At 34.0% G+C, this 59,906-nt stretch overlaps 4 protein-coding genes and 1 long non-coding RNA gene across 9 annotated transcripts; 2 read left to right on the plus strand and 3 right to left on the minus strand.

The window, feature by feature from the left end:
• The first annotated feature begins 10,464 nt into the window (after positions 1–10,464).
• Positions 10,465–16,996, plus strand: LOC131595636 (uncharacterized). 3 transcript variants are annotated; one of them, XM_058868040.1, is made up of 4 exons: positions 10,465–12,665; positions 13,633–13,686; positions 13,891–14,851; positions 15,498–16,996. In XM_058868040.1, the coding sequence occupies exon 1, from the start codon at positions 10,642–10,644 to the stop codon at positions 12,061–12,063; it is 1,422 nt and encodes a 473-aa protein (XP_058724023.1). In that variant the 5' UTR covers positions 10,465–10,641; the 3' UTR covers positions 12,064–12,665; positions 13,633–13,686; positions 13,891–14,851; positions 15,498–16,996. The 3 variants fall into 3 exon arrangements, with proteins under 3 accessions (XP_058724023.1, XP_058724025.1, XP_058724024.1); XM_058868042.1 differs by lacking the exon at positions 13,891–14,851 and having other exon boundaries at positions 10,465–11,749; XM_058868041.1 differs by lacking the exon at positions 15,498–16,996 and having other exon boundaries at positions 10,465–11,749; positions 13,891–14,073.
• LOC131595635 (pleiotropic drug resistance protein 2-like) lies at positions 13,728–21,632 on the minus strand. 2 transcript variants are annotated; one of them, XM_058868038.1, is made up of 20 exons: positions 21,162–21,632; positions 20,964–21,084; positions 20,140–20,228; positions 19,821–19,905; positions 19,399–19,689; positions 19,212–19,302; positions 18,237–19,137; positions 17,963–18,123; positions 17,757–17,860; positions 17,509–17,674; positions 17,151–17,282; positions 16,848–17,002; positions 16,263–16,595; positions 15,688–15,978; positions 15,510–15,593; positions 15,297–15,430; positions 14,965–15,192; positions 14,696–14,867; positions 14,349–14,603; positions 13,728–14,123 (listed from the first exon to the last, which is right to left on the minus strand). In XM_058868038.1, exons 1-20 carry the CDS (start codon positions 21,497–21,499, stop codon positions 13,854–13,856), a joined length of 4,401 nt encoding a protein of 1,466 aa, XP_058724021.1. In that variant the 5' UTR covers positions 21,500–21,632; the 3' UTR covers positions 13,728–13,853. The 2 variants fall into 2 exon arrangements, with proteins under 2 accessions (XP_058724021.1, XP_058724022.1); XM_058868039.1 differs by having other exon boundaries at positions 13,732–14,123; positions 16,848–16,993; positions 21,162–21,631.
• Positions 21,633–26,337: 4,705 nt separating this feature from the next.
• LOC131595637 (uncharacterized) lies at positions 26,338–30,575 on the minus strand. Its single transcript, XM_058868043.1, has 5 exons — positions 30,230–30,575; positions 29,454–30,138; positions 27,934–29,280; positions 27,068–27,182; positions 26,338–26,820 (listed from the first exon to the last, which is right to left on the minus strand). Exons 2-5 carry the CDS (start codon positions 30,000–30,002, stop codon positions 26,588–26,590), a joined length of 2,244 nt encoding a protein of 747 aa, XP_058724026.1. The 5' UTR covers positions 30,003–30,138; positions 30,230–30,575; the 3' UTR covers positions 26,338–26,587.
• A 4,246-nt stretch (positions 30,576–34,821) lies between these two features.
• LOC131600049 (uncharacterized) lies at positions 34,822–35,935 on the plus strand. The gene is made up of 3 exons (XR_009282982.1): positions 34,822–35,317; positions 35,420–35,568; positions 35,875–35,935. It is a non-coding gene; the product is annotated as an uncharacterized LOC131600049 (long non-coding RNA).
• Positions 35,936–46,458: 10,523 nt separating this feature from the next.
• LOC131595638 (exocyst complex component SEC15A-like) lies at positions 46,459–49,699 on the minus strand. Of its 2 annotated transcripts, none has more exons than XM_058868046.1 (2): positions 49,554–49,699; positions 46,459–49,126 (listed from the first exon to the last, which is right to left on the minus strand). In XM_058868046.1, exon 2 carries the CDS (start codon positions 49,110–49,112, stop codon positions 46,755–46,757), a length of 2,358 nt encoding a protein of 785 aa, XP_058724029.1. In that variant the 5' UTR covers positions 49,113–49,126; positions 49,554–49,699; the 3' UTR covers positions 46,459–46,754. The 2 variants fall into 2 exon arrangements, with proteins under 2 accessions (XP_058724029.1, XP_058724028.1); XM_058868045.1 differs by having other exon boundaries at positions 49,478–49,695.
• Between the last annotated feature and the right edge of the window lie 10,207 nt (positions 49,700–59,906).

Genomic DNA, 59,906 nt, shown 5'->3' on the forward strand with positions numbered 1-59,906 from the left:
GCTACTTCTCTCACCAATTCCACACAATGGGAATTAGCTACCGCTGTCCCACCACCATAAGGGATACAGCCCACAATATGATTATGAAATGCATGCATCACATACCGCATGCTAATCATCAATACCAAACAACTGAACAATCATAATCATCAACCGGTGCAATAACAATATAAACCACCACAACCAATTAAATCAAGTGTTTTAAATTAAATTCGAGTCACAACTCAAAACACTATTTTATTGCGTAAATCGCTTAATTAGCTTCACTGTGCTCGAAACGGCACATCAAACGGACTAACAGTTAAAAAGTCATACATCGTTAAACTTTTAAAAAGTCCCAAACAGCAACAGCACGCGGGGCCAACTTGGTTCGCGGCGCGAACTGAGAGTTCCAAAAATCCTTGGCTCTCTGCCAAGCTATTCGCGGCGCAAACACCTGTACGCGACGCGAAACGAGAAAAAGTTACGCCTTCGCGGCGCCAACACAGGTGCGCGGCGCGACCTGTGCGTATCACCACATCCTGGCATTCTGCCCACCTGTTCGCGGCGCCAACCCTGTGCACGCGGCGCGAACCGGCGATTTCAGAAACCCCAACCTGCAGAAAACAGCATTCTATACATCCCAAATGCCCTCAAAATCATACCAGTACGAATTTCAGAAAATAAACCACACATACAACATAATTTGCACATTTACACATACTTCTAATCATGCTTAACATCATTATTCAACACCAATCATCATTCACAACATAAATTGAACCAAAGTTCTATAAACTCCAAAACCCCAAACCCGACATACAATCCAATTCGGAATCCTAACATACAAACTCTATTGAATCATTCATACAACCCATAATAGAGGTTAATGAGAAGAATCCCCCCTTACCTCGATGTCGAATTCTTGGATGCCCTTGCTCTTCACACTTGCTCTTCTCTCAATTTCACGTTCAATCTTCTCTTCTCCTTTTTGGTTCTCTTTTCACAATATTTCCCTCTTTTCTATTTTATGAAAAATATAACCTTGTTTTAGTAAAAGGCTTTGCAACTGACACCCCCCCCCCCCCAATTGCTACTTGCGACACTGGCCCATTAGCCTCATCAATCCATATTTCTCAAATAATTCTATTAATTCTATTATTTAATAAAAAAATTAATTAAATTAAATAAAGAAATTTATGGGGTGTTACAACCCTCCCCCACTAGAAAAGTTTTCGTCCTCGAAAACATACCTTAGGCAAAGAGTTCCGGGTAGGAGTCCTTCATCTGGCTCTCCAATTCCCATGTAACATTTCCACCGGCTTGTCCTCCCCAAGCTACTCTGACCAACGCTATCTCCTTTCCACGCAATTGTTTCACCTTCCGATCTTCAATCCTCATAGGCAAAACTTCAACTGTCAGATTATCCTTTACCTGTACATCATCCACTTGGATCACATGCGACGGATCAGCAATGTATTTCCTCAACTGCGACACATGGAATACATCATGCAGATTTGCAAGCGTCGGTGGCAACGCAATGCGATACGCCACATCTCCTACTCTTTCTGAAATCTGAAACGGACCAATAAAACGCGGAGTCAACTTTCTTGACTTCAGGGCTCGTCCGATACCAGTCATAGGAGTAACTCTCATAAACACGTGATCCCCTTCTTGAAATTCAAGTGTTCTCCGTCTCTTGTCATGATAACTCTTCTGACGACTTTGAGAGGCCTTCATCTTCTCCTGAATCATCTTAATCTTTTCCGTCGTTTCTTGAACAATCTCTGGTCCAATCACCGCACTTTCGCCTGATTCGTACCAACATAAAGGTGTCCTACACCTCCGACCATACAAAGCTTCAAACGGAGCCATACCAATACTCAAGTGAAAACTATTATTGTAGATAAATTCGATCAAGGGTAGATAACTATCCCAAGTACCACCTTTTTCTAACACACAAGCACGCAACAAATCTTCTAGCGATTGAATAGTTCTTTCTGTCTGTCCATCCGTCTGCGGATGATAAGCAGAACTCAATCTCAGCTTAGTACCCAGAGCCTTCTGCAAACCTTCCCAAAATTTGGATGTAAACCTTGGATCTCTATCTGACACGATACTCGAAGGAATACCATGTAAACTCACTATCTTCTCAATGTACAATTGAGCAAGCTTCTCCATCGGGTAATCCATCCTCATTGGTATAAAATGAGCAGACTTTGTCAACCTATCCACAATAACCCAAATGGCTTCATAGTTCTTCACCGTCTTCGGCAAACCAGAAACAAAATCCATAGATATACTATCCCACTTCCATTCTGGAATAAATAACGGTTGCATAGTTCCATATGGTTTCTGATGCTCAATCTTCGACTTCTGGCAAGTCAAACAGGCATAGACAAATTCAACTATTTCCTTTTTCATTCCAGGCCACCAAAACAGCTTCTTTAAATCATGATACATCTTGGTAGCACCAGGATGAATACTCAATCCACTACGATGTCCTTCTTCGAGAATACTCTTCCTCAATTCGGAAACATTAGGAACACAAACACGATTACCAAACCTTATAATACCATTCTCGTCGATTCTGAATTCACCTCCCTTGCCTTGTTTAGTCAGAGTCAACTTATCCACCAACTCTACATCAGCTTTCTGACTCTCTCGAATCTCTTCCAGAATACCACTAGTCAGCTTCAGCATTCCCAACTTAACACTGACAGGAGTGTCTTTGCATACTAAACTCAAATCTCTGAATTGTTCAATTAAATCCAATTCTCTTACCATCAGCATAGACATATGCAAGGACTTCCTACTCAAAGCATCGGCAACCACGTTTGCTTTACCCGGATGGTAATTCAGCCCAAAATCATAATCCTTAAGGAACTCTAACCACCTTCTTTGCCTCATATTCAGCTCTTTTTGATCAAAGAGATACTTCAGACTCTTGTGATCACTAAACACTTCAAACCTCGAACCATACAGATAATGTCTCCACAATTTCAACACAAATACCACTACTGCCAACTCTAAGTCATGAGTCGGATAGTTTCTCTCATGCACTTTGAGTTGTCTCGACGCATAAGCGACTACCTGTTGATTCTGCATTAGTACACCTCCTAATCCCAACAACGAAGCATCACATTATACAACAAAAGATTCCGCCGGATTCGGCAAAATCAAGATCGGCGCACTAGTCAACCTCTTCTTCAACTCTTGGAATCCTTCTTCACATTTCGAATCCCAGATGAATGCTTGACACTTCCTAGTCAACTTAGTTAACGGCAACGCTAGCTTTGAAAAACCTTCAATGAACTTTCTATAGTAACCCGTAAGACCAAGGAAACTACGGATTTCGGAAACTGACTTCGGAGCTTCCCATTGAGACACTGCTTCTACTTTCGTTGGGTCAACGGAAATACCATCTTTAGAAATTACATGCCCAAGAAAGCTTACTTCACTTAGCCAGAACTCACACTTTGACAGTTTCGCATAAAGTTTCTTTTCCTTCAGTAGTTCTAATACCACCCTTAGATGCTCTGCATGTTTTTCTTCACTCTTAGAATATATTAGAATATCATCGATAAATACCACCAAAAACTGATCCAGGTAAGGATGGAAGATCCTATTCATATACTCCATGAAAACTCCCGGTGCATTAGTTACTCCAAATGGCATCACTGTATACTCGTAATGGCCATACCTTGTTCTAAATGCCGTTTTCTGAATATTGTCCGTCTTCACCCGAATCTGATGATATCCCGACCTCAAGTCAATTTTGCTGAACACACTCGCACCACCAATTGATCCATCAAATCATTAATCGTCGGTAATGGATACCGATTCTTGATAGTAACTTTATTCAGCTGTCTATAATCCACACGCAATCTCATAGAACCTTCTTTCTTCTTTACCAACAACACCGGCGCACCCCACGGCGACACACTAGGACGAATGAATTCTTTTTCCAGTAACTCTTCTAGCTGACTCTTCAACTCTGCTAGTTCAGATGCCAGCATACGATACAGCGCCATCGACACCGGACTAGTTCCAGGAACTAACTCAATAGCAAATTCTACCTCCCTCTCTGGCGGTAACTCTCTTACATCTTCTGGAAAGACTTCTGGAAATTCACATACTACCGATAAGTCACTACTCACCACTTTCTTCTTCACTTCCATGGATGCAATTAACATAAACACGACAGCCCCGTCCTTCATTGCTTCATCCACTTGTTTAGCAGTCATTGCTAAACTCTCAACACCGACATCTTCCGGAAAAATAACCGTCTTCGTGAAACAGTTGATATGAATCCGATTAAATTGCAACCAATTCATACCCAGGATGACATCAAGTTGTTTCAACGGAAGGCACACTAAGTCCATTCCGAACTCTCTACCAAAAATATCAATTGGACAGTTCAAACAGGCAAGCGAAGTAGTCACTGAACCCGACGCAGGAGTGTCAATGATCATACTTCCATGAATATCAGATATTTCCAAGTTCAGACGTTTAGCACAATCCAACGAAATAAACGAGTGAGTTGCTCCAGTATCTATTATTGCAATTAAAGGAGTGCCATGGATAAAACACGTACCTTTAATCAATCGATCCCCTGGAGTAGTCTCTGAACCTGATAAAGCAAAAACTTTACCCCCAGCTTGATTCTTCTTTGGCTTAGGACACTGTGGACTAATATGACCTTCTTCACCACAGTTATAACAAGTCACAGTCCTTCCCTTGCAGTCAACAACAATGTGGCCTGCTTTACCACACCTGTAGCACTTCTTCTCTTCGCTTTTGCACTCGTGAACACGATGTCCAGGTTCCCCACACTTAAAGCACTTAACAGGAGCACTAGAGTCTCCCCCACTAGGCTTCTTCCAACTCCCAGCTTTATAATTACCTCTACCATATGGTTTACCACGGTCCATAGGCTTCTTCCCTTTCTTGTCGACTAGCTCGCGAGAGTGAGATGACTTCAGCTTGAGGTTATCCTCTTCATAGATCCTACTACAATCCACCAAATCTGTAAACCGACGAATCCTTTGGTACCTGATTCCCTGCTTAATTTCATCACGGAGACCATTCTCGAACTTAACATATTTCGAAAATTCGCTCGCTTCATCATTGTTATAGTGGACATAGTACTTGGCCAGCTCAACAAACTTTGAAGCATATTCCGGTACCGTCATGTTACCTTGTGTCAGCTCCAAAAACTCAACTTCTTTCCTGCCCCGAACATCCTCAGGAAAGTACCTCCTATGGAATTCTCGCCTGAATACAGCCCAGGTGATCGCTACACCTGCAGATTCAAGTTCATCTCTACTAGCCATCCACCAATCATCAGCTTCTTCAGACATCATGTGAGTCCCATATCTCACCTTCAGATTTTCAGCACAATCGATCACTCTGAAGATCCCTTCAATTTCCTTCAGCCACCTCTGAGCGCCTTCGGGATCATGCGTGCCTTTGAACAACGGAGGATTGTTCCTCTGAAAACTGTTCAGCTGCCTGTCAGCGCCAATACCAGCTCCATTGGCATTCCCTCCTAATACACCAGCAATCATGCCCAGAGCCTCAGCAATCGCGTCGTCATTTCTTCCTCCTCTTTCAGCCATTGTTCTGCTAAATATTAGACAATATTCATTAGAACAAGAAGTATCGACAGTGTCAACTTTACACTAATCGTATACGAAGGATTAACCGACACTAAGACTCTGACTCAAACGACCGACTATGCTCTGATACCACTATTGTAACACCCTTTTAAACCCCGCGGAAAATTAACATTAAAATCAGAGTAAAACATGAAGAAGGGTATTACAACTCCAACAAAATAAACAAATATTCATGTCATGCCATAAAGGAACGATAAACCAAAAATTATTCAGGTAGCATGTTAACACAGCGGAATATTCTTAACAACTGAATAATCAAACATCTGGAGTCGAAGACTCATAATTCAACCATAAACCATAAACAAAACATAAGTTTATCAGCCAATTCTAAAATAACGTTCCCGGTGTTACACGACAAGAGCATGACACAGACCCAACTGACTCTAACGAACTACTTGACGAGCTAATCCTCACCAAGTACACAAGCTACTCCTCAATCTGAAAAATAATAACAGTAAGGGTGAGTTTCATTTGCATTAACAAATGTTATAGGAATATAAACAATACAACTTCATCCATACATTATTCACACAAATCAATTATATTCAGATATTATAGCAACATTCGTCAATTACAGTCATTCATACCAAAATACACACAAATTATAACATTGGACAACTTACATTCATGTTACAATTATACACAACAACCTAATGCAATGCAACTAAATGCATGTGGTACCAAACATGGGATAACCCATCTCACCGATCCACCACCATAAAGATTCGGCTACTTCTCTCACCAATTCCACACAATGGGAATTAGCTACCGCTGTCCCACCACCATAAGGGATACAGCCCACAATTTGATTATGAAATGCATGCATCACATACCGCATGCTAATCATCAATACCAAACAACTGAACAATCATAATCATCAACCGGTGCAATAACAATATAAACCACCACAACCAATTAAATCAAGTGTTTTAAATTAAATTCGAGTCACAACTCAAAACATTATTTTATTGCGTAAATCGCTTAATTAGCTTCACTGTGCTCGAAACGGCACATCAAACGGACTAACAGTTAAAAAGTCATACATCGTTAAACTTTTAAAAAGTCCCAAACAGCAACAGCACGCGGCGCCAACTTGGTTCGCGGCGCGAACTGAGAGTTCCAAAAATCCTTGGCTCTCTGCCAAGCTATTCGCGGCGCAAACACCTGTACGCGACGCGAAACGAAAAAAAGTTACGCTTTCGCGGCGCCAACACAGGTGCGCAGCGCGACCTGTGCGTATCACCACATCCTGGCATTCTGCCCACCTGTTCGCGGCGCCAACCGGCGATTTCAGAAACCCCAACCTGCATAAAACAACATTCTATACATCCCAAATGCCCTCAAAATCATACCAGTACGAATTTCAGAAAATAAACCACACATACAACATAATTTGCACATTTACACATACTTCTAATCATGCTTAACATCATTATTCAACACCAATCATCATTCACAACATAAATTGAACCAAAGTTCTATAAACCCCAAAACCTCAAACCCGACATACAATCCAATTCGGAATCCTAACATACAAACTCTATTGAATCATTCATACAACCCATAATAGAGGTTAATGAGAAGAATCCCCCCTTACCTCGATGTCGAATTCTTGGATGCCCTTGCTCTTCACACTTGCTCTTCTCCCAATTTCACGTTCAATCTTCTCTTCTCCTTTTTGGTTCTCTTTTCACAATATTTCCCTCTTTTCTATTTTATGAAAAATATAACCTTGTTTTAGTAAAAGGCTTTGCAACTGACACCCCCCCCCCCCAATTGCTACTTGCGACACTGGCCCATTAGCCTCATCAATCCATATTTCTCAAATAATTCAATTAATTCTATTATTTAATAAAAAATAATAATTAAATTAAATAAAGAAATTTATGGGGTGTTACAGTTTACATTGTCTATGCACTTTCTTTAAACTCTTAGTTTAATTAATTTAATGATCAAATATCCTTTTTATCCCTTACATATAATTTGGTGTCCATTTTCAACAAATATCTTTTAAAAAGACAAATATGAATTTTTCCCCTACTTAAACAACGTCATATCAGTCATTTTCATCAATATTTCATAAACGACGTCATATCAGTCATTTTCATCAATATTTCATAAACGACGTCATATATTGCACATGTGGCATTTGAGGTGGCATTTCTTCTTCATACTGATCACACCCCTTAGAAGTTTATACCTAAGCATATAGTTCATCCACAAAGTCTCTCGCCTCACGTGAGTAGGACACCTAAAAATATCGTAAAACACCATCATATATAACTTCGCACAGCCAAGGGCAAGCCCTAACCACCATACAATGTGATATATACACTAAGGCCTCCGAGTCCCCTACCCTTGCAGGAGGAACACAACCAATACTTTTTGGCTAGTACATAATGTATCAGGTCACATGACACCTGACTAATGATCCTATTAGGCTATAAGTACATCAAAAATTTTCTAAAGGCTAAAGAAATACAACAAATATTTAACTAATCAAGTGCAAGCATAATCTTTATTATCCTTGTTGTTCAAACGGTCATACGATAGCCACATGCCAAATTTTTTTTTCCTTTTTTGGCCTTGGACTTATGTTGGTTTCTCCTTTTCTAAAATCATCCTTAGATTTTGACCCAATTACTATTTACACTTTTGTATCATGCTAAAGGTTTCACTAAACTTTTCGTGGCTATGTTAACTTTTGATGGATGGTCCTTAGAAGTTTGCTAAAAAAGGGAACATGCATCTCTTATAGACTGTAATTTTCAATATTCAATTTACAACTGTTTTCAATAGATGTTCACATAAGTTCAACATTATATAACCAAAATATATTGCTTGCTAGAACCCCTTCAACTTGTCTAGCAATTGATTTGTCTTAAATATCATACATTAAGGAATTTTAGTTGCATACATAATTTTACATTAGATGTAACCCTTCCTAAATTTGTTTTGGTATCATCAACAGATCTCACAATTTTGCACCCATCTCAACTAGACTCTTTGTTTCGTATCGGTGATTTGTGCTCCACATGACTTTTAAATCTTCATCCGACTTCAGCCCAAACTTATCGAACCTAATGTTCCCTTCAACATCGATTGATGGCAAGCGATATTTGATCTTAATCACCTTTCTATTGTCGATATGGCACACAAGCTTATCCAATTTAGATTTTAGAACAAGGGGGTGTCCTCTATGAGTCTAAAATCAACTAGAGATTTCACGTCGTTGAAGTTCACAAACACGAGATATAAATATTAAGACATAATGAGATTTTTTAACAAAATATCATGCATATTTATACAAGTTTGGAATCAATATGGACCAAACAAAATTATCAATGCAATCACAACCCTACGCAAGTGTCATCAAAATCCCAATCGTTGAAAATTAACACTACCAAAAATTTCAGAATTATGGGAAAACCCGATAAATAACACTATCAAAATTTTCTGGTTTATGGAAAATTTTGGTTATCTCTGGTGCTTTTGAAGTACATCGATAAAATTTAATACACACCAATTTTTTAAATAACAAATAAAAATGCAAACCAAATTTTTTTACTAGCTTATCGATTTTTTTTGTATTTATACCGCATTTTTTATTAGCCTATCAAATTTTCTGCAAGATGTTTTTAATAGGTTAATAGTATAAAAAAATTGGAGGGTGTGAGATTATATTGAATGAGTATCATATCAACTTTTCTAAGGCTATGTTTGAATATAGTGAAATGAACGGAGCGGAATGGAGTGGAGCATAGTAAGATGGAGCAAAACAAATGTACTATTTAATTGTTTGGAAATAATATGACGGAACAACATAAGTTGTTCATTCCGTCCAAATCGGAGGAGAATGAATATGATAGTAAGTGATGAAATAGAATAGAATCCATAACACTCTATTATGCTCTGTTCCATCAGTTTTTAAATTATTCAAACAATAGAATATAATTTTATTCAATCTCATCCCGCTTCGCTCTATCCGATTCCATCAATTCAAACAAATCCTATGGCTATGTTTGGATATTGCAAAATTAACAAAGTGAAGCGGAATGGAATAGTGTAGAGCGGAAAGGAGCGAAGTGGGGTAGAATAAAAATGTTTTTCATTGTTTGAGTATTTTATGATGGAATAAATTAGTTTTCTCATTCCGTCCAAATTGAAGGATATAAGAAATGAAAGAAAGTGATTGAATAAGAAGAAATGCATTTTAACTAAGTGCACTCAATTCCATTTTTTTAAACTAATTTAAACAATAATGCTTAATTCTATTCCATTCCATCAATTCAAACATAACCTAATAGATATCGACTAAAACTAGAGATAAAACTTTTAGAAGTTAAAAAAAAAAGGCTTAATTGCAATTTTGGTGCCTCTATTATTTTTTTTTTTGGATTTTGGCCCCCCTATTTTAAAATCCGGAATTTTAATCCCTTTATTTTAGTTTTTTAAGGATTTTAGTCCCCCTGTAAATCTGAAGGCAATTTTTAATGACATAGAGCTCACATTGATGACATGTTCAACACAAATCTTAAATAAAAATAGTTTTTTTGAACAATTCACAGTTGAAATGACACTGACACATCATTAATGTGAGTGTCATGTCATTAAAAATTGGCTTCGAATATGCAGGGGACTAAAATCCTTAAAAAACTAAAATAAAGAGACTGAAATTCCAGATTTTAAAATGGAGGGATCAAAATAAAAAAAAATGAATAATAAGGGACCAAAATTGCAATTAAGCCAAAAAAAAAATTAAGTGAAAGGTAATTAAAATACTTAGAACATCTAGAGCACAAAGAAAAGAAAAGAAAAAACCTCTACGAAGCCACTCAAATGAAAGACAACCCATCTCCTGCAACAAAAATACCACTACTCCATTAAGTGCGCTCGCCTACAGTAACCGCCCCACGCGCTGGCTGCCAACATGTCGAGGAACCTAGTTTGATCGTCTCATGCTTTTTCTCTTCTGTTTGCAATGGCCCTCGATGTATCTACCTTTGAAACCCTAACCCCTTCTCGCTTTATCTCCTTCACCATACCCAACCCATCATCCTCTTCACAATCCCTCCTCCGAGTCGCTGTTCTTGACTCACCACTCCAACCCACTCACTCGCCCCACATTGCTGCTATGTTAGTTCCACAAGGCCGTGAAACCGATTGGATCTTCTCTACAAAATCAGGTCATCTCCAACTTCTCTTCGCTTCTCCAGAAATATCCCGTTTCATTTTGATCGGTTACCAGCCTCATTCTGATTCTGATTCTGATTCTGATTCTTCTAATCATATTTATCACCGTCCATTGAATTGTTCATTGCATCATCAAGGATTTGATTTTGAGGTCTGGTCAAAACCTCTTCTCCTAGCTTTGTCTCCCAAATCTTTGTTCAAAAACGGTATCCCTGAGATACCGATTTTGAGTTACGAAGATAATTTGCTTTCTAGTATAGTAATACATCGATGTACTAGTTCTCATGTTGGTGAAATGCTTATTGAAGATGTCGAAATTGAAACTCAGAGTGAAACGCAAAGAGAGTTTCGAAGGCGGTTGAGGTTCAAGAGGATGCCTAATCTGATTCAAACAGAAGTGCTTATTGTTCTAGAGACGGATTCTAGTTTGAATAGTTTATGTATTGAAGATGCGAAGTTTATACCTGATCTTCATGTTTTGGTTCATCCTTACTTGGCACCTATGGTGGCTAGTCTTTCGATAATAAGTGAATCTATAGATGGACGAATTCGAAATGGGTTGAGACCGAAGGCTTTATGCCTTGGGGTTGGAGGTGGGGCTTTGCTAACTTTTTTGGCAATTCAATTGGGTTTTGAGGTTATTGGTGTCGATAGTGATAGTGAGGTTTTGAAGGTGGCAAAGAACTACTTTGGATTGGAAGACTCTGAATTTATCCATGTTATCCTTGGAGACGCGGTTGAGTATATGAAGAAACTAGCTTACCATGGGGAACAACAAAGTAAGAGTTCTTTTGTTGATTACGAGTTTGATGGTTTTGGTCACTCGGTGAATGGTGAGGTAGCTCATAAGTTTGATGTTATTATGGTCGATTTGGATTCAAGCGATGTAAGAGATGGTATAAGTTCTCCACCTTTGGAATTTGTTAGAAAGCATGTTCTACTTGCTGCAAAATTTGTACTTTCAGAATTTGGAATTCTTGCAATTAATGTTATTTCTCCAAGTCAGTCATTCTATGACAATTTGGTAAATCATTTTCAGAAAGTTTTCCATGATTTGTACAAGATAGATGTGGGGAATGGTGAAAATTTCATTCTTATTGCCACAGTATCACCTCAGGTGTTTTCTGTTAGGGATTGTAGTAGCCCTTTTCTGTTGCAATTGAAATCGGTTATTCCAATAACATACATAAATTCCATAAGAAAAATATAATTTCTCACTTGTTGTAACAAAAGTGTTTTTTAAAAATCATTCATATTTACTTTTTGCACTTCAAACCTAATTGAAGATGTATTAGGAGCTTTGGTCCAATGAGGCAAGATGAAGAATGTTTTTCTCATTCATCATTGCTCTTCCGTAAAAAAGTTGCTTTAAGGCAATTGACCATACACCGTTGAAAAGCAGTAGTTCTTTTATTTGATAAAATATTATGGCAAAATTTGATCCATGTAGTCGATTCTACTTAGTGAAATAAGACTTGATTGCTGCTGTAGTCAATGATTTGCTGTGTTACGGTGAATTTAGTGTTTATTAATTGTTGCTCTCAACACTGGTTGATTTGAAAGCTGTACTGATATGGCCTTAAAAGATGACATGGGCTAGAGTGACAAAGGATGAGCCTAGAGTATGGAGTGTTTATGTGAGGAGAAATAAGAAAAGAGGGAAGGATGAGATAGCAGGGAGAGAGTGACATTTAGTGGGCGAGTGTGGTTCAGTTAGATGAGGTAGGAGTTGTGGAGAGAGATGGTAACATGCAAGAATTGTTTCTGTTTGGCCAGGGAATTGTGTTTCTGTGTAGAGCATTACTCTTGTAGGTAGTAGAGATTTATCTCTTATGTATTTCCTTTTTACCATCAATAAACATGCACTTCTCTATTTCTCTTTAATTTCTTGCCTTTGTTATTTCTGTCTTGCAAAATAAATTTATCAAATGTAATAATATTTCACATTTGAATTCAATATTCTTTTTCTTGTCCTCTTCGTAAACATGTTAAATTGCTAGTTATCAATTCTCATAATTTTTGAAATTGTGTTCGATTAGGGACAAGAATGTCACACACAATGTTGAGACAATGCGTGAGACAATACAGTTTAAAAGAAGCAATTAACAAATAAACAATTTAAATAACGTAGATAATTGTTAACCTAGTTTGGGACAACATCGCATACATTTGGAGGGCATCATCCAAATGAAAGAAAATTCACTAAATTAATAGTTAATAGAACACGACGGTCTCGTCTAAATTCTACATGTTCAACGCTTTTTTTCTAATACTACTCGTGAATTTTGACCTTGACTCTAAGACCTCCCACTTTCAATCATACACTTTCCTAAATATTTACAAGAAAACAGTTATATGTGGGGCTATTCAAATCATGCTTACCTACCAAATACTCTATCCTTTTAAAATAAGAAGCATCCTCAAGAATAAAGTATCAATGAAAAATGCAAAGACTCACTAAAACAAAATACGGCACCCTTAAAAACTTCAAAAGGTCTGCCTTTGAAACAAGGATAACCACCTCCTTAAATAGCAAACAAGATCCAGCCGAAAAGTCTATAAGTCTAGTAAAGTTTGACAAAAAAACCAACTGAATCCAAAATGAAAAATTCACATCTCTTTGAGTTTAATTAGTTGATTTGATTGTGAAGAATCAGATATCCATCCATTGATCGACACTACTGTCAAAATTTGGAATCCTCCAAAACAGTTTCAGCGGGGAGTTTTGGGCTCTCCAAGGGTGATTGAACTCATCTCACAGTTTTTGTTGTTGTTGCAGGTAACTATCTACAACATTCTTTACAAGGAAAAACAGTGGACTGATTTCTACTAGGTATGCTACTTTGACATTGTTGGTTGAATCAATGTATAATTGGATCTGATTTGTGATATAAATGCTCACACTGAATATTGAACAATAAATCATTATAGGATATAGTTTCGCATATTTAGCTTTTACAAGCAATTCTCAGTTTTCATATTCATTTATTCCATGTATGATTATCTTTTCTGGAAGTTTAAAAACTTGATGCCATAGGCAAATACAAAAAGGAAGAGAAGGCAAAAAGCAATATGAGCCAAAACAACAAATCCAAGGAAGTCATGTTCAAACCCCAATCGCCTCTCAAGATAATCTTTTACTGTCATGAGACTATATCCAGGTACCTCTATTGGACTATCCTTATCGCCCACCTGCGATGTCACTAGTCCATATATAGTCCATGCCACTGGAGATGCCCAATAATACCATCTCCACCATATTGGAATTTGCTGCAAAGTGGAAAACAATTATTACATGAAATATTGAACTATGTGTTAAAAATTAGAATATGAATATATTTTCAACGACAAGTGTCCTACAATATGTTCAGTAATTGTGCGAAATATAATCCTTAATGCAAGTTAGTATGCTCTATTGTCTATCCATTTGTGTTACTCCTATATGGTATGAAGAGTAAGAAATATTTTTTTTATCTTTTCTGATCATACACGTACCGTTCTTGGAATAAGAAAACCAGAGAATAGGTTCCAAAAACTGATGAAAAAAGACATCACGATGGCAGCGATTTGGTGGTTTGGTGTCAGGGCCACCGTCATCATTCCATATAGCGTGAAGTAGATAAAGGACATGAATATGAAGAAGTAGAACCAAAAGAAGTTTTCGGCTTGTGGTTGGAACCCAATCATCCAGTAGAGGATAGTGGAGTATATCAGACTTTGAATTGCAACATAAATTACTTCAATCGCAATCTGCAAAAATAGTTATATTTTAATGCACTGTGTAGTTTTGCTAAGCTATCTTTGTTACTGTTCTTTTAAGCGAAGGAATTTGATAGTTTCACCTGACCAATTGCATAGGGCAGTTCTGAGTACAATCCAGCTGCTCTTTCACGGTAGAGAACTGTTCTTTCTATTGCAATAATAGGTTGCACACTGCTTGTGTTGGATGCACCAAGGAAAATAACCGAGGAATACATAGCGCCAACAAGATTTAAAAGGTCTTGTTCCTTTTCTCTGCATATAAGATATTTTAATTTTCTCATGTAATATATACACTTGCGAAACCATGTATTGACGAAGTATGATACTGTCAAATAACATTAAGACTTACATCTTATCTCCTTTTTTCCAATAAATAAGTCCAAACAAAACACCAATAACTATTGTGATGAAGAATCTGATGGCATTATACTGCGGATTCCTCCAATAGGAGCAGTACTGTTTCCAGAAGCAAGCATTGCATTGAGCAAGAAATGGTTGTGAGTATTTAGATGGAAAGTAAAGGTCCTTTGTTCCAGGTGCTGGTGTAGATAGTTCCTTGATAAGTTCTTGGCTCTTTCTGGATTTTTTTAAATCAACGCATCATGAGAAATTTGAGACAAATATGAGTAAAAAGAAACAAGAGTCTCTCAGAATATAGGAATAGCTATAAGCGTCACTTACTCGTAAAGGCTTGAGTTATTGTATAATTCCGCAAAATCTATATCAAGCTGAGACTCAACCACAGGAGAACTGATCTCCAGCATCCACGTAGCTGGATTATATCCATCTTCAATCTTTGGAATTCCTGTAATAGCCTGAAAAATGTTATACACAATCTGTGAGGTTACTGACATTTGACGAATTAAGTTTATACATTATCAGGGAAAAGTTTACCTCAAAGTACTCGATAAGTTTCTCAGAATTTCGACCTAGAGGACCACCATATATCACTTGTCCACCCGTCTTCAACAAAAGCAGCTATACTCAAAATGGGCCAAGGGTTAGTAATTAGTATAGTTCCTTCAAAATCATTATAGCATTAACAATTTCTTTTCTTGTTATTCATATTTACCTCATCAAAATGTTCAAATATATCAATGCTTGGTTGATGAATTGTGCACACAACAGTTCTCCCAGTATCCACTGTGTTTCTAATTGTACGCATAACAACAGCTGCAGCTCTAGCATCAAGACCAGTTGTTGGTTCATCCATAAAGATGATGGAAGGATTCGCAACCAATTCTACAGCAATGGTAAGCCTCTTTCTCTGCTCAGTTGATAAGCCATCTATTCCAGGAAGGCCGACTAAGAAATTTCTCACTAGATGTAACTCAACTAGCTCTATAACTTCCTCAATAAACATCTGAGGATAATAAGTAGAGTTGTAGACAATTAGAATCTGTTGGAGTGTCCTCTTAATCGATATTCTGCTTAGTTAGTTTTTTCTCCATTTTCATTTTTGTCTATAATTATTGTTACTAAAAAAAAGGCATTGAGTTTGGTAATAAATACTTGATTCCTTGCTAACCACATGAAATAAACTTAATCGCATGAAACTTGCATATGAAAAGAGGCATTTCAAATATACCGAAATAAGAGCCTATGGGGAGGGGTTTAACATGAAAAATTGATCAGATAGCAACATACCTTTCGTGTTTCTATATCGACCTCTTTACTGAGCCGCAACCAAGCAGAAAACAGAAGCGATTCATAAACTGTAATATTAGGAGAGTGAATATCATTTTGTTCACAATAACCGCTAATCCGAGCAAAAGTTGCTTGGTTCTTGTGATAACCCGATATGCTGATACTTCCTTCTATGTGACCACTAGTTTTCCTTCCTGCAAGAACATCCATCAAAGTTGTTTTTCCAGCACCACTTACACCGACTAACGCTGTTAAAATTCCAGGCCTAAAAGCACCACTTATGTTTCTTAGTAGTTGGAGTCTGTTCGCTTCAATTCCTTGCTTCTTCATTTCCTGATAACAAACTGCATAATTACATTTGGGAGTTGTGATACTGTAACACATTTTCAAAATAATTTTAGATTTACTATTGAGTGTTTTAACTATAATGCTTAATCATTTTCCTTGCACCTATACATATACCTTTTACCCCTCAATGAGTATGGAGAAAAAAATATAGATAGTTGTCACAGTTAGAAAACTACAAATGTCAAAGCTAATAATAAAATGATTGGATATGATACAAGATGGAGAATAAGAATTTACATTTGGCATATCGATATGATAATTCACATTTTCAAAAACAAGTGACAGAGGCTGAAAGGGTAACACCATTCCCTTCCTGAATTTTGCATTCTTTGCAGCTTTAGGAATAGAGCTACGCGTGTTGTTTCTTACTTCCATGTCAACACCTGTAGTAACTAATTACAATTATCTTTTGGTTCATTTCCAATTAGCATGAGAATTTAGAGTAAATTGCATGTTAGCATAAATTATTTTACATGAAAATAAATTATATCTTCTCTATTATCTCATTGAGAGTAGTTGCTTTTATCATTTACTATTTACCATCAAATGATTCAACATTTGAAACTGAACTTTCTGTCATTTCTACTGTTGTTTTTTCCACTGAGGAGGATGTCGTCGTGGTTTCCCTATTGTCTTCCTGTTCCACCAAGATAGATTTTGAGCTTCTGAATGCTGCAATTTAATTTCAAAGTGATGTCAGAGGGTTTTTATGCGAAGGACTTTTGAAATGATTACTATCTTTCATGCTGCAAGATTGGTGGCTTTGCTTTTCCTGATATAGTGATCTAATAAGTATATCTTTATAGTGTTCCTTTATAAAAATTATATAATAATTAAAGAAACAAAATTTTGCAGATGCAAACATGCAAAATCGAGAAAGAATAGGATAGAAACCTACGGTCCAAGTAAGTTAGAGCGAGAATGAAACAGACATTGAACAGTAGAGAAAATCCTATAAGAGCACCAATAGATATCCAATACCAATAGTCTTCTGTAAATATGCCTCTGGCCTTAAGTAATGCCTTCCCAACTGTGGGTTCATCGATTCTAGGGTCCAAATTAGGCTGTGAAAAGTAAAGAATCAGTAGTTATGTAGGGTTATAAGGTTGAAGACCAATTATTATCTCAATAAGAATAAGATCTCACAGTACTCCATCTTTTGTCTAGAAATTCATTGATGCTTATTGCAGTCATTCCATACATCATAGGCGAAGCATAGTAGCACCATATCATCCATGGCCCAATATCATCTACATATGGAGAGAGGGTTTGCAGTGATCAGATAAAAAGAATCAATTTCACATGAAAAATTATTAAGTTGTATAGATGTATAAAGAGATATTGTTACTTACCTCTTGAAACCGTAAATCCACTTAGGACGAAAACAGCTAAAATAGTTATGGAAGCAAATGTGTTAGCCACAACTCTTGTCCTTCCGATTGCAGCAATGAACCGGAAAAGGGATAGAGCCATTTGATTCACACAGAAGAATGCTAGTAGTTGACGGAAAAACCTATAATAAGCATTTAGATGCATAATTGAACAAAATTTGCCAGTCTATACAGAAAATTAAAATGATTGAATTATCGAGCCTTTGCCAACTCAGTATAGATTGCATTCTCATACCTACTAGGTGCTGGAGCAAAACCAATAGTATAATAAGTAAGGACGATCCATAATACAGATTCTACTATAGAGAGAGGAACTCTGAGTACCCAAATGGGCAATGCAAAAGCCCATGCTGGATAAAATAAGAAATCTCTCTGCTTGAAGAAAACAGGAAGTCTGTTAACAGTCATTGCAAGTTCTGCCGCTCCATTGAACATGACATTGATAAGGCTGAAAAACAGTGCACCATAAAATTTTCCCCCATCCTCAAGTTGACCGTGCTCCATTTTTGTTCTAAAAAATACTGTCATGGTAATTATAGACATGATAGTAATCTGAAAAGTCTTAAATATATAAACAAAATAGCTACGCTTCATGAATAGCCATTCTCTTGAAAAACATGCCTTGAAGAGTTCCCATTTGGGGATTCCGTACTTTTCCTTCACTAATGCAGCATGATGAGTTTTACTAGAATCAAAGGGAACTTGAATCTCTTCACGAAGTTGTTTACCAATGCGGTAATTGTTGAAGTGGGTTACAAAATCAGGCACGCTAACGTATTGATAAGGTATGTCCCTTCTGAACCAGTACTGTTCTTGATCCTTCCTAGAAGTTACCTCTTGTAAAAAGTCTGCAATTCCTTTCCTTTCCGGGCATTTGAAGCCCACACTTTGAAAAAAATCGAGAACATTCTCACGGGGACCTTGATAGACAATCTCACCTTCTGAAAGTAATACTATATCATCAAAAAGGTTATACGTTTCTGGTGCAGGTTGAAGAAGTGAGATTATCATAGCGACATCCATGATATGAACCATCTGCCTCATAAACCTGACAATTTGGAAGGTTGTAGAACTATCCAAACCAGTTGAAATTCCATCCATAAAGAGCGCTTTTGCAGGTCCTACCAACATCTCACCTGCATTATATTTATACGAATTAATATTCATATTTATAAAGACAGGTGCAATTCAAGAAGCACACGACACTTACCGGTGGTTAGACGCTTCTTTTGTCCACCTGATATGCCCCTTCTCATCTCATCTCCCACCAAAATATCAGCACAAGTTTCCAACCCAAGAATCTATTGTATTACATAAATAAATTAGGTTGAAGAAAGTTGGATTAATGTTGACTAAAACGGAATCAACTTTGATTAAAAGTAATAACATAACCAAACCTTGAGAATATAATCTGTAACAAGACTTGTTTCTTGACCTTCCATTGATGTGGCTTTCATGAAAGCATCTATTTCAGGATCTGGTTTGATAGCTGATGCTTTTTCTCGTCTTGACAATTCTGTCAACATATCATACCTTGTTCCAACACCTAAGCAGCGTCCGGAGAAGTCCAGCGTCTCTCTCACTGTCATTTCTCCATGGTGAAGATCATACTGACTAATATAAGCACAAGTTCTTTGAGGAACAAATTCTGACAATTCATGACCATTGTAAGTCACCCTTCCTGATACCTGTGGAGAATTTAAGCCGCTTAGTTTAGCATCTTCATGATTAATTCTTCATGACTATGTTCACAACTATTGACTATTGAGCGACTATGCATTTATAATTTCGAAAAGGGAATTAGGAGGGGATGACCAACCCTTAGATCCTTGTCCATTTTTCCAGCAAGTGCCTGAAGCAGTGTAGTTTTTCCTGAACCTGGAGGTCCTAGTAATAATGTCATTCTGAAAATATACAGAAAATAAAATCTAGTTACCAATATATTCTTTATTTATTTTGATAATGTCGAATATAATGGCCAACTCTTATTTAGTTGTTCATTCTCATACTGATGCAATATATGAAGTGCTGTCTATGAATGGTTTTTATGTATATTCTCCAAAATAAATTGTATGATGAACCATCTTCTAATACAAGTAAGTTTTGAAGTGTCCATATAGCATCACTGGTTAAAGTACCTTGATGGTTTTACAATTCCACTAACATCTTTGAGAATCTTGACAACCCTTTTCTTAAATGCCAAAATCTTGATGTAACTCAAAAGTCCCTGTTTGCCACAAAACACATATAAGATCATAAGTCACTGCATGACTAATTAATATTAAGAAAAAAAAACAAGTTATATAAATCACGTTTGTCTACATATTATGGAAATACAGAACCAACAAATTAAAAAAAAAAAGCTTCTGTTGTTCATTGCTTCACGTTTCATATTTCAATTTAAAATTCAAGCGAGACTAATTAGTTTCACATAAGTAATGTGTTAAATGAATAATATATAATAAAATAATTGACTCGTACGCAACTAGAGTCATCCTTTATAAGCTTTAAGCTATCAGTCCTCAGTCATAAACTATAAGTTATCAGCTAAGTTATTATCCAACCGCTAATTTTACCAAACAGAGCCATAATATTTTTTAAATATTTTTTAAATAATAGAAGAAAGACAAGAACAATTTACAGCAAATTATCAACTGTTACACTGTATCATCTATTGACAAATTGAGTGCAGGTAATGTCTAGATGCATATTGCACCCAAAAAAATGGAATAATTGGAATCGGCATAAAAAAAACAGGAATAATTGAAATCGGATCTCCGTCCCAACAACATGAAATTATTTAATATATCTATTAAACAATACTCTAATTTTTCTATAAAAATAATTCTAGCTCTATCTTACATTAGTATTATAATACTATACGTCACTTTTAATATAGAGATTAAGATTGTATCTAATTAAAATTGAAATGAGTGATAATTTCATTTGAATCAAAACATACCTCTATTATATTGAGGGTAGCATTGATTAGTGTTGGCAAGGCCCTGGTTCCATCATATGCATCCCCTTCAACTGATAAATTCTCAAACCGGACTTCTATCTTAGGAATCTCAATTCCTACCCTATAACAACATCAACAAACAACCAGTTAGTATAACAAACAACCAAATTTACATAGAAATATTGTCACATAATCTACCTATCAATTCTGTCTCTCATTTTTTGTAGAAAATTCTCATTGTCTACTTCAGCAGTCTTTATTATACTCTCCAAAATATGCTTCTTTTCCTCTCCTCCAAGCTTGGTGATATCAACTTCTTCATACTTCACTTCTCCATTTTCAAGAACTTGCTTCAAAATCACTTTCCTCATTCTATCATATGTCGGAAGCCTCCACAACGCCTCCCATTTCGGCTCCTCTTCGACACTTCTCTCACGGAAGCTTGCCGAGTTTTGGATCAACTCTCCAAAACTCTTCCTCACCCTTCCATTACTAACTGCCCTCACCATATCTTCTTCACCCGTTTCAACTTCCATGTCAATCAAATATAGTACTGTTTTTATTTTCCTTGTACTTCTAAATTAGCATAAAAACTCAAAATAAACCAAAGGATCAATCATATAATGAAATACATGCATGAAAATGAAAAAAAATGAATGAAGAAACACATAATAATTTAGTGATGAAAATGAGTTATATGGTTATATAATTAATAATTTGTAGGAGTCTAAAGTCAAGTGAAGAGTTGTTAATCGTAATATTATTAGAGTTAATTAAGACAACATGCAATGAGCCAAACAGTGTCAAAGGTTATGATGAGTGCCGACTCAGGATGTTACCTGCGTTGTAAACTACATTAACTATACGACAATTGAATTAAACAAAGTAGAAATATTATATTTGCTTTCATAATATACTTTCTTTGCTAATGAAGACAAAATTGGTGGTAATAGCTAGCTTAACAATAGTTTAGCAAATGATACACGAGCAAATATTTAAAGCAATTTTTATGAATATTTTTTCTTCAACTAGATTGCTATGTAGTAGTATGTGTGTTGCACGAGATATTATACGTGGAGTGCGAATCAAATTAAATCCGTGTAATACGGTTAATTTTACATCGTTCAGAAATTGATTATTGGTTACTTGTAATAGGAGAACTACATTTGAATTCAAAGCAGATACTCCATCCCATTTTTGTTAAGAAAAAAAGTAAAACACAAAGTGTTTTTTGGGCACTCTTTAAGTGATTAAAGTGTTGAGTTTTTATTAAAATGTTTGTATTTAATGTATTGAAAATGTATTGAAAATTGAAATTTTGACTTTTATAAAGAATATTTTTTTTATTTTGTATGCTTAAAGAGTGCCCTGAGGGCACTAGTTAGCAAGACACAAAGAAAAAATAATTTTTTTCTATGATATAGATCAGCGAGAATATCATATATATGTATATTTCAATAAAATTTTAAAGAGTTTAATGATTATGCACACTGTAATCTAATAGAACTTATTATTCAGCTTATGACATATTAATAATCTAGGGTAATGCTAACATATGTGTCTTAAGGGCACATATTAAGAGCTAAATGTGGAGATGTTTTCTTTGAAATTGAGCATTGTTTTAATTAAAAGAATAATTAAAACATTATACTTGTCGACAATGATTATTTTCTAAGTAATCGACACGTATCCCCTTACGTGGGCTTCAAACTCCTGATTTGCTTCCCCTTAGTGTTTAAACTGTTGCAAACCCACTATCAATCCGATAGCTTCCTTTGAAACTTCCTAAACACCTCTGTCAAGATATTTTACTTCCATAGGCTTATCGAGACATCCTTGGTTTAATCGACTCTTAGATTGAAAATATGCTAATTCCTTAAAATCTAATTAAGGTGTCGAACTCGACACTATTGAGGTTTAATACATTTAAACCTTTTCGAAATTTTCGACATGTTTCAAAGAAAGGGTCTTCTTAGTCTTATGGATCTGTTCTTGAAACTCTTCAAAACCAAACCTACCATATTATTCAAACCCTATTGGTCGACATGACCAATGTGTCGAAGACTAAGTCTTTTCATACTTTTATCATTTTTCAACGAGTTTGCTATCATTCCTTGTCGAATCCTATAGAGAGAATTTTCAGGCTAACAAATGTCCCCAAAAATGCCACTTTCGATCTTATGTATGAGATGGAAGAAATGTTGCGTTTTTAGTAACTACTTGATATTGTTCAAGATAGTCTACACACGTCATAGTCATCATGACATTTCCACCAAACCGTCATGTCAAGTTGCGATGGGAATAGGCTGGATCAAGTTAGACTTTGTCAAACCTGAGCTTGGCCTACTAAAAATTATAAAGCCTAAGTCTGACATGTAACCTATCATAAGCTTATTTTTTAGGCTTGAGTCTTACTTTTTCGAATGTCTATTTGGCCTATAAACCTACACAAAAACTTATTTTATTTGATCATTTATAAATAAGCAATTCAACTAATGTTTAAATAGACTAATAACTTGAAATATCAATGAGACTAAATGTTTATTTGCATTTACTTATTCAAGTTTACATATTAACATAAATTTTTCGATACTATTTAATTAAGAGAATTTATAAAAACAACTAATGACATTGTTCATAAGCTTTTGTGAGCTTATCTTCATAAGTTCTTGTCAACTTATCTTAATAAGTTCTTCAAGATAAATAAGATTTATTTTTGTATTTTATTTTAAAGTACAAATAAAATATAACAATAATAAATTTATTTTTATTTATTTAAAAAGACTGACTGATAGGTTTAAAAGGTTTTTTATGGCATGTAGCATGATATTTTTATCTAGATAGGCTTATAAAAAAGTCTAGGTCTTTTCTACTTAAAAAAGAATTCAACCTGGCCTAACCCTGTGTAGGTTAGACCATCGGCGACTATTAGTCGGTCTGACATATCCTCATCCCTAATGTCAAGGACGTCCGTGTAAATTTTCATCATTACTTCAAGTTGCTAGGACATTAATGGACCACAAAGTTAAATTGAATTAAAAGAAAATATTTAATTTTAACTTTTTCCCAAAATTTAAATGTCATTTAACCTGAATTTTAATTGGTTAATTACATGTGATTTTTACTACTTCAGTTAAAAAATTTAGAGGGTTGCTCTTTCCACTCTTAGTAGTGTAGAGTCATCCAAATGAAACCCAAAATTACCGTTCTATAAATCCTGAAGTATAATTCATCACGCATTTAAAATTAGGCGTGTTTAAAACCGAACTAGTCTAATAGAAAACCACAAAATCGAATTGAACCAAACCGAAACTGTAAAAAACCACATTTTATTTGAATATATTCGGACCATTTTACAACAGAACCGTGCGGTTCGGTTCGATTTGCAGTTTGTATTTTGCAAAACGAACGAAACCACGATATGTTACAAAATTTTACTAATATATATTTTTTAAAATTTTTAGAGAATTATGTGTATATTTTATCATGTTTGTATGATATTTATTTTAATTTATATATCATCAAAAAATATTATTCGTTTATGAATAACATTTTGACAAAATATATTTTATCGTATTATTTGTATAATATTTATTTACGAATGCAATTTCAAGTATATTATTCTTTAGATTTAAGATAAAATTGTAAGACATATTTTTGTGTATCAAATTATAAATTTATTTTGATAATTATAAAAATTTTATGGTAATGTATGAACGATTAGACACAAAATTATTTTTTCCCCTATATTTATGTATGACTAAATAATTTTTTTATAAAAAAACAAACCAACCGAATCAACTCAAACCGCATTAATTTACTTTGATTTTATTTTTGAAAATCAACTGATCCAAATCGAACTGCACGTTTTTCTCTCTTGCAGTTCGAATGCCTTCAAAACCGTACTCTAAACACTACGGAAAACAATGATAATTCATCAACTGAACTTTGGGCAGGTAATCCCGCCAAATTTGTTAGGACTTTAACTCACAAATAAACCTTAGAAATCTCTAAACATGCACGTCTCTCCTAAAAAAAGTATAGTTCTTGTTATAGTAATTTAGTAAATTATTATTATATTATTTAAAAATATTTATTCAAATTGTATTTAAAATAATAATGATAAATTATTTGTGACATATAATTTATTAAAGATAAAACAGTAATATCAATTATTTAAATATTTCTACTAGTGTAAATCACAATGGATCTTCTCCTTCCATCCAACCGTCTCCTTCAATCAAAACACATGCAATTGTATAGAAAAAAATGAAAAAAAAATGATAAATAAAATAAGAGAGAAAATGTTAGAGAGAGAGAGAGAGATAGACACATAATATGAAGGAGAGGATTATAGAAAAAATATTGAAGGAGAGGATCTAAATTCACTTTCGTTTTTATTTTCTTTTAGTTTAATAATATTTATAACTTAATTAAATTAGATTCTAACATTCCACTTGAGACTTTTCTCAAGAGTTCTTAATTTATTTCTAAAGCATTCTTTTGAAGTGACAAAAATACTCACTTATACATTTTTGAATTTTAATCAACATGAATATGAGCACCACTAAAATACAATAAACAACTCCCTACAGTCAACGCCACCAAGGCGTGTTTGAATTGGCGGTGAACAAAATTTTAGCATAATTAATTTATATTTGAATACATTTATAGAAAAGTGAGTTGAGCAATTCTAAAAATAAATTATGATAAAATTTTAGAAGCAGAATCAATTCTACTTTTGAAATTCAAAATCACTGAAAATTAATTCTACAACTCTATAATTGATTTCCATCTTCCAAAAACCAATCCAAACATGCTAGAAATGGAGCTTCTAGTTTTTACATTTTTACGGTGATCATATCCAAACATGCCATTAGGCCAATTTGTTAAAACTCAATTTTTTGGAAAACTTTCTTTTCTTGAAAAAATGTTTCATTTTTAGTTCCTTATGAGTTTTGACAACGGTTTTAGCTGGTTTTGACAACAGTTTTTTTTAAAAAACGTTGCCTAAATGCAGGGAAGGACTAAAAATAAAAACTGTAATATTTATAGGGACCAAAAACTTATTTAACCCAAAAATAAATTTAGACATTTTCATCCAACTGTCAAACATTTGGCTACAGTATAAAAAAATATTTAAACACCAAATAATTGTTTGGTTTTTTATCTTAAAAATTAGTTTTGATAACCCTTTTGAAAAGGAAGTTATCAATTATTTCTATTTAGTAATCAAAACACAGCTCTAAAGATTAATCTTTAATTTATTCAAATTTCATAATCATTTTTATAATATGGGATCGTGAAAGGCAGATCATATAAGTCCGCAGGACACAGGAACCCCACCACAGTTAAACAAAAACAGAGAGATGAGTCATGAAAATCCTGTAAATCTTTTTCTTATAATTCTTTCTTTCTTCCAAGGGAAAGAAATCACCACTCTCGGGGTAAGGAAGATCGGTGTGGTCTTGATTCCTAACCAAATTGTACATTCAAACAAAAATCTGTACACTGTTTACAGTATAAAAGGGGGGAAAAACACAGCAGCAAATCTACTGTGAGCATTCCTGTAATAAGATATGTGGTGTTATAATTAGCAAACGGAACAGAATTGACCTTAACCATCAATCAAGAAAGTATTTGGCCCCAATTTCTACTGATCCTGTAGCCACAGCTGCTTCGGCTATTTTAATCAACATTGCAGCCTTATAGGTTGCCAAATCTGCATTTTCAGCAAGAGACTGAGCCCTTTTGCGTTTTTGAATGGCTATTTCCATGGATGCTTTTGCTGAGGCCTTAGCTTGTTCAAGCCTAAGCATTGCATTCTCTTCCAAGGCCTCTTGTTCAGCTACAAAATCTGAAAATCAATACACAAGATGAGACAATTTTTAACAATACACTCTTTACAATTAATTAATATAGTCCATATAAATCAATATAGAACTGCAACTAAACAAGATGCTGGGACAAAGGGGTCTTTATTCTAGAAATTGTATTGCAAGATGAGCGGAAAAAGGTAAAGACCTTTATCCACTACCGACAACGATAAAAAAATAGGTGCATCAAATTTCAACAATAATCATATAGAAAAGGTATAAAATTACCTCTCAGCAGACTTGGCTGGTTGCTTCTGCCAAACTGACCCGGCTGTCTCTTAAATGACCTCTTCTTTCGCAGCAAAGGCTTTGGAATAAGTGGTGCTCTCTTTGATTGATGATTCTGACAAATAACCACATCAACTAGATGAGAAGGATGCAGTATAGTACTTTACATCAACACTACCACCTCAGTATTATTAGTATTTATTTTGCCGAAACAAAGATTGATATAGAAAGCTATCTAGATGTGTTCAAGGTTAAATGATCGGAATAAGTGGGCCTGAGACACTTATTTTGGGTGAAATGGATTGGGTTTACATCCCTCTTTACATTTAGAGAAAAGACATAGAAAAAATAACCACTCCTATATATAGTCCTCACTCTGGTTGAGATGAGAACCATGATCACAGCCTGACCTACTGTATTGGTTGAGATGTTTATATTTGTTGGATTGAAAAAATATATATTCCATCATTTGGATCACTAGGAGTTCTCATTTCAAGTAAAATCTAACATACGAGAAGAAACATAACTGTCACAAAGGAGCGGAAGGGACTATAAGATGTATATTAAAAGTGAACTAAAACTATGTTAGCGAATGCAAAGGCTAAGAGAAGCACATAAGAATAACTATAATACGCGTGAATTTCAAATTTTCAAAATTTTCAAAATATTCCTACAAGAAACATTGCTATTTTACCACACGCTCTTAACCAGTAACTTTTCTATGATTTCATATTCAAATGGAAAAGAGACAACCAAGATACGTTGTGTTGGGACTTGGGAAGAGATAAAAACTCCTTATAGATGATAAAACATAAATTAACATGCTTGGAGCACGCATTATGACAGATACGTGATGGTATGTTTACCTGAAAAATCCTAATTAGCAAAGAGCGTTTTTGCTTCCGTTTCCTCATCCAATAGGTATATACAGCTTCTATAACCTCCTTGCTACCAAGATCCTGACGACTACTAACCGCAGATTTTACATCAAAGGAATCATCTGGATTACAATAATAAACCTTCTCAAAAGCATCAATCATTAACTCAAAATTATCCTCTGAAACGTGTTCTTGCAACTCAATGTTGAGCTTGCTCAGCCATTCTTCATCATCAGAATCCATGTCATAATTTGCAGTTTTCCTTGCCATTGCTCTAGTTATCTCATCTCCATGCATAGATATATAAGTAGCTGGTCTCTGAAAGATAAAATTGGTACTTTCAGCATAGGAAGTGACCCCATGCACGCCTGGTACTGGAATAAATTTAGCAACAGGACCAGGGATATTTCGATCAAAACACTGCTTATAAAGGGCTTTAAAGAGAGACCAGTCCTGGCGGTTGGTAAACTCCAGCTTCCAACCATTATCTAATGAAAACATTGTTGCATTGGTGAACCGGCTGGAAGACCAAGATCGCATCACTTTTTCAGCTTTGAAGGTGCATCTTGTTAATCCATCTCTCTTTACAGTGAGAAGCCATTCTCTGGAAGCAGACGCCTCTAAAGTGACACCTGCTCCATATTCCCTGTAACACCGATCCGACTCTACGACCAATATGTTTGCTGAACAGAGAGAAGACTCTATAGTTTGTGTAGAATCTACTATGGCAGAACTTGCGTCTTTCAACCTTCCAGCAGTATTCCCATTGGTTAAGCTTCTCAGCCTCGTGCTGGAGGTCATACCAGACAGCTGGTTATTGCGTTTTCTACCACCCACTAAATTCGAAGCCACTTCTCTATTACTTCGGCGTAAAGTCATGGTAAAAGAATTATTAGCTTTCCTTTTCCTGAGTGAACTCCTCCTCTTCTGAACAATGCTTCTAGAGCTCGTAACACTTCTAAACTGTCCATTACTACTACGGGCTAGCCTGGTGCCCTTGACAGGGGAAGATAAAGATACACTGTCATTGATTTCAATAACATCAGGGATAACAGTTTCACTCTTGGAAGGTTCTCTTTCAACAGTATCAAACGAAATCTGTAGTTTATCTTTGTATTCTGGGAAATCAATTACCTCCAAATCATCCCCATCGTCACTATGTGCAATTATTGGACTATTTACAATAAAAAACGACCTAAAGAAAGAATCTAAAAGCATTGCATAATGCAGATACTCAAAATAAACTGGAACAGCAGAAAAGTCTACAGAGAACAATGGAATAAACTGTGTGATCCCAGAAAAACAACAGATTCCAGTGCTGACAGGAGGAGAACCCTGCATAATGGTTAAAAAATATAGCATGAGATCACGTAACAGTGACACGGTATGCATTTTCTTCAATTAAACAGTAACAACAAGTAAATTCAATTCAATAAATCTAGTATATAAAACACAGATAGATAAATAAGAAGTGGAAATGCAGATGAACAATATAAGAAAAAATATACCTGCAAAAACTTTACACCCTGCGAATCAAAGGCAGCATGAATCGGTTGAGACATAAAAAAGGCCAAAAGCTCAGGTAATGTAACTGTGACCCTCCTCATGTACCTCAACACCGAAACCAACAAAGACGAAAATCTACCATTTCTTCTAGCACAAGGCTTCACAACAACAGAAAGCACACTGCACACACCACTCTCCACCGTTTCTTCCCTTTTCTTTTTATAAAGTTCCAATCTTGGAGAACGGGCAGTCCTTCTCCGCTTTCTACTATACACAATACCATACATCCTGTCAACCTTGTCACCATCCCGACCCCTCTTCACTTCCCCTACCGCCCTTTCGTCTTCAGCGGTCTTTTCCGGCACAGCCGTTTTCTTAGATGGAAGTGGCTGCTTCGGGCAATCATCTCCTACCTTCCCTCTCTTGGTCTTCTCTTCGACTGATTGTTCTGGAAATAACCGCCTACCGGACCGGAGAACCCGACCCGAGTCGGATCCCTTCATAACCACTCCGAAAGCTCTAGTAGACCGCTTCATACCTGCCGCCGGCATTGCCGTACGGTTCTTTTGAGAAATTGAGTATAAACACAAAAACCGAGGACGAAGAAAACCGGAATCGAACCGGGTTAATCTTTTCGGTTTCTCACATAGAATCAAGAGTCATCGTTACTCTGAACAACGATCGCGTCTAGTAAAAAAGAAACATACATAAAAAAAAAATTAAAAAGAGGAATCGGGTGAACAGTGAAAGAAAGAGAAAAAGATTATAAAAATCGAACCTTAAATTGGAACGAAACGCAGAGAGTGAGATCGGAGAGAAGAACGTGCGATGAAGATTGAGAGAGAGATTCAGTGTTTCGACTCACTAGGGTTTATGATGAAAAAAACTGCAGATGACAGAGATAGGGAAGGAAAAGAGAGAGTCTGTTTTAAGTTTTTCAGTAGAGAGAGAAAGTGGAGAGAGGCGTCGGATTGAAAAGGTGGACGGTTGAGATTTGTTGAGCGCGCAATCCAAAGGGTTTTTTTTTTTTTTGTTCAAGTACGAGTCGTTCTTTGTTCCAAAAGAAAAGAGCGTTTTTCTTGTTTCCCAAGACAGCGTAAAGAGAGAAGAGGAAGAGTGGGAGTCGATGTCTGTAGGACACGTAGTAGCGGCCAAAGGTAAGTTTAGTGGAAAGACAGGTTTAGCCTTTAAAAAATCTTATATTACCTTATTTTATGGGTGATGGATTTTTCTTTTAAATGGCCCGTTTTTAAATAAAAAATCCTAAATACAACCTTTTATTTTTTTTTAAGTAAAAAGACAAGAGACCTCTAAACAAGCTACACTCTTAGGAAAAATGTACTCCATGACAGGGTGTGTTCCTTTTATTTTAATAGACCAATATATTTTTTAAAAAAATTTTAAGTGTAAAATTATAAATATACTAATTATTTAATAATTAAATATTATATTTGATTCAAAATCATATGTTTAGGTATTCAAAGATCTTCGTTACGATTCGTCTCAACTGTTCATTTATTAGGGGTTGCCTCTATATCACAAGTACCGGGTCTCTTAATAAAATGTTTGTTTTATGGTTTATTGTCGAAGTTGTAGGGGTCGGTGATGGTAAAGGACAGACGATGATGGAACGTCTTTGATTCGCATAAAATTTAAAGTCAATGAAGAGAATATACATGATCATTTGGATGATGGTGATGATGATGATATAGTTTGTCCGTCTAAGGGCTCTTTAGTGATTATAACAATTTATGGTGACAAATTGACGTGTTATAGTTATGGTGGTCATCGTTGTTCATTTTCTTTTGTTCACTATACTGATAAAAAAAGTATAAGATGTGTGTGTTTTCCCCGCAATGACAGTGAGACTTAGAGGATCTTGCAAGTATATTACATGTTTGGATAATAAGAACTTTCCCACGGCAGAGAGAAGTCATGTGCGATGGTTTTTAGGCTATTTAAAGAACCGCCACACGTAAGGTGAGAGGTCCTGTAGGTGACCGACGTCGCTTGGTTGCAGGCGGACAGTTAGTTTGGGAGTGTAATGCTCTTTTAGTAGTGGAGGGTATGATGACTTAGAATCTATCACTCTATCACATGGGGGTAATGTATTTATAAAGACCTATAGGACCTAGGTTTCCTCAGAAAAGGCCACTGCTACTTAGTCAAATGGTGGATAGGTGAATCCTTATTTTCAAGGGAGATGGGAGTAGATAACGACTCTGACTTTTTCTTTATCCAAGATGTAAGTTCAAGAGTGCCCCTAAGAGGGGGTGAATTAGGACTTTAAAAATTTATCTGGTTTTAGTGATGAATGATATTATTTTTCGGGTTTATGGTGAGATTATGAAAGCAATAAAGTGCAGAAAAATAAGCGACACAAGGATATATCCTGGTTCCCCTCACAATCCGAGAGTACTTCAGTCCCCTTACGCAGTAAGAGATTTCACTAATTGTTAGATATTTGTACAAGCCTAATCCCAAGATTTATCCTACAATCTTCTAACACCCAAACCACCAAGAACAATCCTCTTGGATTTATCAAGTTGAAATGAGAACAATCCTATCACTTTCAACTTCTTGTTTCCAACAATCCTAAAAACAAGGAATACACTTCACACAATCTTAATTCCAACAATCCTGAAAAAATAAGATGTGATACAAAAAAAGAGTTTTTGAATAAATAAGTTTGTAGTATATAAATCCTATGAAGGACTTCTTCTCTTTCAAATATGAAACTCAAGAACAATATACTCTCTTAAGTGCTCAAGATACTTTTTGAATATGATATGAAAAATATGACTCAAAAGTATCACTTGATAAAATTTGTGTTATATGAGAATATGCAGAGAGTTTTTCTATTTGATTGAAAGAGGTAATTGAAAAATATAACTTTGAAGTTAATTTATAGTAGAGTTACAAACCCTTCAAAAACATGGCAATGGTTGATAGAAAATCAGAATATTTATTCTTGAAAAGATATATTGAAGAGGTGTAATTATACGAAGTATTTTTCACTTCTGTTTCATGTGCAATTGATTGCACTAAAACTATAATCGATTGCATAGACTACCAACGTTTAAAACTACAATCGATTGCATAGACTGTCAATGTTAAAAAAAATTGAAAATAAAACAGATGACAACCGATTGCACATAAAGGACTATCGATTGCACTAAGTGAAAATGACAAATTTATAACTAAGAAAGTGCCTGCAATCGATTGCACTCAAACTGCAATGGATTGCACTAAAAGTGCAACTGATTGCACTAAGTAAAAAAGTGAAAATATGTGTTGGCTTAGTGTGCTACAATTGATTGCTCATATATGCAATTGATTGCACTTTTGAAAAACTTGCAATTGATTGCACAAAAACTGCAATTGATTGCACTTTTGAAAACTTTGAAATTTTTCTAAGTTAAAATCATGAATCATGCAAGTCTTCAACTTTATAACCAAGAATATCAATCTAATTTCAAAATATATTTTTCACATGTTATATGCATGAATTAAAATGATTGAACACTAAAATTGTATGTGGTAAGAGTTTCATATACCTTGAAACTTGATCATAAAATTTGAACAAAGTCATGCATAGTTTTCCTTCTTCTTTGATTATGTACATGGTCTTGAGAGTTTTAAAATTGTCTTCATCAAAACAAAATATTGGAGAAGCTTGAGTTCACACAAGACACGTCTTATCCCACGTTTTATTTTCCTACATGGGCGAGGAAGGCTTAAGGATGAGGCGATACCTCTCTTCGGGAGATCTCATGTTGTCGCCTTCTCCTAGGGTGGTCCTAGGGCATCGCCTTAGGCAGGGATTTTTGCAAATATAACGCTACATAGTCCCTCAGACATGAGACTTTCAGTAGATAGCGAAGTGTTTTTTACCCGCGCCTAATAGAAGTGTCCCAATAACTGATTCTTCCCCTTGCAAAGCTTTAGTTGACCTTAGGGGTCCATGCTTTTATGGAAGATAATGCATAGCTCGGCTGGCGGGCTGTTAAGTCCCTCAGACGAGGCGCCTTGACCTTTCAGGCGGGACTTCCACCGGGCCCTCAAGCAAGACTGGAAATCTAGTCTCTGGGGCTTGACATAGGTCGCACCTCTTAGGCCATAAATGGAAGATTTTGATATTTAGTCATTACCATTCATTAAGAGAATTTTTCAATCAATTTTAGACTTAACCAAGAAAAAATAATTGATTAAATGATTAGGTATAGTCGATTATTTAGTTGGAAAAAAACTTTCAACCAATCATACACTCCCCTGATTAGTTAGCTATGCCTAAAAAAAATGTGAGATTTTATCAAATAAAGATAGTCCTTAAAACATTTTAGGCGTGTGTATGTGAGTTGTCTTAGTATCTTAGGAGTTACTCTCTTACTTTCACAAGACTATGACCACTTAAATAGACAAGACCAAACAAGTTTTCACACTTCTTTTCTTTTAGAACCATGAAGCTTTCAAATTCATTTGTCATATACATCGATTATAGCGATTATATAAGAACTTCATTGAAACCTTGAATCTTCTACTTGATGAGACTTGAGATATCTTCAAGTTAATCACCGTCACTAAAGAGTTAGAAATATATCATCACCGACTTCAAAATATCAAAATAACATAACATAGATCCATATTCTACCCCTTGTTTGATGATGTCATTCTTTTCTCAATAAAGTGGTAAAAGAAAAAATAGATAAATTTTGAATTAGTTATTCTACCCCTTATTTCTGCCGTATAGTCGACTTCTCACTAGTGCAAAAAGTTTAATATAATTTTAAAATTTACACCCAATATATTAAAAACGGGTGTAATTGAGAAATGTGATGGCAATTTCGTAAATAAAATGTCATTTCAAGCATTATCATATGACAATATACACCCTATTTTTTAAAAACGGGTTTAAATTAAAAATATTATTATAATCAAATCTCAATTACTCCCTTTAAACTAAAAATCGGGTGTAAATTTATATATTAAAAAAATTATTTAATTTAATTTTATAACTCAAAATATATAATGTATATAACATATTAACAAATAATTTAAATATTATTAACAAATTATTGATTAAATATTAATGGGTCTAAATTATTATTAATAAATTTATAAGATAAACATATTAATGGCATAGTAACAAAACTCTAATTTCATAGTACTGAACAAAACTCTCGTTCTAAACTCAGTTTTTAACAAATTTCACCAAAACCCTACTAACGAACGAAAAGAACTCTTGCACCTTCTCCATCTTCCATCATCTTCCTCGCTCGCTCGCATTTTCTTCCATCCACAACCTATTTCCTATGCTTCACATCGTTCGCCCTGTGTCTTTAGGGCACACTTCCACTTCATTCTTTCCCTTCAAACCTTCTCACCCTTCTTCTTCATTTCTTTTTCATTCGCATTCCACATGGAGCAAACTCCTCTCTTATCTTTCAAGTTAAAGCAGTCTAACCAACCCCGCATCACTTCTCAAGCATCATCACACAGGCACGAAGCTAATGCACATTCTCCAAGGTTCAATTTTGCATTTGTATTCACGCTTTTGTTTACACACAAATTAATGCAATGTTTACAATCATAAAGTTGTGTGTGTTGAAATGAAGAATCAGTTGTTCATGGACTATCTGAAACGATCGTTGTAGTTTCGGGTAGAAATGAAGCTCCGTCGTAACTGAAGAAGCGATTCCACAACACATTCATACATTTCATTTTTCATCACAAACCCTAATTCACATCGAGATCCGAACGAGTATAGTAGAGTTTCGGAGAGATCCGAATCTTCAATGGCACATTGAAGAGCGAAATTGCTGTTCCTTCTCTGCGCTCTTTGTTATGCACTCAATTCCTTTGCCGTGTAATTTTCCTGCTTTTTGTTTTCTCATTTCCATTTCTCTGTTTGCGATTTCTTTGGAAAATTCTGATTCTGTATTTGTTTGTTTGATGTTTTCGTATGCAGAAAGAGCTATTACGATATACTGCAAGTGTCGAAGAGTGCGGGGGATGATCAGATTAAGAAAGCGTATAGGAAACTGGCATTGAAGTATCATCTTGATAAGAATCCGGGGAATGAAGAAGCTAATAAGAAATTTGCGGAGATTAACAATGGTAGTATATATGTATACATGTATCGTTGCTTTTGTTTGTTTTTATTTGGTATTTTCATGATGTAGTTTGTGAAAATAAGATTTTTAATGTGCTATAAACTATTTTCAGAAGCTATCATTGAGAGCTTATGAAAATAAGCTGAAAATAGGTTATGATTATGTCATAAGTGGTTTGTATAAGCATTCCAAAAAAGTCTCACAAGCCAAAGAATCAACATTAAAAACATGATGAGCTGAAAGAAAAAGTAACATGTCAGCTTGCATAATCTGCTCTGAATCATAAAAGTCTCCTCTGTTCTGCTTGAAGGTATTAATAGCACCGTTATTGCTCATGGAGCTAGAGGCAGTGGCAAAACTCAATTAATTCAGGTTTGAATCAATTTTGTTTATGAAAAATATTTCTATGAAACTTTTATTTTATTTTTTTAGGGCTATTTCGGAGTTTCTCTCCGTGGCTGAGAAAAATGAGAAATTTAAATCTTGGTTAGTATTTGTCATGTGTTTAAGATTCACCTGATTAAGGATTTAACATTTTGCTTTTTTTCAAAAGGGATGCTTGTGTTTTGGTAGTTCCTTTTGAGCCTTGAAGTGCAACAACTTTTATCTCCGGTAATTTATCCTGCAGCTTACAAAAATGCAGAAGATATGAATTCCCATTCTGTTTTCCTGCATGTTCTTAAAGATTCCATTCGCAGGTAGATATACTTGAATTTATTTTTCATTGCTAACATCATGAATTTGGGGAATTGGTTGCTGATCCGGTCACCCGTGAACTCTTGCATTACACAGAGAAGCCTGAAACTTTTGTATGTTTGTGTTATTATGATATGTCTTTAATTGGTGAACTAAAATTATTAAATTGTTTCTGTTTAGTGTCTTATGCTACCTGCTTATCTGAATGCAGGTTAGTGACCTTATAAACTGCGGTGTGTATATATTTACACCAGATATCTTTACTGCTATTGAGGGTGTTTCTTCTAATTGGAAAGACAGAGGCGAGTGAATTATCTTAGGCCACATCCATTATTAAAGATGTGAAAATCTTCATCTATTTAATTTCTGCCGGATGAAAGGATTGTAAATAACTGGAGTTTGTCCTCCTTTATGTTAACTAATATAATTCATATGTCATTTTATTTTGCAGCTAACTTAAGGCGTGTCTCCAGCTTTGAAGCAATGGTGCCAGACACGAGGTTTGAAGTTTCCTGTTTTTAAAAACTTAGCTGACCCGAACTTTCTGAAATTTCAATCTGATCATTAGTAATATCAACAAGAATAGTTCATGCAATGAACTTTAGCTTAAGTTCTCGTCAATTATCTAAACACTTTGCATATTTATAACTGTGTATGTATGCATATAAGAAAATAACATCAGTGTTGTTGAGCTGAGAATGCTATATGATGGATGTGTGGTCACACAAAACTAGATAGTATTTGGAATGAAATTATTGGGGAGAAAGTACAGATAACTCTTCCTATTAGAATAGAATATAGCATCTTCACTTAGGCAGGTAGTACATGTGTGGAGAAAACCCATAAAAAGCACCATTAAGGAGCGTCGGTAAAATGGACGATAATCCATCAGTTAGAGGTAACAAGAGACTAAGTAGGTGGAGAAAAATTTGATGGTTGTTCTTGTTGTATGTGCACAGTGTGAAAATAAGGGTAGTTTATATACATGATGTTTATTTATTTTTGTTATGTATTTGAATTTCATAAGGAGCTATCATCTACCGGAGGGAATGTGGTGCCAACTTTTTATAAGTCTTCTGGTATTTCAAAGAAAAATAAGGACTTTGTGGTAGACTCCAAGGATCAACAGGTACTTTTTTTTTGTATCAAGTGACGTGGTAGATGGTAGTTGTATGCTGAAGTGAAAGAGTTGGGTTTGTCTGGAAATTTGGAAGTGTTTTAGGGTTCTTTAATTGTTTTGTGGAAACTTAAATCTCAGTTTTGGGTTGTGAAATCTTAAAGCATAATTTGCATTTGTTATGCATACATGATAATTGAATTAAACATAGGATTGTGGTGTGACCAACGAGAGTTGGATTCAGCTCTACTCGTAGGACTGAACACTGTTATAGAGCCAGTTTGGATAAAATTTTCTACGAGCAGCACTTATAGAAAATGTAAAGTTGAATGTCTTAACTATGATATTATAACAATTGGACTTTTATAAGTTGAAATCAACTTATATACCTCAGGTTGTTTAGAAGCCCCCCTCTAACCTCTCTATAAGCAGCATTAGACTTACAAAAGCTTATTGTTTTATGGTAGAAATTAAATGCATATTCCAGTTGAAAAACTCCCATGAGCCAAAATGATTGTTTGTTTTAGCATACTTTTCATTGTCTTTTCAAATGATTATATTTAATTTCAGGTTGAATCAAGTAACTTACAAGACTCAGATTTCTTCAATGCTGTTGTGAAGGTGAGGTTTGGCTCTTTATATTCTTGTTTACAAACTATTGTTTGTTTTGTAATGCCATGCCTTAGAGGCCTGTAATGTCTCACCTCAAATTGCAGAGACTAAAACTGCCACCGATATCTGCCACGGAAACTTGCTCTGTCGTGCTTCGTCGTAGTGGAAAATCGAATCGTCGTATTGGGATTATGTTGTCTTACAATAAACTATGATCACAGTTGGTTTGATAATCTAAATGATGCAATTGGTATCATGTCTGACCATTCTCCTAACATTCTAATTCATTATATTCTATTTTTTCTGCTTAGTCGATTCGTTACTCGATAAAGAGTTTGTATGGTTGTCTAAGGCACAGAAACATGAGTGGAGGATAAAAGCAAAGGATTCAACTAGCTAGAGCAGTCTACAATGATGCAGATATCTATCTTCTCGATGATCCTTTCAGTGCAGTTGACGCACATACATGCAGATATCTATCTTCTTGATGATTGAGAGAGATAAGCACTATCCACTTAGCCTCATTTCAACATGTGCTTCTGTCTGGCACTACACTGTAAGGTCTCTAATCAATTTCTATAATATTCCTAACTAATGTTTTAATAATGTTCCAATTAGTTTCAAAATCAATGATAGACAGAGTCCTAAGCTAACGTGGCATTTTCTTTTTTTATTAGGAAGTGGATAGGTGACACTGCATTTTGCCAATATTTGTGCCTAGCATGTGTCCATGGTATCTATATAGCTAAAAGGAAAAAGAGTAACTAAAGAAGAAGTGATAATTAATTAGCTGGACCTTATATCAGGATGTTAGGCTTTGCCATATAGTGTTAGGCTTTGCCATATGTTATTTGATAAATTTTTTCACTTATGGAAGTTTGGGTTTCAAGAATACTTTGCAAAATGGAAGGATAATAAATTAAACTGTGATGTGTTATTATATTTTCTCTGACTTTAGCCCACTAGACTTTTTGGCACCGTGGAATTTTTGTATTAGTGACATAACATTAGTAGTAGTAGTATAGTTGTTAGAATTTTGGTAAAAAAAAAGTAAATTAAATAAGCGGATTAGTTCGGTTAAAGATTGGCCTTTTAATGGATGGGTCTAAAAGCCAAGTCCCCTATGGATATATACAAGGTTTGACACTGAGAATAAATTTAGTCCCGCCTCAATGAATCCCGGTACATGTGTAGTTTTTACATCTAATGCCCTAAGATTAGAAATGTAGATAATTAAATTATGGTCCAATTTGATGAAAGGGCATGTAAATAAATCATGCTCTTTTAATTTGAGGTACAAACAACTATTAGTTTTGCTGCTTGCATATGTTTTCTTTTAAATCTACGCTTTTTTTATTAATAGTTGCAAGTGATTGTTAACAATTGGTTATGATTTTTTATACATGTGTTGAACTTGGTGCTCATATTTTAAAAGCCAAAAAATAATCTGCAATGCAAGTATGTGTGAAGTTATTTTGAAGATTGACTTTTCAAACACGAGGAACACGGGAGGACTAGTGTTGTAGCATGCCCGATATGTCTTCATTACTAGTTTATGGATCATATAAATTCCATTTGTGATACTTATATTATCCATGTGATATATCAGGGTATGATTTCACCCTGGGATGTTGACTCTGGTCTGGTACAACTTCGCAAGTGCTTTCCCATGAAAGATGTGTATGGCATGAAATAAATAAATGATTTTTTTGGTGGATATGCAGTATAAAAGTCTCTTAGAACCTGAATGTTTATCATCATTGACACTTTCGACGCTTTCCGAACTGCCCAACAAGTGGTATCAGAGTCATGGTTAGACTCGTCAAAACCGCGGTATGGTTACCATCGATACATGTGGCTCTTTCTTGTAGTAACACTTTCTTGTAATAATTTCTTGTGTCTTGTTTTTTTGCATACAGAAAACAATTGCTTCTCTAGGGTGTGGTATTTTGGCCATGGATGAATTCAATGCTACATGTGGAAAGCGGTTGGATTCAATTGGACTAGAGAACACCGAAGCTAACCGTCAATCATGACGTAAAATTATATATGAAGAAAGTTATGACTTTGTTAAAATATAATTTTTATGTGTATGATTTTATAATACTTGAAATATTATGACTGTACATGATTTTGTATACTTTTTGGTTAATATTAAAAATATTTTGACTTAGTTAAAATATGATTTTTATGTGTATGATTTTATAGTATTTGCAATATTATGATTGAAAATGAAATATAACTAAATGGTGTATATGAAATAGGGTGTAAATAGATATAATTGTTCATTCATAAATGGCGTATTTACACCCGATTTTTATTAAAATAGGGTGTAATTAAAACATAATTAAGCCCAATTACACCCGATTTTTATTAAAATAGGGTGTAATTAATTCCAATGACACCCGATTTTTATTAAAACAGGACTTAATTAAAACGTAATTAAGCCCATTTACACCCGATTTTTATTAAAACAGGGTGTAATTAAAACGTAATCACGCCCAATTACACCCGATTTTTATTAAAACAGGGTGTAATTAAAAACGTAATTACGCCCAATTACACCCGATTTTTATTAAAACAGGGTGTAATTAAAAACGTAATTACGGTCAATTACACCCGATTTTTGTTAAAAATAACGGGTGTCAATTCGTTAGACATTTCTCACCCTGTGGATATACACCCGATTTTTATTAAAAATAATTGGTGTAAATTAACATTTTTGTACTAGTGTCTGGTTTACCCTACGTAAAAAAAAATTGTGATTCACCTTGCTACATAAAGATTATGTCGTTTTTTCTAAGCCCTTTTTCCATAAAGTCTAAAACGACATAATCTTCATGTAGCAATGTAAGAATCACAATTTTTTAAAGATGAATAAATCAGAAATCATCTATGATAGGAGTAAAATGATATTAACCTTATTATAAATAAATTTGAAACATTGTATATCTTTGGTGTAGTGTGAGGATTACTTTTGATTTTGTATCTTAATTTTGAAGTTTTTCACTTCTGCTTAAATGGTTGTTTAATTTTATAAAATATCATTTTCTTTTTTATAATAAAGGTCATGGGTTGATTTTTAATTATTGAAGAAAAAAAAGAATGTAATAGAAGAAAAAAAAAGTTTGAATAAGTTAGGAGATTGTCTCATTAGGCTCTCTATGTGATTGAAATTATATTATTCACTTCTTAAATTATACTTTCTTCTATGTTTCCTCAATGAGTGATCTAACCTACCATTTCACACACATTAAGAAAAATGTGTAAAAATAAGATAGAGAATAGTATTTTTACTATAGTACCCTTATCATGTATTGAGAATGATGAAATTTTTATTAATTAGAGGGTAGAATTTAAAAAACGTATTGAAATTTGAAATTATTTATTCATTTTGGAACATCATTTTATTTCGAACTAGTAGGAAACCCGTGCTATCGCACAGGTCTGGTCGAGGATTCACATACATGTATTTAAATATCACTTGTAAAGTTCTTTTATATAAATCAATCATATATTTAACCAAAATGCAAACAAATTTTAGTCAATGTTAATTCCAAAAACATAATAGTTAACAATGAAAGAGCTAATAATACATCATTTTTTTAGCTCTTTAAGTAAAAACAATAAACATGATTCATATTATCAAAATTCAAATGACATCATATTTTCAGTGAGATAACATTAATATATTTATAACTTATAATCATTTATCAAAATTTAATTGATGTGTTTGGAATATCAAACATAATATAACTTATTTTGCAGTTCATAAATATTCACGTAATTTCAATCAATAACTGATATCTCATAGATATATTTACATCTACCCGTCAATTAATTTTATAACTTCAAATATATAAAACACTAACAAAAGAAATAGTTAAAAGATAGACATTAAAATGATCCGTCAATCACTGGTATCTCATAGATACATTCACATCTACCCGTCAATTCAGATGAGTTAAGAAACCCCAGTTGAATATTACCTTTAATGTATATTATTATAATATAAAAAATATATAATTTAATTAGTTTAAAAAATATAATTTTAATTAAGAAATTAAACATAGTTAGAGAATAAAATTTATTAAACCTATTTGAGATATTAGCTCATTTTTTTTCAAACCTAAAATGTATGACATCTCCCGTCTATTATTAAAAGTTTCTACGTTTAATGTATACTTAAAATATTTAAAAATTAAACAAATAATAAAAATAAAAATACGTTAATAGAGTAATTAGATCTATGTACAATTATAAAACAATAGAAATTTAAAACCTATGTATGGTAAATAATATATATTTATTCTCATATATTTAAAATAATCACATTAAGTAGTCTCCATTTGATAGTATAATAAATATAAAATCTCAAATTTAAAATGCTTTGTAACTTATTCCCGTTTATAAAAACAAAGGTAGTTTATTCAATTTATAAAATTGACTATATTAATAAATTTTTATCTTTTATCATTATTTTTTATGATTACCATTTATCATTAAATTTTCATGACTACCCATTAACATATTTTTAACATGATTACAATTAAGAAGTTAATTAGAAAAAATTCTGAAATTTTTTTAGTTATTTCATAAGTTTAAAAAATTAAAAAATCTCAATTAGTTTTGCTTTGTTTTATTAACCTTTTTATAAAAGTCTAAATAATTTCAAAATAAATTTTATCTCAACTAAGGATCTAAATAATTACAAAATAATTTTTCATAATAGTTTTATTTATAGTTAATATATTACTAAAATTTTAAAAAGAAAAATAAATTTAATAACAACAACCACATAAATTTTGAATACTAAAAATTATATTATATTTAAAAAATTATATGTTTGAACATTAAATTAAAATTTTGAATACTATTTTCATAAAACAAAATATATAAATTTGTAACGTATAATGCATATCCTAATTTTGCTAATAGTATAATGACTTTATTTAAGAGAAAGAAAATAATAATGTGAATTTAATTTTTTTAAATTTTAAAATAAGAAGTTTTTTATTAATGGTGGTAAATTAAAAAACACAGTATATTTTTATTTTCAAATTACGATTAATTTAGTATAAAAAAATTAACAATTTTTTTAAAGTGGTTTAGAGTTTCAGGGAGAAAAATAAAGAATGAGGATAAAAAAATGGTATAGTTTCGAGAGAAAATAATAAAAGTTAATTTTATTTTTTTTCATTTTATAATAAGAATTTATTTTATTAGTGGGATCAGTGGAAAGACACGTACATTTTTTTTATGGATGAAATAAGTGCATTTTAAATATTTTATTATCAAATTATAATGATTTATTTAGGAAAAAGAGATTTTAAATGTAACTTCAAAAAAGTATTGGAACATCCTATAATATATTAACAAAATTAGAAAAAGTTAAAAAGGTAAAGCGACATATAATAAAAAATGGCGAGAATAATTATGAGGAATTATTTAATTTTCAATTTAGTAATAATAATTTCATTCGATAATAAAATTTCTTAAAGTCTACGTTAAATGATAGCTTGAGCATTATTATTGTAATTATCATTTAACTACCTTTAAGATTTAAGAAAATTAAAAATTTGAATGGAAAGCTAAAAAAAATTGGGTTTCCACTTTTCATCTCCCGTATAACCTTTCAAATGAATTGCATTGAACAGTAAAAATTGAGATTTAAAATAAGTATTGTATAGATGTGCCAATATAAACATCAATCAAGCGAAGATCTAATTATAAACATTTAATATTATAACAAAATTAAATAACTTGCTTATATAAATTATTATGAGTACTAATTTAAATACACATTATATATTAATGTTTGATTTTATATATTAATGTTTGATACTCCTACATTTTATTAATACAGAATATTTATGTGTCATACTAATTTAAATACACATTATATATTAATGTTTGATATTATATATTAATGTTTGATACTCCTACATTTTATTAATACAAAATATTTATGTGTCATAAGTTGTCTTTAACTCGTTTTGATGTCATGAAGAAATTGTCTTCAAAAAACCTTCAACTATATTTAATCCAAATATAAATATTTTTTCGGTCAACTTTTAAAAAAATACAAATATTTTTTAATCATATACATAATTAAATAAAATATCAAAGATTAAATAAAATATCAAAGATCTGCAACAAAAGTTATTGGTGTTACCTATATTTATAAATATTTAAAAAAAAATCTGCATATATTTAAAAAAAACTGCATATGTAAATTTAAGCAGCAATGTTTGACAACAAAAGAATAATGGCACAGAATAACATTTGGTGACTAAAACTAATAATTTTAAAAATTGATAAAAAGGAATCTAATTATATTTAAAATTTGAGTCACATTGCATGTACCCAAGATAATTATAGTCGAACCTTTTGATAGGAAGATGTAAAGAAATCCTGCTAAAAGTTTCAAGGTACATGCACAAAGATTAACCGTAAATTCTCAATATTAAAATGAATAAAATGAAATTCATGAACAAACTTTTTCAAATTTGATTCATCCACTGTCCTCTTCATACCCACTATAAGTTTTAACTCATTTTGCACTCATTGATCTTGACATTTGTATACCTGCTACCATTGCAGAACCTTGGCTCTAATTAAAAAGGCTTATTAAAAAGGAGAGTTGAAAAATACTATGAAGATCTATTAAGAAATAACATCCAGCAATGTAAATTCAGTTGTGGTTGGAAGAACATAATCTAATGCTTCTTCAACTATTTCCTCTATCACATATTATTTGCTGGAAAAATTGTTAAATGATTGGTTTAAACATTATCAGTATCAATATATATCCACTTGCATGTCAATTTATATTCAATTCAATTGGTAAGTTATACAAAAGAAAGAAAAAAAACATGAATAAAAATAAAAAGGATATTGTCAAAATGGTTGAAACACAACCAACAACAAAGATAAAGATAGAGAAGAATATAACACTACACAGAAATATCAAGACTGGGGATTTCATTAACAATTTCAATAATACTTCTCTTTCGCATCAATCCCGTCCAAATTTGTGAAATTCCATTAAAATAACACAGATTAATTTTGCAACATAAAACAACAGAAATCCTCATATCCAGTCTCTTCCACTTTCTCTTCCCCTTCATCGTCTTCTTCTTCTCCCCCGTCTATGTCCTTCATTCTTTTACAAATTCAAACAACGAATCAAGAAAAATATATGTGAAACTGCATCAATTTTGTGCCATAATTTAGTTATTGAGTTTGAATCAGGGTTTTAGGGTTGAAGGAAGAAAATTACCTGAGAAATTATTGAAACAGCTAGGATTTTTGGATGAACAACAAATTATGGAACTATCTTTATATCCTCTGCAGAAAATCAATGGTTTTGCTCTTGGGTAAGGATGCTTTGAGTGGAAAATCGTGAAACGTGTGAGAAGTTCCCAATTTTCGGTTGGCTGCTCATATTCCGCAGCCATTATTAATGTTGATAAATTGTTTAGCGCGTTAACATTAATCAGGATTTATTGGGATATTTTGTATAATTAAAATAATTTAAAAACCAAAAAAATTAAGGTTGTGCCACATCACCCGTAATAAATGCCAAATCAATAATATTGAGTTATTTTGTCAAAAGTCTTTATTACCCATGGAATAAGAAAAGTTTAAGTTGTTTTATCAAAGGGCTTATAGTGTAAATTCCAGGTACTTTTGTTTTTATATATTATAATAGATGAGTCACTTATTATAGGATGCAGAAAGTATGTAATAGAGAGGGAGAGTTCATAACGTGTGAATTTACTATTTATTTAGTTACATACTTACCTTAAAACAAAAAATATATATTGATTTATAAAGTTCAAATTAGTGCTTCAAGAGGTTGATCCATTTTTTATTATTATTTCAGTTTTGGTCACATTAAATCATATGTTTAAACAATAATGTTGACAAAAAAAACTAGGAAGAAAATTAAAGAACATGTCATATTAAATCATGTTTAACAATAATGTTGACAAAGAAAACTAAGAAGATAATTAAAGAACATGTTATTTTTTTAGTTTAAATAGAGGGTCCTGTTTTGTCAAAAAAAAAAAAATAGAGGGTCCTGTCAGTGTAAAACATTCAATCAAAATTTTTAAATTTGTCCAGTCATATCCGTATTTTAAAATTAAAAGCGTGATTTGACATAATACATTGTCTCTAATTGGTTGATAATATAAAAATGTCACTACATATTCTATTTTCTCTATTTTCCTTCTCTATAAACAGAAAAAAGTTAGCAAGCTCCAAATCCAATTTTGCATCTTTCTCAAAAATATACCACCCATTCATCAGTAAGAATTTCTAAAAGTTTCAGAGATGAGAGGCATCAATTTGAAATTCTAGCTCATATCAATTTGTACTACAACTTCTGTGCATAATCCTCTAACAGACAGAAACTAACAAAGGGACTGACTAGATAAATTTTTTTGACAAGTCAGGGGGCTATTCTGAAAATCGTTAAAATGAGAGACCATGTTGATACATACAAGTGCCAAATTTGAAGGGCCAAATTGGGTATTTGCTCTTTAATCAAATTAAGAGAGTGAATCACATCCTAAGGGTAGTAAATTATTGACTGTGCGCAATAACGAGGCACAGTTCCATGACAAATTCATTTAAATTTAAGGCCCATTAAACAAGTCTGAACAATATAAAAACACAATTCATTCTGCAGTTAAACATCGATAATAGAATAAGAAGAGCACCTCAATTATACCCTACTGTCAATGAAAGAATATTTGTCAACTGAAATCCTTAAGGCGCTTTTTGAGTACGTCCATTGATTTCTTTCCTGCACTTTGCTTGGCATTTTTATTAGCGAGGCTTCCAAATATTCCATCTGGTAAATCCTTGAATTTATCGCAGATGGCAGACACCTTCTTGTAATCCAATGCATAGTAACTTTTCTCCCTTATAACAGGATTCATGAAGTTCTCGGCTTGACTACTTAGCAAAAGGTTAATCAATTGCCTTGCTTCTACCAAGCAATTCTTAAAACTACCCTCATTGTAAATTTCACCAAGACCAGCAGAATAGAACCTTTCATCTGCAAAATTCTCTATGATCTGAAGATCATACTCGATATTTATAACTGCATTTGCATTAAACCTTTTCACGCCATCATTAGAGAAAGCAGCTACTATCACATTAGAAATATGCTCAAAAACACCACTCCCAACTTTGTACATGGCATCCAGGGGTAAAATTTGTTGTGCTGGGGTCAAAATAGAGTGAAGGTAAATGATCACTTCATGTATGTAGTCATTTCCATTCTGATTTATCTCCTCAGGAGTCCAATTAACATCGACGGTAAGAGTCATTAACTTGTCTATTTCTTTGTTTACCATGCTCAGTAGAGCAATATAAGCCGCATCCCTTGATGTCTTCAACACCACCTTTGCACTTAAAGCTTCTTGAGGCATTTCAACTGGTCGGCAAGGGATACCGCATAGTTGGGATGCATGTCGAAGGAAAAAATCACAGGCTCTTTCAAGGACAGCTATGTTTGTAGCAATCTGCATAACTTGAGGTACACCGATGTTGCCACTATTGATTGTATCAAGTATTGTTGCATTTAATATGTCAATCAGGAAGCTGTCCAAATACTTCCTCACAACATCAAAGACGTTCATATGCATGCCAATACCATGAGACAAGTAATCAACAGAGCCTTTGATAAAGGATCTCACGATGCGACATACATCAGGAACCACGGAGGAGAATGGTGCAACATATGGAAAAGCAGGCATAATATCTGATGTTTGAAGATTAAACGAAAGAACAACATTCTCATAGTCACTTTCCTTTTTTATTAACATTTGGTCATATGAACCATTGCCAAGAACCTCAACAGTTTGTTGTCGGCATTCTTCCAAGAGAAGCTGGTGGTACTTGTCATGGTTGCTATCAAGCACATCAAGAAGTGTGCCAATATCATGTCCATATTGTCTAACAGTAGATCCAAACAGAGTCACATAATCCTTCACCAGGAGAAGATGTGTGGCAGACTCCATAGAGGAGAACTGCTCCTCTAACAGGGATGTCGTTTTAGTCACAGCCGTCTCCCACATTGTTTTAACTTGATCAGCTACCAGGAGGACCCCAGCAGTTCTGAGGACTCTATCCTCAACTATAAAGAATCCAGCAATTTGGGCAAAAAATGTCTGGTATGATTCGACAAAAGGTTGTGCGGAAGACATTTCAAGGTCCGAATTCAATTGTAACAATCTATTTGTATAGTAGTACTCACGAAACTTCTCCCGGATTCCTAGAAAATCATGAATATGACAAGCACGATAAAGAGGTGTAAGATCAAACTTGATAACAGGATCTTCGTCTAATTCTTCGTCATCCAAAGTGTAATCTAGATTCCCTCCTCCTGAAATGCATTCCTCCTCAGCCTTTCTCTGCTGTTCTAGCATTTCCTCGTCCTTTTGGCGAACTGTTGCAGTACGGCCAATTGCTGTTTGCCCAATATTTCTAGCCGAGCTCCTTATCTGAACCATCCATTCGTTCACTTGACCGCAAACGTTCTTCTCAATGTACGATTTTATCACAGGAATTCTCCTCTCCACGACCATTTTGAGAGCTTTTAGAGGAATGTTCTGCAGGTAATTCTTCTCAAGTACATCCACAGTTTTCAATGCAGAATAAAACTGGCCCTCAGAAATTTGCCTATTACAGTTGACACAAAGCTCTAACACCTGTACACAGTTCTTTGACATATTTACAGCTTCCGCCACATTCTTCTTAACAGAATAACACTCAAGAAGCTCTTCAAGCTTGACAAGAAGGGCACTACCAACCTGCTGTAACTTAAAATTGTCCCCGTGGAGCTGACTCTTCAACTCTTCGGCATCAAACAACACCCCACGAAGCTCATCAACTGCAAGGATGAATTCCTCATAGTGAGTCTTGCACATCTCCTCGATTTCGGCTTCCTTTTCCTTAACCACAAAACTCATCTGGCGAAGAAGCCCCTCCGGCTGCCCCGTTTGAAATGCATGCCTAACAAGGGGAGCAACATCATCCCCATTTGCAAGGATCGAATCCTCCCCGGCATTCTCCATAACACTTCTCCTCTTTGGTTTTAAATCCATGATCACATGAATCCCTGGAATTTTGAAGATGTTTTACTAAGTATAAATCAAACACTAAAACCTAGCTCAGGAGATAGTGATTTTTTTCATCTCCTTTATATCACTTGCAAAATATAACAAATCAAAGAAAACAACAATCATGTATAAGTAGATTGATTATTCACTATGCAACAGATAAATGCAAAGAGCAAAAATAAATAAATAAAAAGTAAGACAAGCTATTAATCCAGAATTGGAAAAGAAGAAACCAAAAGAGAACTTAATAAAGTTAACAACAGCAACAACAACAAAAAAGGCAAAATGAAACATTGTTAGATTTGAAGACATAAAACAAAGGTAATAATGAGTTGAGGGGAAAAAGGTACCTGCTAGAAAAAGGGGTTTTGGTGGTTACAAAGAGAGAGAATGGTATGTATCTAATGGGTTGAGAATTGAGATTACCGTTGCCGAATGTTGGTGCTGGACGAGGATTCCCAAGTAAGCACAGCAACACTGTTTTAGAGTTCGATTGTATTCCTACGCCCAAACACCACGGAAATGTGCCGGCGTCTTTGTTGCTTTTTTCTCTTCTATTGTTTTTTCTTAGTAAACTAAATGTTTTACTATAAAGTCAATTTCAATTGACTAAATAAATTACAGTATTTTTTTTATAGAGGACGACAAATTATCTTAACTCAATATTTCTTCCTTTTTTTTTTAATTTATAAATATGTTTAAATTTTTTAAAATTTTAATAAATAATTAATGTATCTGCTACATTGCTAATTATCACAAGAGAATGTTAATTCGGAGTTGAAATATTTAACAACAATTATCACATGAGAATGATAATGTAAATAAAGAGAAACATAATCAATAACAAAAATTATAAAATGGGCATAATGTTGTTCATCCGATGCAAATAATGTGTGTGTTTTTATCGGAGAGAAGTAAATAATATTATTTAAATTTTATATATTTAAGTTAAAATATTATTCAAAAGCATAATTAGGAGAGTTTAGTCTGACCTTCACTTATCATATTGGACAGAGTGAATTTGTTTAAAAAATAATGTCATTAACACTAATATCACGAATCAAATAAATATTCATTTAGTGGACGCAAGATTCAGCAAAGATTAAACTATTTGAACTAATCTTGTAGAAAGAGTCTTTCACAAAATCATTATTGTGATCTTTAAGGATACCTACGCATGTTGACGAACCATTAGCAATAGAGTGAGCACCATCAATGTTCATTTTGAGAATTCAAAATAAAGTTCAATCTAGTTAATACTAATAGTATTATTATCTCTAATCTTTCAGTATTCAATTAGAAAACTATGAATCTAATTAAATTGATTTAAGATTCTATATTTAAAATATGACACATATCTTATTGTTGCGAGAATATCAGATAATTGTGATCCCCCCAAAGATAATTACCAGTAACTCAAACAATAAGGTTCCATCATCAATCAATGTTACCCTGATTATTGGATGATAGGTTATGTTTGAGTCACACGAGAGTACCAGAAAAGCTTGCTCAAATAATCAGGTTTTATGATGTTATCCTAAAAAGGTGTCACATCATCGCAATCTCAAACAACATGCATGATATAATCTGGTGCAAGATTACATCTAAGACATAAGTTATCAACAATCATAGCTCTTCAGCGTCATTCCAAGGTGTTATGTTGCGGAACCAAAAATTCAGAAAATTGCGCAAACTACGATGGGGTGTAACACCCTAGTTTTTTAATTGAATTTAGAGTGCTTAATTTAATTTAATTTAATTAGGATTTTTGAGAATATTGGGTTTTATTATATTTATTTATGATTTTATTTAATTAAATTAATATATAATAAGGAGAAATTGAGACTTTGGAAGGAAAATAGGATTTTATATAATTAGTGGGATGCGGAGAGAATTGACAAGAGTTGAGGGGAAATTACTAGATTTAATGAAAATGAAATGGGGTTTATTTAAATAGAAAAGAGAAATAGAGTAAGGAGTTGTTTGGGAGAATAAGAGGAAGCCCTAGCAGAGCAAGAGTAGGAGAAGAGAGATTCCATAGTCTTAGTTTGAAGTTTTCTGCAAATTCAAGGTAAGGGAGAGAAGTGTTCATGATATGGGTGTTTAAGCATGAAGGATAAAAAGGATTTCTTATCCTCTTTTCTGTTTTTTTTCCTCCATTAATGAGGATCTTAAACCTTGTGATGGTTTGTGCAAAATCTCTCTCAGTTATGTTGTTTGAATATGAATGTTAAATTGTTGCTACATGTGAATATACGGTTAAATTCAAATTTTGAATATTAAAATGCATATGTGAATATTTGATTAAAAGCATATGATGGATTTGATGTTGTATATGTGCAATCTTTAAATGTTGAGTGTGAAAAATGTTTTTGATTCGAGTACTATAATTTGTCGTGTGATTTGGGGCTGTTTGGGACTAGATTAGTGAGTTTTGGATTTGTTTCAAATGGGAAGAAAAATCGCAAAACGCTGGAAAAACTCGGAAAAATTACAGATAGACATAGAAGGGGATTAATTTGACTTGTTTCATGCGTAACTTGAGTTTATAAGTCTGTTTGAGGTGCAGTTAGTTGCGTTGGAAAGCTAACATGATAATATATATGTTGAAGTGGGGAAATTGGGTCTAAAAGCGAAAGTGTAGTCAATTTTCAATCTTGTATTGGTTGTCTTGTTTCACGCATAACTTTAGTTTCGCAAGTCCTTTAAGAGTAAACTTTATATAATAAGAAAAGAGACACAATTTTCTACATATTATACTTAATAAGCATCTCATTCCACAAAGTTAAGTAGGATAAATACTAGGTACAACTGCGACGAAACATTTTGCCTAGTGCCTGTACCAGTTTTTATTGCTTGATTAAAGTATACTTATTGGAATCTCAAGTCCTAAAATAAAGGTCTTAGCCTTAAACTAGACTCTCTAAGCTTTCCGAAACATATTCATTTGCTTGATTCTAACTTTGTTTGATATTTTAAATAATTATTCAAATATGAGGTAAGACTAGTAGGAAACATGATTTTGAGGTTGTTTTTATAAGATGCTATGTGAATTAAGTTGTTAATATTTTAGGAAACGTCCAATGATTGATAATAAGTATATGAATTAGGTTGTTAGAAGTCAGTATGGATGTTGTTGGTTGTTGTTTAATTGTTAAATGACTCGTGAATATGTATTGTTGAATATTGAGAGTTTATGTTTGAGAATTAAATGAGTTGAGTTTGAGTTATCGATATGTTTAGAGTTGAGTGAGAGTTAAACGAGTAAAGTTAGAGTTGTTCTTGAGATCTTAAAGGATGTTCCTGTAACCTTTACTCTTTGAGTAAAAGTTGTTAGAGTTAATTGTTAGTTCTATGAACATGACTTGTTGAATATTGATTGTTGATTGATGTTGTTTTGATGTTATTGATTAGTATTGTTGAGATTAACTATTTTAATTATTATGTTGAGTTATGATGAAAAGTATTGAGTTATGCTGAGATGTTTGGTCCATACATGAACCATTGTTGTTGCCTTGTATTGGCAATGTTCATGTTGAGTTTTAGGTTCAGATAGGAACCCGTGAAGAGTATTGGAGTTTGAGGTTTCAGACGAGTACTTCATTTGTTTGTCGCATTTATGCATCATATATACTAGAGATAAATAGGATTATGGTCTAGTGACGAGTAGGACTTTGATCCAGTGACGAGTGAATTAATTAGTAACATACCTCTGACATCCAAAACTTTGGTACCATGTGCATTGGAGCAGAGGAGATGAATATATTGCATACATAATTGCATTTGTCAATGATTATTATTGTGTGGATGCAATGCATGATTGATTGAATATGCTATATGAAATACTCTTGTTGTTTTATGCACCGTTAATATATATATATATATATATATATATATATATATATATATATATATATATATATATATATATATGTATGTGTGTGTGTGTGTGTGTGAGAGAGAGAGAGAGAGAGAAAAGGGATCAAATTACATCCAAAGAGTTACACTACAAGTTACATCGCTTAATAACTTCACATAACGTTATTAACGTCAAAATGAACTTTCGTATAACGTTAATTTTGATTTACTATACCATCTAGATATCCAAACATTAACGTCAAAATGAACTTGCATATAACGCTAATTTTGATGTAATTCAATTACATAGTAAATCATTATAGATTAATCTCAAACTTTATAGATATGATCTATATGATAGTATGTTTCAATCCAACAGTTGATTTTAAAAAATATTTATTCGATGTGAAGTTATTAAGTGGTGTAACTCTTCGGGTGTAATTTGATCCTCTCTCTCTCTCTCTCTCTCTATCTATCTATATATATATATATATAAATGTATTGTCACCCTCTGTTTGTTCTATGTCTTGTCTTTACACTTGGGTGCAAATACTCAAGTAGAAGAGTCTTAGTTGTTGCTTATGTTAGAGGATGAAATAGTTAATGAAAGTTTCAATTTTTTCAATTGTTTAGTTTTCGTTTGTTTAATGAAGAGTCTTCGTTGTTTCAATTGCTTAATGAAGAGTCTTCGTTGTTTCAATTTTTTCATTGTTTAGTTTTCGTTTGTCGCTTTAACAGTGTAACAATGAGTTGGGATTACTTTATTATGTTTTCTGCGAGTTGTTTAATGAAAGTTTTATTTGATTAAATAAAGTTGATTTTTATTTTATGAGATAATAGAAGTTATTTTTAATTGTCTAATATATGTTGCTATTAAATTATATAAGTTGGGAAATACGTTATGCTGAGAAAATGTGACACCCTCTTTGAGTACTTTATCTTCACATATATTATAAATTAAATGTTTGGGGTTTAGGGTGTTACATGGAGCAAAGCTTCCTGAGCACTACATCTACGAGACATCATGGATCAAATATCGCAATCACAATGCTTCTTGAACTATAGATGTTGATCTTGATATGATTTTTTTAGAACGAGGATATCCTCTGATTCTCATATTGGTCCTATTGATCGTGTCCATCTAGAACCAGAGGTCATATCATTATCTGACAATTATGATTCATAAATGGTACATAAGACCTCCTTGGGAGAAGGGGCTTCTTCACCCAACTCATTAGAAGCCCTTTTATCAAATGTCAGCAGAAAGGTTAATTATGTTGAGGTCCTCATGCCCCTCTCAATTTGTATGAGGAGGAAATAAAAGTCAATTGGCAAAGGAGAAAACACTCTAAAATTTATATTCAACTTCGTTAGAGGACCAATAACCATGAACCCAGTGACGCTGACATGGTGGCCTACTTGGATCTTCAAGATCGGTCATATGCAGTAGAACGAGGCTAGATGGACGCAAAAGTAACGGGCACTCAATCTGCTCTAAACATTGAGGTTTCCATAAATTTTACTGTAACCATGGTCGACGATCCTCTGGAATGGTCAACTCTTTAAATGGGGCCAGAAAAGAGGATATGCATATCCTTTGACGAATACGCAATCTCTCTATATGATTGTCTGTACACAAAATAGGACTATGGTTGCCTTTTTTGACTTCGAAATAGTTTTCCTGAAGCATTTAAAATTTGCCCCTTCCTAGATATTAGGTTTACATGAGGGCATTTCATATGTGCATTGAATATAAGTCTCATAAGCCTTCATTTGGGTTGTTTTTTAGTCTATTCATTTGACGTGGACCTCCCATGACAACTTCCGGGACCAAGGGCTGATTAGATTCCATTCGAAAAATCCTTAGTTTGACCTCTTCACCTCGGAATAGGGAAATTTTCTAGGGCGTTCTTGCTGGTAAAACCCCTCTTGCCCATGGCCCATCTTGCTTTTTGCTAGCTCCCTTACGATTCTCCTTGCTTATGTTAAGGTTCATTCCTAAAGTATTGGTCTTCTCTTAACTTTAACCGGGACGTCCATTCCTATCGCACCAGATTGGGTCCTCACACCCCTTATAAGGTGATGATGAAGGAAGACTTGCATTTTTGGTTTTAATGGCTCAACTATGAGGAAGGGTTTGACCTCAGTGATATACTTCATGTAGAGGTGAATAAGAGGCGAATTGACGCTCATACCATTGATCGTATGGTCATCCAGGGAGGAATAAAAGAGATTTTTAGTGAGGACAGAGTCTTAGGTTTTTGTTTACATGTGTGATTACAATTTGCAGATAATATAGATAAAATGATGATGTTATACGATCTTGCAAGTGCTCGAGGTATTCAAGTCGTGGTGCCTCCGACGATGACATTGCTCCTGATCCGACCCCTGCTACAATTTTGATTACCGAGATTTATATATATGTGCTTGAAGTGGATCAACTTATGGATGTTTTGACACTTTGACTGTGGGAGATATGCCATTGTCTCCGGTTTCACCAAAGAAGGCCTGGGATGACGATCAACCATTGCTCCGGAAAGATGGTTCTCCAAAACGAACTCGTGTTGCTAGGGACGATGCTTCAGGGGAGATAACTTCATTTAGGCGGGTAATGATCGTCTTCTCTTCTCGCCTTACTCACACTCTTGAGGAGGCTCCCACTACTGTCTTGATGTTGGATTTATCCTTCGTTAAAAAAATTCAATGAGACAAATAAGATAGAACTCGTCTTTGAGATAACCCATGGTTTATATCAGGTTGCTTATCTATTTTCCCTTATTTCGGATGGCAGGGAGGCGCCTTGGCTCCAAGCAATCCCACAAAGGAAAGGAACATTTAGAAAGGGAAATGTGAGGTTATGGAAGGAAGGTGTCCTACTCTCCAGGAGGAGCTTGCTTCACTGCAGGAAGAGGTCAAGGTTGTTAACTATTTGCTAGAAGGTGTGCTCTTCTTTCTTTATGGTGTAATACAGTGGGAGAACTGACTTTTAAAATGTTGCGGATAGCAAGAGTCGCCACCAACTTTTATTTTATCCAATTTATAGAAAGGCTAAAAGAACCGAAAAAAACCTTTTTAAAAGACTTTGAGTTCGAGGGGTAAGTTATACAAAGGGAAGTGTAGCGGTAAAAATGTGACTCGAGCGTTTTCGCGCGCTCGAAGTACAACAGAGTCGCCACTGAACTTTATTTATTCCAAGAAGGAAAGGGAAAATATCGATAAAACCCACGAATACAAAGAAAGGATAAGATGGTCGTTCGTAACCAAATTAGGGTTCGGGAGTCGGTTAAGCAAGGGGAAGGTATTAGCACCCCTCACCTCCATCGTACTCGATGGGACCCATTTAGTTAGTTTTGTGTTTGAGTGTTAGTGTCTTGTTTGTGTTCTTTAGCTTATTAATCGAGAAAAGATAAAAGAAAATGTTTTTTAGGGTTTTATTATTATGAAGAAAAAAGAAAATATTTTTTATTATTATGCTCGCCAAGACGTTTGTATCTTATGCCTACGTATTCCCTAGTGCAATGGGAAAGTCAGAGCAATCGTAGTTCGGGCTAGGAACCACGAAAAGTTTGTTGGTTGATTTTAGCGAGAGGTACTCAATCGCTTTCAAATGGAAATACTACGCGCACATGGATATGATATCACTACAAGAATGGATGACTAAATCAAGATAAGACATGATTTTGGCCATCATCGCATTCGAGTGGAAGATGTTCGATCTTCACATGTGGAAGTATGTTCGTATTGAAAATTGAATAAGTGTCTCGTTTATGAAAAGAGATTTAAAAGCCATAAGGAAAAAATGTTTGAATGAAATTGAAGTTGTGTTTTAAAGGGACGTTTAGCAAAGGATTGAGCATAGGTGTTCACCTAGCGCATCTTTACCCAAGGTATTGAACAGGAGCTAGCCCCATTTTCACTTGTTGTCCAAATTAATTAATTTTGGTTCAAAAGATCAGGGTATTCAAGAGGTGTGCACTTCTTGTCACAAGATCTTTCGGTTTGATTAATGTATTTTAAATTCAAAAGATCAAGGTATTCAAGAGGTGTTCACCCCTTGTCACAGGATCTTTCGGTTTGATTAAGGTTTTAGATTCAAAAGATCAAGGTATTCAAGAGGTGTTCACCCCTTGTCACTTAACCTTTTGGTTTGATTAAAAAAAGGTTTGATTCAAAGGATCAAGGTATTCAAGAGGTGTGCACTTCTTGTCACAAGATCACTTTGATTAATTAAAGAGTTTTGGTTCAAGAAAATCAAGGTATTCAAGAGGTGTGCACTTCTTGTCACTTGATTTCTTTGATTTGATTAAGAAAGTTTTTTATTGTTTGATTCAAAGGATCGAAGGTATTCAAGAGGTGTGCACTTCTTGTCACTTGATCACTTTGATTTTATTAATGTGTTTTAGTTTCAAAAGATCAGGGTATTCAAGAGGTGTTCACCCCTTGTCACAAGATCTTTCGATTTTATTAATACGTTTTGATTCAAAAGATCAAGGTATTCAAGAGGTGTGCACTTCTTGTCACTCGATCTTTCGGTTTGGTTTAAAGAAAGTTTAAAAGAAGGAACTCGACGTTGGATCGAGAAATTATTTGACGACTTGGCGTTGGATCAAGATTTATTTATTTGTGAAATATTAAAATAAAATATTTTTTTGGTATTTTTTTAATAATAAAAGAGAAATAAAAGTCTAATTAAAACACATTTTTTTGTATTTTTCAATATATATAAAAAAGTAAAAAAAAACAATTAGTAACATATAAAAGAAAATGGGTTTAAAGAAAAGTTAAATGGGGTGTTAATAAGGAAATTTGCTGGCCCAAAAAGTCAGGCTCAAATCACTTTAAAACCAAACCAGAGGGGGTGTAAGGATCAAAATAGGTGTATAAAAAGGAATTCGGTGGGCCTTGAAGATTCAGGCCCGAGTCACTAACTTTAAACAAAAAAAACCTAATCAAAGTCCGCCTCCCTCGATTTCATTCTCTCGGTTCACGCTCTGCTTCTCTTTCTCACTCTGTTTCTCACATCTCTCGCGATCTGTTCTCTCTCTCGATCTCGAATCTCTCTTGGTAACACTCTCAATCGCTACGGAAACAAGCGACAAACGAAGTCACGTTGCAAACATACAACCAAAAGATCACATAAAACCCTAACCCCCATTCAACCCACAATAACCCCAATCTCACTGCCATCAGTGATTATAGTTACATAGTGCAATTTAGAGAGAAAATTGAAAGAAAATGCAAACCAAAAGTGAATTGGGTACGTTGTTCCTCGACTTCTTCTGTTGCTTGAGCTTGTTCTGCAATTCTTCTTCTCCCGTGAATTTGCAATGTTACTGTTATCGTACGTCTGTGCTTTGGCTTGTGTGTGGTGTATGGTTCAGAGTGTGGTGAGGTCGTGGTTTGGATTTGTTGAGTGTGGAGTGAGTTGTGTGGAAGGTTAGAAAGAGTGGAGGTTTCGGTTGTGTTGAGTGCAGAGGTTTGTGAGAGTGTAATTTTGGTTTAGAAGTTGTTGTGAATCCCCCCCTGTCGTGTTGTGAGTTCGTAGAGTGTTGTGTGCTAATAGATTACTGTTGTGGATTCACGGACCAGAAGTAGATGCAGTAGTGTTGAAGGTTGTTATGGTGATTTTCGGTGGGTATATAGAAAGAGTATGAAGGGTAGTTTCAGTTGATGTGAGTTGGATTTTCGCAGGTTAGAGGGTTGAAATATTGTGTGGTTTTGGAGGAAGCTGGGAACATATTTCTGCAGAGTTTCTTTCCTTTTTTTCTCCCCCTTTGCTGTGTTTTTGTTCTTGTTTTTATAGAAGAATTGAAAGAGTTTGGGGGGAAAATTGGAATCAAATTTGAACATATTTGTTAACTGATTCATGCCCTTTCTCTCTGCAGGTTTGTGTAGGAACATTTTGGTGAATGATTTGGCTTTGTTGGAACAGCGGTTTAGCAGAGAATTTGGACCCTTATGGAAGCTGATCTTGTACTTTTCTTCTGCAGGTTTTCTTATGGCTATTTTAGTGAAAATTTTGGCTTGTTGCAGCACCACTGTATCGAGTAGAGCAAAGCAGGAGGGACAGCAGCAATGGTACATGGTCATAGTGAACACTGAACCGTGAAGAAGGACATTTTTTTTTTGTCATTTTTGTTTTATTAGTGTAAGAAAGAATATAAAATGGGCTTTTACAAAGAGATAACTAATTTGAGCCCAAACTAAACTAAATTGTATATAATAAAAAAAACTCCTTTTTTTATGTACATTTTGACTAATAATAAATCTAAACTATAATAAAAAAATAAAATAGTTATAATAAACAAAATTAATCTAAACTATTCTAAATTTTTTTTTATATTTTTAATTAAAATGATGGTGATAAATAACTAAAACTTATGGAGTCTAAAATAAAAATTTGAAAAAAGTAACTCGAATAAAAAAAAATGCAAAGACGCGAAATGAAAACTTTTTTTTTATTGACTTTAGTAAAAGTCCATTTAGATTTCAAAATATGCAAAGATGCGAAGATTAAAATACATACACGACAAGACCAAGAATGAATGAAATTCGTAGGGCAAAAATTGGGGTGCGACCGGAAGGTTTAAAGCACCCTTTGTATCCATGGTTATCCATGGGCTCTTAATTGCTTAGCTCACTTTTTGTTTTCAAAATGTTGAAGTGAAATAAAAAAAATTTGAATAAGGACTTTAGCTTGTAAAATAAGCGTAGCCTTTTTGAAGGTTTTTGAAAAAAAGAAAAGTTTGAATTTAAACCAGAGCAAGCAATTAGAAGCAATTACCCTAAGATTAAAAAATGTTTTTTAGCTTTTCAGGGCTATCCATACCATAGGAGGGTAGGAAGTCCTTTTATTGGATGTAAAGGGTCATCGAAATGATCGTTCGCCATAAGACTGACCCTGCCATAAAGAGGGCAGGT

The sequence above is a fragment of the Vicia villosa genome, linkage group LG4, assembly GCF_029867415.1.
Source record: "Vicia villosa cultivar HV-30 ecotype Madison, WI linkage group LG4, Vvil1.0, whole genome shotgun sequence".
Lineage (NCBI taxonomy): Eukaryota > Viridiplantae > Streptophyta > Magnoliopsida > Fabales > Fabaceae > Vicia > Vicia villosa.

Excerpts from the sequence above, each read along its gene's own strand:
- LOC131595635 (XM_058868038.1), bottom strand. The coding sequence starts at position 21,499 with ATGGAAGTTGAAACGGGTGAAGAAGATATGGTGAGGGCAGTTAGTAAT. Across the intron at positions 18,124-18,236 it reads TTTGCTCCAGCACCTAGTAG|GTTTTTCCGTCAACTACTAG; the intron begins GTATGAGAATGC and ends TGCTTATTATAG. Across the intron at positions 15,193-15,296 it reads AATAACTCAAGCCTTTACGA|AAAGAGCCAAGAACTTATCA; the intron begins GTAAGTGACGCT and ends AAAAAAATCCAG.
- LOC131595638 (XM_058868046.1), bottom strand. The coding sequence starts at position 49,112 with ATGGATTTAAAACCAAAGAGGAGAAGTGTTATGGAGAATGCCGGGGAG.
- LOC131595636 (XM_058868040.1), top strand. The coding sequence starts at position 10,642 with ATGGCCCTCGATGTATCTACCTTTGAAACCCTAACCCCTTCTCGCTTT.
- LOC131595637 (XM_058868043.1), bottom strand. The coding sequence starts at position 30,002 with ATGCCGGCGGCAGGTATGAAGCGGTCTACTAGAGCTTTCGGAGTGGTT. Across the intron at positions 29,281-29,453 it reads AGGGTGTAAAGTTTTTGCAG|GGTTCTCCTCCTGTCAGCAC; the intron begins GTATATTTTTTC and ends ACCATTATGCAG. Across the intron at positions 26,821-27,067 it reads CCAGCCAAGTCTGCTGAGAG|ATTTTGTAGCTGAACAAGAG; the intron begins GTAATTTTATAC and ends ATTGATTTTCAG.